This window comes from Carassius carassius, chromosome 29, assembly GCF_963082965.1.
Source record: "Carassius carassius chromosome 29, fCarCar2.1, whole genome shotgun sequence".
Taxonomy (NCBI): domain Eukaryota; kingdom Metazoa; phylum Chordata; class Actinopteri; order Cypriniformes; family Cyprinidae; genus Carassius; species Carassius carassius.
In genome coordinates, this window is record NC_081783.1 from 21,326,636 (window position 1) to 21,398,724 (window position 72,089).

At 37.8% G+C, this 72,089-nt stretch overlaps 2 protein-coding genes across 2 annotated transcripts; one reads left to right on the top strand and one right to left on the bottom strand.

Moving 5' to 3' along the window:
* Window positions 1–8,591: 8,591 nt before the first annotated feature.
* On the top strand, window positions 8,592–48,122 carry LOC132109875 (Kv channel-interacting protein 1-like). The gene is made up of 8 exons (XM_059516272.1): window positions 8,592–8,967; window positions 43,542–43,666; window positions 43,748–43,817; window positions 44,958–45,028; window positions 45,143–45,250; window positions 45,345–45,449; window positions 45,544–45,606; window positions 46,776–48,122. The coding sequence occupies exons 1-8, from the start codon at window positions 8,910–8,912 to the stop codon at window positions 46,821–46,823; spliced, it is 648 nt and encodes a 215-aa protein (XP_059372255.1). The 5' UTR covers window positions 8,592–8,909; the 3' UTR covers window positions 46,824–48,122.
* Window positions 48,123–48,668: 546 nt separating this feature from the next.
* On the bottom strand, window positions 48,669–52,477 carry LOC132109876 (T-cell leukemia homeobox protein 3-like). The gene is made up of 3 exons (XM_059516273.1): window positions 51,838–52,477; window positions 50,279–50,513; window positions 48,669–49,666 (listed from the first exon to the last, which is right to left on the bottom strand). The coding sequence occupies exons 1-3, from the start codon at window positions 52,217–52,219 to the stop codon at window positions 49,450–49,452; spliced, it is 834 nt and encodes a 277-aa protein (XP_059372256.1). The 5' UTR covers window positions 52,220–52,477; the 3' UTR covers window positions 48,669–49,449.
* Between the last annotated feature and the right edge of the window lie 19,612 nt (window positions 52,478–72,089).

The following is a 72,089-nucleotide window of genomic DNA, read 5'->3' on the forward strand; positions in this document are numbered from 1 at the left end:
TTGTTCTGTAGGCCTGTATGAGATTATTGATGTAGCCTATAGTAGGTACTGTTACTACATGTTTTTTCTTTCTCTTATTTTTTTCCCTTGACTATTTCATCTGCTTTTTTTTGTCACGGAACTGCTATTTATTTATTTAGATAGTTAGGATGCAGATTCTGCCAACTGTACTGCCGCTGAAATGCCAAATGACATATTATTATTTTAAAATCATAGTTCAAAAGCATTTTTTTTCTGATGAGACGGGGATATTTGTATTCACCAACTCAGATTTAAAAGGCTGTTGTACATCGTTTTATCTCTGGCCTGCAGGGAGTGCTTGTCTTTGAAATTGAAACGCTAATTTGTCATCATTAATGTGATTCATTAAAATTTTCTGTCAATGAGGGTGTACAGTTTCCTCTCATGGGATCTAGATAGACGCCTTGTCCAAATACCCACACTTACAGTCTTTGCACTTGAATACATGACGTATTTCCTGTATTTGGCCCAAGTGTTCAAGTGAGGATGAAGACCAAGTGTGTCTAGAACTTCTCATAACCTGATGGGATACACTTACAAGGTTGTAAAAATGCAAGTGTTTACATAGCTTTGTTTTGATATTATAAATACTTTGCATTTTGAGATCAACTTCTAAATATCTGTACAGTAGTCCCTATAACACGGCATGATTGAATTTGTGGTGCATCTAATTAAGGGATAAAAAGCAGTTGCAAATTTTGTGCAAAATAAATATCACCACTACTCATCTTTGCACCAGTAAAATGTGCAACACCTTGTTTTTCTACTGAATCATATGCAATATCTAATTATTATTAATATTTAACTTACATTGGAAAGGTTTTTGTGACTTCTCACGAGATCTCGGCAAAAAGTAAAAAAAAAAAAGTCATGATTTATTCCAAAACACGATGCATGAAGCCTTGAATAGGGCTCTGGAGCACTATTAGAGACAGTGTGGATTTAGTGTGCATTAAGGGAACTGCGCTTTGGCATTTTTAAGAACTGGGACAGTCTTTAAGTACTACAAGTGTGGGTCTCTGGATGAAGCAATATTTTTTACAATATATTTACATTAGGGAAGTTTTCAGTGTTTCCTAAAATAATGATTTACTTGTTGCTCAGTAAGTGATTCAGATGTTGATTGAGTCCAATGCCCAATGGATTCAATTCAGCAAGTGATTTTTCAGGTTAATTCAAACCTTACTTTTTCAAGTATTCGTTAAAATAGCGAGTTCATAAAGTATGGAACCCTGCACATGACATGCAAGAAAAAGTAAATCAATTGTGAGCACGATTTACTAATTCGTTCCCTCGATTTACTAAAACGTGCACACAATTTACTAATTTGTTCTCTCGATTTATAAATTGTGTGCACAGCAAATCGAGGGAACAGATTAGTAAATCATGCGCACAATTTATAAATCGAGAGAACGAAATAGTAAATCATGCACACGATTTAGCCTACAATTTTTTTTCCTGTATGCCATATGTGGAGCTCTGTACATAAGTGTCTTTTATTCTAGAATCAGACTACACTGCTTGTGCTAATGATTTTGATTCACCAAAAATAACCAACTAGGAGTTATTTGTTTGCAAGTCAGACTACTGTGATCACAATGTATAGCCTAGGCTTCGTAAGCGTCGATAGTAGACGTACATCACGGAGACGTCTGTTTGATGTCTGCATTCACATCTGCAAGACATATTTTGCTGATCTTTAATACATCTATAGAACATTTTCTATCAGATGTTAGACAGACGTCTATTAGATGTTTATGATTTAGAATGTATGTAAAACTGTCAGATGTTTGTTGTTGTTGTTTATTGATCCAACAATCAGCTATCTCATATACATATGAGTGCTGTTCTTCCTGTGGTCAAAATCACTATTACATATCAATTTTTACAAAATAAGCATACATTCATACAACATACAACCATAAACAAAGACATTTAGTAGAAGATGAACTGAAAATATTCCTTGATTTAAAATTTAAATCAAACTCATGAACTAAGAACCCATGTATACTTATAGGGTGAAAAAACTTTTACTTATATAACACCTTTTTAACAAAAAACAGAAGTAAAAATCATATAAAAACTTGTGTAAATAAATACAATTTCAATTTAATTTTAAAGACCATCTTATTAGCTTCATTAACCAAAAACCTAGGTAAGGAATTCCATGCTACCATGGCCCTATAGTGTAATGTTCTCTGTCCGGCTCCTGTTCTATAAACAGGCAGGAGAAATCTTCCTACTGATGACTGACGTGTAACATATTCGTGTCCATCCTGAGAAAACTTAAAATTCTTAAATAAAATAACAGGAGTCCTTGTTGTTATAACCTTTCTTGCAAAACCAAGAAGAGAATAATATAACCTACGTTTAACTGGTAACCAGTTTAACATACTCAACGTATCACAAACTCTAGTTCTATATGAACAATTAAGCACTATACGGGCAGCTTTATTTCGAGCCACCTGTAATCGATTGAGATTACATTCTGATGTATTGGACCATATGACTGTACAGTAATCTAGCTGAGAGAGAACCAAAGCTTCCATTAATTATTTAATCAAATGTCCTGGTAAATATATTTTACAATATCTAATTGCAGCCATCGCTCTCCCCATTTTCTTCAACATTTCATCAATCTGTTTTGTCCAGGACATACGGCTACCAATCAATACACCAAGTAACTTAACCTCTGTAACCTGTTCTATTTCTATGTCATCTAGTTTTAATTGCAGTCTTGGCTCTACTCTCCCTACCTTTTTAGAACATAATACACTACATTTTGTTTTTTCTATATCAAGTACCAATTTATTTATATTAACCCATCTCCTAATATGCACTAGCTCTTCATTTAGAGTCTCTTCAAGCTCTCTTGACGTAAATGCTGATGAATATATGGTAGAATCATCTGCGTACATAGCAATGGAAGCATTGTTTAAAACTAAAGGTAAATCATTAGTAAATATTGAAAATAAAAGTGGCCCCAAACAACTCCCCTGTGGCACTCCACAGCTCATAACCCTCATTTCTCAGAAACCTCCATTGAAATATACACAATATTTTCTATTGGTAAGATTACTATTGATCAATGCAACAGAATCCCTGTCAAAACCATAGCAGTGCAATTTCTTAATTAACAATTTATGGTCAAGAATATCAAAAGCGGCACTGAAATCTAGTAAAACAGAGCCCACTATCTTTCCTGCATCGAGTTCTTTCAGCCATTCATCAGTCATTTGTGTTAATGCTGTAGCTGTAGAATATCCCTTCTTATAGGCATGTTGAAGAGCTGTGTTCAAGTCATTTATACAAAAATAGTTTTGAATTTGCTCATATACTATTCTTTCCATGATTTTACTTAGGGTGGGTAATATACTTATCGGCCTACTATTCTTCCCTGAAAAATTCTCTTGAATGATGTTTAGGCAGTGGGATAATTTTTGCAATCTTCCACTGAGCTGGGCAGACTGATTTCTCCAAACTTGAATTAATAATATGAGAGATAGGTAGGGCCAAAACATCTGATAAAGGTTTAAGCAAACTAACATCCAAATTATCAATCCCTGCTGGTTTATCCTTGCTTGATCTTATTAAATTTTCTACTGTAGACACCGTAACTTTTTCAAAATCGTCATCAGCTTTTTGGTAACAAGTTTAGATGAGTGCTCTACATAGTTATCATTTGTCTTCATACCATTATTTAGTTTCTGAATTTTATCACTAAAATAACCACTCAGATAATTAGCAATTTCACTTGGTTTAGGCCTCTAATTGGCCTCTAAAAAAGATGGTGTCGATCTACCACTTTTATCACTTCTACTCCACCTCCCTTAATTGCACCCCTATCCAGTCTGAACAAATTATAACCTTCTATTTTCAATACATCACTATTTATTGCTGAATTCAGGTGTGTTTCTGATATTGCAAGCATATGTAATTTATATTCAACTTTTATTGTACACAGCAGATACTTTCCAGATCAAGTGATCAATCCTCTTCATGGGTTTCATTCACTAAAAGAAACTTCTCATAAGAGTCATTTGTTAGTGAATCATATATTTGTTCATATATCATGCCACTTTTAAAGAATTCAACTGTGCGTGAACAGAACTGGATTTGAATTTAGCTCCACTGTTGTATATGATGAGATGAATTATGACACTGTATGCATATTTGAGTTTTCATACATTCTCTGTAGTGTCATTTGTAGGTGCATTTTGTGTGAGAATGTGTTTTGTGAAGTGGTGTGGTACATTCATAGCCTAGTTTGACAAGACACACACACACACACACACACACAGCAGCCCTCAGGACAGACTGTGTCCCTCTGAAACATTCATTTCCAAAATATCAATGATTCATTTTGAATTAAATATATATTGTAGGGCATAGAATAAAGCTCATATCTGCCTCATTACATAAGATGTCCGACAGATGATCGTAGAGTCACAGAGCCTCATCTCTACTCATAAGAAACTGTATTGTATTGTCATGAATATGATTCTTCAAAAGACCATTGTATGCAAGGGGAAAAAATGATATCCTTTAGGAAAGTAATAACACACCTCATTTCAAGGCACATGAGAATGAGTTATACAGTTTGAGTTGTGGTTGGTCTAAATCACTAACCTTGAGTAGAAGCAATAGCTGATGCTTGATGTTTTAAAACACCACTAATTATGCTCTATTTAAAGGATATATAGAGCTGTGCAAAGCAGACAAGCTGCTCTTAAGTGTATAATTTTGTTTTTCATTTTAAACTGCTCTATCCACAGTCTGTCTGTGCCGATGATCTGTAGACAGTAGCATTAGTTTCTGCTCTGAGATTGTTGTCAACTTTTTAAGTTGAGCTCAGTTTTCTTCAGTCAGACAAGCAATCAATCTTTTTCATGCTTTGTTCCTATTGTTCTGTCTCAGCCTTAGACAGATCCTTCATGTATCGCTTGATGTACATTGCACAAAATGGCCTCAGTCTCAGCGTCAGAGATGTCAGTCTCAGTGTTGTGTTTACAAGGTTCCGGTCCAGACAGCTACTGTACAAACAGCATTTTTGAGGAACAAGAACCAGTCACTAGATTTGACAACATTTAAATTGGTTGTGTTTGTGTCACGTAGAAGTATATTAGTTATTAGAACATCTACACATTTTTAAGGAGGCCTATTATGCCCCTTTTCACAAAATGTAGGTTTCAGATGTCCCCAGAATGTGTCTGTGAGGTTTCAGCTCAAAATACCCCGAATATTTTAAAATATGTATTATTTTAAAATGGCCTGTTTTGAGTGGAAACAGATAGACTGTTTTTGTGCATGCCTCTTTAGATGCAAATGAGCTGCTGCTCCCTGCCCCCTTTCCCAGAGTAGAGGAATTTAGAGGAAGCATTTATATAATCCTGTTAATGCACTTGAAGAATGCTGAATCGAATCATCAATCGAATCGAATTTAATTGTGAATCGATTTGAATTTAATCATTCTTAATTTGCAAAAAATCATTCTTGAGTCGAATCGAAAACCTATGAATCGTGAATTGAATCAATTCTACCCAAAGATTTGTTATTTTGGTGCTATTATGCACATCATAATAAATAATTTAAATAATTTAATTTTAATTAATTTAATTTTGACTTTTAGGAGTGTGTGGAATCAACCTCAGCTCTCTCGTGTGTTGAGGAAACAATGATACCGACAGTGTTACACATGCGCGGGATACTTTAATTCCTGAACAAGTGCGCACCCGAGTCTGTGTTGCTAGCACATTCACGGGAACCGCACCACAGTTCGGGAGCAACCGAACTCAGACCACCTTCTCCAGGTAGTGTCGGGTTCAGTACCCCAGTGAGCACCCGGGTCCGATGACAGCGTTCACATTAGCGATTTTTCATGCGAACCGTGCCCCCTTTCCGCACTAAACTGCCAGTGTGAAAGCCCATCAAGTGTTCCATTTGGGACAGGGCCAATGAGGTAACAAGATGGGCAGGGTCGGACAATAAAGAGAGCACATTGCACAAACAAGCACATGTGCTCACACAAAAGACACAGTGTCCTCTGGTGGCCATCTAATGCACACCAGCTGGAGACTGTGACAGAAATGAGTGTCTGAAAGTTTTTTTTATTTAAAAAAGCAACTGCAATTTAAATGGTTTCAAGAAGTGTACAGATAAATCAATAAATTCTCATGGGTATTTTTTAATAATTTATAAATAAAAAATTTGTGCATTTTCGTGCAATTTTTTGTGGACAACTAAGGCAATATACTGCAGGCAAAAAAATGTTCATACTCTGGTCAATTCTAAGATTTTGGGATATTTGGCTTTTCAAAACATGTAACATCTAACAGTAAACATCTTTGTTTTATTACCCTATCTACAGTAGTTGCGTCTGTACTTTTTAACCCTCTGGGCTTCTTCGTAAATGGGTTACACTTAGCTTCCTCCGGGTCAAAAAAGACCGAAGCCTTAAAAATGTAACTTTTTTTTTCCCAGGAAAACCAATCAAATATATTTTTGTTCAATAATATTTTTTGTATATTATTTAGAATTTTTAAAGATTTTTATGATACTTTGCATTAATTATATATTTTTTATGAGCAATTTTTTCCATTAGAATTAATATATATATTTTTATTTTATTTTAATTTTAATTTTTTTTCAATAAATGCACCATTGCACATCAAAATAGAGTGCAGGCCTAAAATAAAAAAAAATTCAAGTGAGAAGAGCGCCATCCAGTGGCTTTAAAATATAATAAATGTGTGTAATGTCCTGTAACCGCCTATAGGCTGCCATAGCTTTTTTTTATTTATTTTTTTTATTCCCATTTGGAAAGAAAAAAAATCGAATTACTAAGCAACCACTGAATGGAACAACACAATCTATATATCATTTTAAAGCTTAGGATCTCAGCTTTTTAATGCATCTAATCACATTTATTAACTCTTAACGAGTGCTGAGTAATCCCTCTAAAACCGAGTGTACCGCCAGCAGGCGCCACCTAGCTGCGAAAATATTCATTACCATATTTTTCAAAAATATTGCCTTGATTAACACAAAGTTGATGTCATTTGAAAGCTTAGGGTATGACCTTTACAGTGAATGTATCCACTTTGAAAAAATCTTAAGTATTGCTGAGTTATTTGGTGATAAATACAATTTCTTTTTTTTTCATAATCTATAAAATAATGTACTGCAATGTGTCAAAAACATCATACAGCTCATGAAACATTCACAGATCATTGAAAATGGCACTTCATTTTTTACAGCATATTATTACAATTACAATGAGCCTAAAATTAACATAATCTATTGCTTTTATGACTAGATATTCTTCATGGAGAAACAATTGCCCATGAGGGGGCGTCAAAGACTGTACAAAAAGGCTATCTCTGTTCCAAATGCTGTAACTTTTGATTCCTTTATCCAAATTATTATTATTTTTTATCCAGATGCAGCTAACATGTAGGGGGACTTCACTAAAAAAGAATTTTCCTCCTACCTTATTTCCTTCCTGAGTTATTCCATGACAAATAAGAAAGATATGCAAAATCATAATACAAATTATATATATATTTTGTCTTTTATCCGCAATTTCTCTGCAGGACAATGTCTAAATGTAATCTAATTTATATTTTTGAAAAATTTAAAAAGAGTTCTTTCAAACGATACCTACCTTTTGACTCTCCTTGCTATAGTTTTGGAGTTATTATGATTATATAGTAAAATATAGCAAAATTTGCTGTTTCAGTCTTACCAGTTAATTTCTCTGTGTGTGTGTGTGTTTGTGTGTGTGGGTGTGTGTGTGTGGGGGGGAGGGTGTCTTATTTGCACTCTTGATGTTTTAGAGTGTCACCCCTTCATTGCTGTACACTTTTTTTCTGCACAGTGGCTGATCTGTAGTTTGTACCACCAAAGTTTCTCTGAGTTTTCGGATTTTCTTGTATTTCCCATTCATTTCCTATGTGGGTCATTTTTGACCCGTAGGAAGCTAAGTGTGCAATTTTTTTTTACGACCCTTTAACATATCAGAATCATCTCCTTGATTTTTTTGTGTGTTCACATAGGTAATACAACAAAAGTCACCAAGTTTCATCCCCCTCCGATGAAGCAAAAAAATTTAAAAATTTAAAACGTACATGGTTTCGGTCTTTTTTGACCCGAAGAAGCCCAGAGGGTTTTAAATTATAATACATCTTTCAATGTATATATGTTTTCTCAAAAATAAATTATGGAAATTTATGCAAATGTGTGCATATTTAATTAGAAAATCTGCATATTTTAACATCCATTTCATAAAACCTGTAATGCAATCCAATTATCTTAATGCACTGTGATTAATCAATCAAATACTGGTTGTCATGTTTACCCTTTTCACCTTTGCTGTCTTGCCTTAAAAAAGCAAATATCTGGTAAAGCTTCGTGTTGAGACCTGTGAAATGAGTGGATAAGAAGAGGTGGATTTTCTGAAGTGTTTTCAATTTTATCTGGAAGGTTGGGCTGCCGTTTCTGCTTTCAGATGACGACACACACACACACACACACACACACACCAGGATCGCTCGCTCACTTCCTCTGTTCTTTATTCCTCTGCCAGAGTGTTTCTGTCTCCTGAGGTTTTTCTCATTCCCTGGTTGTCATCCTCTTCCTTTTTGGCATTAACTCTCTCTCGCTCTCTTTATATTTGTAAGGACGAGAGACAGAGAGAGAGAGAGAGAGAGAGATTTGGACAGACAGAAAGAGAGAAAGATTAATATGCGTTGATGAAGGAGGATAGAGAGAGGAAGGAGCTACAATTTAAGTGCAGACACACACACGCTGAACTCAACAAACACACGTTTCGCTCTCATCTGACCGCGGAGCTGTCTCATGCTACAGGTGTGTAACAGCGGACAGCAGTTATGGGTCTCGTCATGGGAGCATTCTCCATGCAGGGCAAACAGGTGGACTATCACCCAGGTAAGAGCATGTCTCTGCATTTTATGAATGAAACAGCTAGATTTATTTATTAAAAATTTTTCTGGAGATAATTCATTTTATTTTGCACAAGGAAAACTTGCATTGATAAGGGGTTTCTCAATGTTTTCAGTGTTTTTTTAGCATGTTCCTATGCAGTTGCTAGGGGTTTCTCTGTGGTTGCTAGGTGGTTGTTTATTGTCTGCAGTGAAAAGCATCTCTGTGATCTTCTGGTCTGTAGATATGACTTAGGTTTTGCTTTCCATGTGTAATTTTTATTATTTCTTTTGCCTGTTTTTTTGGTCCAGCGGATGAAAATTGTGCGCTTGATCACTCAGATTGAAGAAAAATATGCTGTCTATACAATCTGCACTCAGAAATGGCTAGTAAATTTCACATTTAATCAAAAAGAAACAGTAAGGTACTGGCTGAAATAAATTTTGAAGAAGAAAGAACGAAATCCTATTTTCTTGTATAATGTACTCCAACAATGTTTTGCTTAAAACTTCAAAAAAAAGCCTTTTTTATAGTGTTGTAGAGATTTGATCAGATCACTAAGGATGAGAGTGATGCTCAACAAGTCAAACTGCACTAATAAGCATTTGTCGTATGCTGTATGCAATGTCACTGGTTTAATGATATGCTCTAGAATATGACGTTCCCTTACTACACTAAGTACAAATTTGAAAGAGCCAGAAATACTTTTATGTGTTTGGCTCGTAGGAGTTTGTTTGTGTTTCTTCAGGTAAAACAATGGCAGATCCTATCGTATGTGTGTGAGCGGCATACACTCATAGATCTCTCTCTCTTCACGCTTTCTCTCGATGTTCCCGGATGAGACGTTGTGTAAATACACAATGAGCTGGCGGTCTATAAAAGGTTATGGTATTCACTCTAGCATTAAATCAGCTTCTCTGTGTGTGGCTTTATGAAAATCAGAAAGGTTTGTGTGACGGCTGGATTTAGGGGCAGGCCATTCACAGTGGTACACAGAGCTGGGTAGTATCTGATTACATATAATCTGGATTACGTGCAGTTCATGTTATGAACCCCAGTTTGGTAAACCTTGACACAATATGATGTGTAATGCGCTTTATGATGATAATTCCAATGAATGGTCTATATTTTCTTTCTTTTTGTATTTTTATATCAATATGGTAAAAAAAGTATCCTATTTAAGTCAATGCGATTAATGAGTTAGGTCAAAAGTAGACTAAGAGTAGTCGGATTATGTTACCTAAAATTGTAATGGCTTTGAATGCAGACATCATCATAAGTATGGCAATACTTCCAAAAAGATTCTGTTATTACAAGTCATTAGTCATAATTTTAAACATAATAGATCCTTGCATTTCTATCCACTGTTGAATGAAAAAAGACCCCTCCTGATGGAAGGCCATACACAATTCACACAGCAAATAGCAGAGCTAAAAGAGTAAAACAAACATCGAAAGGTCAGATGTAATGTTTGTGTTGAACCTAGTTTTGTTCTGATATAATAGTCTATGGTCTGCTGCACTTATTTCAGAGTTTGGGATTGAAAACCATAATTGTCAGTTGTGACCTTTTAAATGGTCTTTTACATACAACAGCAGACTGAATCTGTCTGTATGAACAGATAAAGTCAGTCCTCACCCCCACCCATTGATCATATCATATCATATCTATATGTCCTGAACGTTTCAGGTATAGTCTCTTTGCTTGTATAATGTGATTTGTTGGTCACTAAGTGTGTTAACTAGCGGCCTGTGTCCAGGATCGCATTAGCATTCAGATCACTAGCTGCTGTGCTTTTGTAACGGTTTCCAGACTCACAGAGGTCTGTGCTGTGGGGTTACAAGTCTCCTCTACTAATAACTAATGGCTGAATTAGCTTTCATGAATAAATAAATTCTAGATTACTATCTGTCTGTGTAAATCATACTAATGAAGCACTTTTGGCCCAGGGCTTCATGGGAGATTGGATCCGTTTGTTCACATTCCTTTAAATAGAGTGGAAGTATTTCAGTGAGCTACTGTGAGTGTGTGCACACGCGTGTGTGTGTGTGTGTGTGTTTCTTTTATAATTACAAGTACTGAATCAGTTTCTAGCCAGCTGTGGATGTAACTAAATGCGAATGGTTAAAAATCAATGTAGTGGAGAAGCATCAGATATTAACACTGTAACACATGATTTTTAATAAGATTTTTGTCTTGACTTTTTAATATTTTCCCACTGGAGCTAAACACCAGCTCTGACAATCTCATCTCAGTGTATCAGCAGATCGGTGTCTGAAATAGATGCCCGAAGGCCAAAATGAACACCTGCCAAATGCTAAATTAAAGTCAAAATTTGTTTTGGCAGGTAAAAAAACAGTTGGCTGAGAACCTTATTACAAAATGCAACATTATGTGTTTTCAACTAAATTATAGAAACTATTGTTTGACCTTCACTAATTAGAATTAATGACTTAAGAATGGGATTATTTAAATGAGTGACATTGTTGGCAAAAAGGTTATTTTTTTTTCTGTTCCACAGAATATCTGCTTTTAGGTTGGACTTAGAGAGCTTTGTAACCTTGCAGATCTTTGTTATGCTCAAAGAGCATTATTACACACTAACTAAAGTTGAAAAAAGTTCCTTTAAGAACCAATCTAGAAGGATATTAAGCTCTTTATTAAAATCTTTAATACAGTTTGAGTGTTTTAGTGTTTAGTGTCCAGACCGAGCAAGCGAGTATACGGTGAACATCTGAAAAACACACAGGAGCTGTGTATATTACATGGCTGTTTCACGGGCTGTTGAACAAACAGGTTGTGGGCAGATTAAATGTCTCTGAATTCTCTCAATGTCTCTCTCTCGCTCAGTCTTCTTTAAGCTGTATGAGTTTAAATGGCCCTGAAACGGCAGACATTACAGATGATTCATTCATTACATAAAGACGTGCGGCTCTTCACTGAGACCTCCACAGAGAGAGAGAAAGAGGGAGGGAAATCAGGTCAGGTTACCAAGAAAAAATGAAAACAGTGGGTGATGAGAAGGAGACAGAACTACACATCCGCTTTCTTTCCTTTTCATGCTTTTCTGCGTTTCCATTTCTCTGCCTCGCAACAATACAAATGTCACCTCGTACCACATTAATATCAGCGCTTACAGGGCTTTAAACTTATAAATCAGCTTCACAACATAAAAGCACTGTGCTAATATGTCATTTTGATATGTACACTGAAAAAGAAGCCGTGGATTTACTTTACTAGCAATTTCTATAGAGTTCACAAATAATTTCAAAGAAATGGCAAATAACACATTGAAGTGGAAAGACTGGAATGGTGTTTTATATCTACTATACTTCATACTGTTATTTTTCATTTTACAGGGAAGGTTGATCAATAATATTATCAATAATAATAATAATAATGAAAATAATAATAATTCTGATAATTTTAAGTGTAATTTTTTTTTTAGTATTAGTCATAATAATATTTCAAATAAAATAGAAACAAAAAAAATAAATTTAAATAATAAAATATTTATTCTTTTTTATATTTTTGATACTATTATTGTATATTATTATATATCTAAAAACCTTCTTTAAAATGCAATTTTTTAAATATTTAATTTTCTTGAAAAAAAAAAACTAGGAAATTTCACATATATGTACAAATAAACAGCGTTTTTTATACAGTGTACTATACGGAATGATTACCATGATAATTTATTCTAGTATTGGCATGCTAAATACACCATGGTACTACCTTTGTGCATGCCCAGAATCTCCATGCTGCATGTTTATATTAATACCACTCTATATGTTACTTTTATTGTATGCAAATGCAGATTTTGGAATCTGCTTTATTCCGGCTGGAGGAAATGCCCAGAGCAGAGGAGCAGTGAAGCAGGAGGAGATGTGAGATGTTGGCATTAGTCTATGGCCAGCCGCCAGCGCTGTGTGACTTCAGCTGTGGAAAATGAATATCACAAGCTAATTGTTATTTGTAATATGTCAGTATGAACAAAGCGAGACTCCAAGCATATCAGAGCAGTTAGGCTGGCATTAGTGAGTTCTTTATTAAAAGAGTCGTGGAAAAAATTCAGACGTTCTGCTTTTTATCAGGTTTTGATGTCAGCCATTTGGCACTTTTATTAGTTTAATGACTAAAATGTATTCTTTTTTTCACAGGAAAAGTTTTCTTGAATTCTGTTTTGTGATAAATTGGATTCTGTTATTAGTTGTTCTAATAGTAATGTTAATAGTAGTACTAATATTATTAAAAATGTGTTATTAATATTATTTTTATTATATTAAGTTTAAATGAATAAAAATGGCTGTTAATAATAAAAATCAATACATTTAAATTCAATAGTTATTCTTATATATAATTATTTATTATTATAGGTGATCGATGCTATTGTTTTTCTCATTAATGAGAAAAATTAAATAAAAATTTTAATTAAATATTAATTTTAATTAATAATATTTAATTATTATTTGAATGTAAGAATTGATGTTAATAAAATAATAACAAGATCAATACATTTAAATATAATCATATTTACATTTTTAGTATTTAGAAAATAATAATTTGTAATTGTTTAAATTTCATTTTAAATGTAATTGCTGCTGCTGTTAAAATTAAATTAATATAACATATTATTAAAATTTATATTATTATTAATACATTTTAAATATAATTCAATTAATTTTTTTATGTATTTAATTTTTAATTCAATTTTATTGATTTTATTATTAGAACTCATTATTACATTAAATGCCTTTAAAAGCTGGCAAAATACTTTTCAATCTGTGATTATTTACAGTCGGTGGTGTAATTAAGTATTTCTGCCCAAGCATTTTATGGACAAAACCCTAATAATGGCTTGATCAACACATTATATGAGCCTGTGGATGTGGTAACCGGGCTGTTGGCGAATACACCCCCCCCAAAAAATAGCAAAAAAGCCTTTATTATTATTATTTTTTAACTCTGCCAAAATTCACTTTAAATAAGCCCAGACACCAACAGCCTAGTATGGTAAATTATTTAAATACTGAACTAGTTAACTACAAATTAAGATAATTAAATAATGCAATAAATATTTTTACATTTTTTTAATTTAATTTAAAAATGTAATTTTTCAAACATTGCCTTTATAGGACACATCAAAGGACATACGATAGGAGATCAATAACTAACTACACAATGAATATCTTACATCGTGTATGCTTTGTTTTGGTCTTATTATAATAAGAAGATATGTGAGCGTGTAGAACTACGTAAACTTGCGAAAACAAAAATTAGATCAAAGTGAACACCTCTGATTGGCCACTGCTTTCAACAGAGATGCCTGTGATTGGCTACAAAACTCAACGCTGCAAAGCACATTTTAAATAGAAACTTTTCTTTTTGTAATTAGAAACCAAAGCACGTACACAACAACACACAGGAGTTTTCTGAAAGCAGGTGAGTTCGAGCAGGTACAGAATAGAGTTTATACTACTGTCTGGAACTGTAAAAAGACCCCCCCACCCATACAATTTAAAAAACTCAGCGGATCTACACAAATCACACAAATGACCCATGTTGAATTAAAATAGCAAATTTCACGAAAAGGTAACAAGTTTGCATCCCTGGTACTGAAACTTGCCAAGCGTCTTTCCTGGTACTTGCAGCCTATATTAATACCTGCTCAACATTAAATAATAAGCTGCTGCTAAGTGCAACGCTAGCTAACCTGTTTTCCAGTAACTCTATTAGTAATTTGACTATTACCAGTAATTAATCTGGCAAATAATTAAACTAAAATAATCTGGAATTAACAATGATAACATTTGTTTGTCATATAATTATCGCTACATTTACTGTTGTCCTGCTGATATTGCTCCATGTTATATTAATAATGACATTTCCAATTGTTCAAATGGTCAGCTGTCGGGGGCCCCCTAAAAAAGTGGGGCCCCAGGCAATCGCCTGCTCTATTGCTATGCCTCTGTGTACTGTGTATATTTATTATGTATATATTAATATTTATATGTATAGTACAAACATATACAGTATATATTTAGAAAATATTTACATGTATTTACATGTCTATATTTATATTCATATAATTTATATTATAAATAAATATATTTAAAATATAGAAATAACATTTTTCTGAAATATATACATGCATGTTATGTATATATTATATATACATAATAAATATACACAGTACATACACATATTAATGCAAACGAAAGCTTATTTTTGATGTGATTAATCATTTGACAGCACAAATTTATATATATATATATATATATATAACTAATATTGTATTATAGTTAAATACATGATTATGTATTTTTTAACTATATATTTTATTCACTAAATCCATTCTTATTTTGAGTATTTAATTACATTTTACGATGTAATGACGAGGTTTGGTTAAAATAATAATAGTTGCTGCTCTGATTGGGAAAAATAATCACCATTTAGGGATAGTCCACCGAAATGAAGTGATTTAATTTTGTTCCAAACCTGTATACTTTTTCTGCAGAATTATCTTTTTCTTCCAAGACAGACTATTGACAGTCAGTGGAGTCCAGTATTGTTTGAACACCAGTGTTTTTCAAAATACATTATCTTTTGTTTCATAGAAGAAACATAAAATATGGAACAACATGAGGGTGATTGCATTTTCAGTTTTTTAGTTAACTGCTTCTTTAAGGCATGTCAGAGCAAATGCCTCACCTGCTATACACGAGTAATGTTTATTGTGACGAGTGGGGCGGGGCCGAGGGACATGGGAGCGAGGCCGGGGGAGTGATTGGAGATGAACTACACCTGTTCGTCCCACCGGTCTCGAGGCCCATGGAGGAGATGGAAGGATATAAAACTGGAGCGACGACAGTGAAGGACGAGAGAGGACCAGGCCTGGGCTTTTAGTTGTGTTTTGGTTTTTATTTTATGCGCACCAGTCGTCCGTGAGGGGCTGGTGCGCTGTTTTGTGTTTATTTTGTTATTAAAATGTTTTTGATTGTCCGCCGGTTCCCACCTCCTTCTTCCGGATGAATATGAAGGTTGATATCGTTACAGTGGTGCCGAAGCCCGGGAGAAGGAGGGACGCGCTGCTGAAGATCCCTCGCCGCTGTGGTGAATCCGCGGTGCCATCGAGCTGGCGAGGAGTGTGCCGCCATGGACGCTCGAGGCGGTGGACTGGAGCGAGTTGCCGGGGACGGGCGAGCTCGCTACCGGCCGCCCACGATGTGGAGAGACGGCTGCCGTCCGTGAGGGAGCGGAGGAGTCGGCGCCGTTCGCCAGGTGGCCGGAGCCTGCTGCCTCCGCCGGAACGGGGAGGAGCAGGGAACGGGGGACTCCTGCCGGCTGCCCAAAACCGGAGGAGCCGTCGCCGTCCACCGGGCGGCGGAGGAGTGTCGTGCCGTCCGCCGAGGGCCGTCCAGTGCCACCGCCAGGCACCGCGGAGGAGATCACCCAGCTGGTGGAGGGCCGAGCAGCGGTGCGTCTGGGAACCGGAATTTTTTTTTTTTTTTTTTTCCCTCTCTCCCCTCTCTCGTCTCTGTCGCTCCTCCTTCCATCTCCTTTTCTCTCGCCTCGCCTGTCCTACCCCCAGGTTCCCGCAGGTCCCCGGGAGCGGCCCCCCCGGAGGGAGGGGGGGGGGAGTAGAGCGCAGTCTCGGGAGTACCCCCCGGCCTGCGAGGGGCGATGGGGGTATGTGACGAGTGGGGCGGGGCCGAGGGACATGGGAGCGAGGCCGGGGGAGTGATTGGAGATGAACTACACCTGTTCGTCCCACCGGTCTCGAGGCCCATGGAGGAGATGGAAGGATATAAAACTGGAGCGACGACAGTGAAGGACGAGAGAGGACCAGGCCTGGGCTTTTAGTTGTGTTTTGGTTTTTATTTTATGCGCACCAGTCGTCCGTGAGGGGCTGGTGCGCTGTTTTGTGTTTATTTTGTTATTAAAATGTTTTTGATTGTCCGCCGGTTCCCGCCTCCTTCTTCCGGATGAATATGAAGGTTGATATCGTTACATTTATATTCATGTTTATCAAACACGCATTGTTTCCTTCAATCTGTTTGACTGACATCAACAACCCTTCGATCAAAACACGTCCTGCCTTTTATCCTCCCTTCTGTCAGCGGCCTTGTAATATCACTCTATAGCCAATTCCCCTTCCACTGGGACGGGGGGACGTTATTTGGGTCATTCCTCTCTCTCTCATGCCTCATCTTCCATTTCCATCTCCGTTTCAGTCTTTATTAAAACCGCTGCTGGGTGTAAAACATCAAACACTCATAGCATGTCTGGAGACAAACATATTTCTTTCTTTTTCTGAAGGAGAGAAACTGCAGACAGGCAGACGGGGGAGATATCTGAGTCCAGATTACTGCAATGCATGATTTATTAAATCTAAATCATGATTTCCTTCTGCAGTGAAAGTGTTTCATTCAGATTTGTTCATTTGAAGTTTTGAGTCATCTTTTCATCTTCACCTCTCAGTTGATGGATCATGTTGCATAAAGCCTCGTGAACAAACTCCATCCCTTGAAAATCCATCTGGTTTCTTAACTACAGCTTAAATTATTAAAAAAGCATATTAGACAGTATACAGTATGCCTCTCTGGGAATGCTTGATTCTCATTAGTTGATTCTGTGGTTAAATATAAGTTTTTCCAGGCAACAGATTTTCTTTGTAGCTGTGCGAGTTTCATGTTGCATGTATCATCCCAGATTTTTTTCCTCGTAAAATAATTTAGACTCATTATTTAAAATTTTAATAAATGCATACATTTTATTTACTGTAATTCATTTAAATTAATTCAGATTATTGAAATGTTAATTTTAACTGTTATTTTTAATTAGTTTGAATTTAATTGAACATTTTTAATGAATGTTGTTTTTTAAAATGTTATTCATTTTTTATATAATTATTTTATTTATTTATTTATTTTTAAGTAAGACTCTAAATATTTTTAGTATGACTCTAAATTATTTTAGTTCAACAACAAATAGAAATTGTATAATTTAGAAAGCAATCTAATTGTTTTTATTTGAGTGTTGGCTATTGAAGTTAAAAAATAGTAATTGAATTTAAGTTTGGGATTTTTATCCCTAAGAACGTCTTGGATACGTATGTAACTCTCGTTCCCTGAAGGAGGGAACGGAGACGTTACGAATGGGATCTCGCCCAAGAGCCCAATCACCTTTGAGTGGTACAAAATGAGCCAATGGTACACAAAGTACCTTGGTCTGGGGAATTTGCATCGCGAGCTCCGCCCCGCAGAGCAGATATATAAGGAGCAGCGCGAGCAAGCGCAGTTTTCAAAGATAAAAATTTTAGCTCTACTGAGAGCAAGAGTTCGAAGGGAGCCCTCTGCAGTGCCGATAGAAGCACTGCGAAGTCCCAAGATGGGACTTGCTGAGGGCGAGGCGGATTGAGCCTCCTTGCTCCTCTCAGGAACCTGATGATCAGATCGTGCCTCCCAAGAGACTTACCTTCAACGGGGTCATGGTGAGCCGAAATGGCGGCCACATAGACCTTGAGGGTGGAAGGAGACAGCCTTCGTTCCAACCCCTCCTGAAGAAAGGAAAGCACTGACCTGATCAGACATTTCCAGGGGTCCTCACGCCGTGAAGAACACCAAGTGACGAAGAGGTTCCACTTCAAAGCATAGGCGTGTCTGGTGGACATGGCCCTAGCTGAAGTGATGTTAGCTACCACCTGCGGTGGCAAGGTACCTAAACCTTCTGTGACCCGTCCAGAACCCACACATGTAGGTTCCACAGATCGGGACATGGGTGCCAGAGGGTGCCCCGTCTCTGAGAAAGAAGGTCCTTCCTCAGAGGAATTGGCCAGGGAGGGGCTGTCGTGAGGAGTACAAGTTCGAGGAACCAGGTCCTGCCGGGCCAAAAAGGCACAACCATGAGGACCCGAGCGGTATGACCGCCGCCGCGAATGCCATATGCCCCAGGAACCTCTGAAACAGAGTGTTTCAGTGGAACCACTCTCTTGCCCTCGAATTGTCTCAGGCAATTCAGCAGTGACTGCGTGCGCTCGTTCATAAGCCGCGCGAACATGACGACCGAGTCTATTTCCATACCGAGAAAAGAGATCCTCTGCACAGGGGAGAGCTTGCTCTTTTCCCAGTTGACCTGAAGACCCAGTCGGGCGAGGTGTCTGAGCACCAGATCCCTGTGCTCGCACAACCGCTCTCGAGAGTGAGCTAGGATCAGCCAGTCATCGAGGTAGTTGAGGATACGGACACCTTGTTCCCTGAGAGGAGCCAGGGCTCCCTCCATGATCTTCATCCGGATGAGCCAGCGGGAAGGCCTGGGAAGCTCTAGCCAGGCTCCCAGAAACAGAACCAGCGGGGTCAAGGGGACTACAGGCGTACCCACGGTGGGGCAGTCCGGTGGAGCAGACAGCCCTGGCATGGGAGGCCTGCGGGGGCGGAGTGCGGGCACTCGTCTGACTCCAAGTAGCAAAGAGGGCATGAGAAGGCGAAGCGTTCTCGAGCCGGCTTTACATGGAAACTGGCAAGGGGAGAGGAGAACGAGAGCGGCGTGGAAGCATGTCGCCAACTGTCATTTGTGGCCTCTTGGGACCGGGAGGTAGAGGAAACAGCTCTTTTAGTGAAGGTTTGGGTACCACCTGCCGCAGGGCCAGTGGTGGAACAAAAAGAAAACGAGAACAAAGGATTCTCCCCCCGCCCTCCTCCGGGGGAAGGAGTGGTCCTGCTACCATCTCCTGACGAGCTGACGTCTCTAACTCCGGGTTGCCCATCTCAGGAACGCCGCTTGGCCTGGTGTTTGGCAGGGTTAGGGGCAGAGACAGGTTGTGCCGCCCTTCTGCGGCCATTTCCTCGCTGCGGCCGGGGTGAAGGCTGCTGCTGTGGCCGAGCGGGAGTGGAGGAGGCCGAAGGGGGGCGCCCTCGGCGATGAGCAGGCTGAGGTGGCTGCGCCGGCAGCAGGGTGGAGGCAGCAGTGGGCCGCCGGGGCAGGATGTGTCTGATGGCCTCAGACTACTTCTGGGCGGCAGAGAACTGCTGGGCAAAGCTCTCTACCGTGTATCCGAAGAGGCCATCCTGGGAGACCGGGGAGTTGAGGAACTGAGCCCTATCAGACTCCCTCATGTCTGCCAGGTTCAGCCAAAGGTTGTGCTGCTGGACCACCAAAGTGGACATCACCTGACCCTAGGAGCGCGCAGTGATCTTCTTTGCCCGGAGAGCGATGTCTGTAGCAGTGCGCGCTTCGTGCAAAACCCCTGGGTCAGCACTGCCCTCGTGCAGCTGCCAGGGCAGCTTGGCCTGATAGACCTAAAGTGAGGCCATGGCATGCAGGGCAGAAGCGGCCTGACCCACAGCTCTGTAAGCCTTGGCGACAAGCATGGATGAGAACTTACAGGCCTTGGAGGGCAGCTTGGGACCACCACGCCAAGCGGAGGCGCTCTGAGGACACAGTTGCATCGCCAACTCGACAGGGCGGAGGATTCCACTCAAGCCCGATGCTCTCCGCTGCCCAGGAAAGCACGGCCATCAGCTCAGGATCGGAATCGGACAACACTGGCACTCCCGAGGGAGGTAACACAGCCAAATCCTCATCTCCCGAGGACTCAAGCCCGCCTTGTGATGCGGCGATCGACATACGGTCCTCTTCGCGAGCCCCGAAATGACATGTCAGGAGCCTGAGAGGATCAAGCAAACTCATCCGGAAACTCAACCGGCTACAGCGTATGTGAGGGGGGTGTGGCCCGATGAGGTTGGCTCGTCGGGGAAGCCCACACGGTAACCCTCAGATCACCCTGGCCACCAGCCGAAGTAGCCCTCTTATGAGAACAGGAGCTAGAACGGGGTGTGGCAGAGGGGACTCTATACCTTTTAAGGTACTCGAGTCTCGATCTCAACGCCGAGATGGTCATGTCCCCGCAATAAGGGCATGAGCCATCCACGAACGCAGTCTCAGCGTGCTGGAAGCCCAGACACGTGACACAGCGATCGTGGCCGTCACAAGGAGCGATGTATCGACCACACCCAGAAACACATGGGCGAAATTACATCTTTAAAAAGACGCAAATCGGCCCGTACTCTTTTGTGAAAGGAAATAGCTCTTTCAGAGGTGTTGAAGCACTCAGGGGAATGCGGGAGCTGTCGCAGGAAACCCAGACGAACCGCTGAATCGCGCCGTCACACCAACACCAGTGGCTCTTGATTGTATCACTCCGGTGAAAGCGGCAAGCGATGTTCTCGGCTCTGAAGCGAAAGCTTGAATGCGAGTTGCTCACGCTGCTCCTTATATACCCGCTCTGCGGGGGGAGCTCATGAGGCAAATTCCGCAGACCAAGGTACTTTGTGTACCATTGGCTCGTTTTGTACCACTCGAAGGTGATTGGGCTCTCGGGCGAGATCCCATTCGTAATGTCGAACGTGACCGACTGAAAGGGAAAACTAATTTTTCCTCACAAAGAAACTAACTCAATATTTTGTTTGTTATATTATTAATATTTTGTTTTATTTAAAATAATACATTTTTTTACATTTAATTAAATTTAAAATAGTTTTAATAACTGTTCATTTAATCATTACGTTAATTATAATTAACAGATTTAAAATTATTACGTTAATTTTAATAAATTTTATGTCATTATTTTATTTAAATAATTTAATTATTTTTAAGTATAAAGTAAAGCTTGCACAAATACAGGTTTTTCACTAGTAGGCCAATGATCCAGAAACGTAGCTAATTGTTGAGTCACACAATATATTGAGCAACATTAGCAGTCTTTGCTGTTACTGAGTTATGAGAGTGTATGGGAGTGAAGAAAAAAGGTGAGAGCTGTTGGTGGGAAAAGTGGTAATTGCCAGATTCCTGCTGCTCGTGTGGTCAGAAATGTCCCGCTCACCTCTGTTTCGTGATCCAGTTCTGTGTAATGAGCAGGTTGTAAACGCTGAACGATGCTTAGCGGATTACTTTATCAGGGTTTATTTTAAAGACTCTCAGAAATCTCAGAAGTGTGCAAGTCTTTTGAATGATATCTTGTCTCCTGTGAGTATAATCTGACTGCCGTGAGCTGCAGAAAACATGCTCACTGCATACTGTACACTATACTGCATAATCATGTTTAATAATAGTGTATGAAATGGTATGCATTGATCGAAAGTGGTATTCGAACACATCCCAATAAAATTCTTCATCCACCCTCTGCTTGGGTTCAGACTTGTTATATAAAAGCAGATGTAATGTAATGTGTATATAATCTTTATTAGTCCTGTGCTTTGACCTCATGATAAAACAAGAGCAGCTTTGGGTAATTATGTAATAATTAATGATGGTGTCATTTCAAGTCCATGGAATGCTAATGTATCAGCAGGAAGGTGCCGCTCCTAACATTTACACTGACATTCATGCCAGACGTTTCCTCAACAAATTATCAATCATAAGAAAACACATCTGGTATCTCCTTACCCTTTAACTGGCTGCATGTTACCTATATAAGTAACTGATCTAGAAAACACTAACAGCAACAGAATGTGTATCGAATGTGTATTTGTAATCAATATTTCTCTCAGGTCATTCAACATCTTGGTGGAATCTTTCCTGTAATGTTGAGTTTTAATGGTTCATGAATGATTATGCTGTGCTGCATTCAATTTTTGACCTAAAGAGTGAATGAACAGTTCACCCCAAATGCACACTTTCTGAGTATTTATTAGGTAATCCAAGATATAGATGAGTTTGTTATTTCATGGGAACAGATTTGCTTGCTCACCAATAGATCCTCTGCAGTGAATGGGAGCTGGATGAATGATGTTACTGTGGTTTTTATCAGCTGTTTGGTCTCTCATTCTGATGGCACCCATTCACTGCAGAGGATCCACTGGTGAGGAAGTGATGTAATGGTAAATGTCTGCAAATCTTAATTAATGTAATTATATTTCTTTATTCTAATAGGAATTTTAAGAAGAATGAATTTGTAATTAAAATGTCAAACATATTTTTTTGATTCTAAGTTGTCATTGACATAAAAATATTGTAAAAAAATCCATTCATTTTACTGTATTGGGAATTTTAGGATAAATATTGTTAATTTTCATTAAAATGTAAAAAAAAAAAAAAAAACTTTTGGGGCACTGTGCTTGGTTGTCATTAAAATAGACAAACATCTGACAAAAAAAAAATATTTCAAGATCTAAATAATGAATTGTCCCAGAGAGTTTAAATGCTTCATTTTCCTTTTGCAAAATATCACATCATACCTTTTAGTTAAATAAATAAGTAAATAAATAAAATAAAAATCACATAAAAGATTGTAGGCTGTAAATATGACCCAGGCATGTTTCTGTGAGACTCACTCACATGTGCTGTGCAGACGGAGAGAGTAAAGATGAACAAGTCTGTGTGTGTGTGTTTGAGAGAGAGAGAGAGAGAGAGAGAGAGAGAGAGAGAGAGAGAGAGAGAGAGGGAGGGGTAAAAGTAGGCAGAAAGAGAGCAGATAGAGGCAGAAGAATTAGAATCACAGAAGACAGAATGAAGCTTGGACAGAGAAACAGAGTGAGCAAGTGAGAGGAAAACACACGTGACAGACAGACACACACACACACACACGCTTGTTTCCATGGTGACAGCATGGGGGCGGTTGTTGGCACATTGACCTTGCAGACGAGACAGCGCCGACTGTCAAGTGGTAAGACATCAACTCTGTCTGTCTGTCAGTCTGGACTGAGAGCTTGAGCTATATCAGAATCAGACAAATGTGTGTTTGCCCGTGCATTCTTGAGTTGCATGCATGGTTGCATGTGTGTGAGGGTTTTCAGCGATTAGATGACTCACACACGTCCTCGCAAAACTGTGCAACAAGTGACGTTTGACTGACAACAGCATCACAGCTGCGTGTTTCTGCTCTGTAATAAAGTCCCCACACACAAACACATGCATTATGTGACTCATGAGGCTTTGAGATGATTATTTATAGTGTGAAGTGAGTTAACAGGTTGCAGAAGCAAAGAGAGTGTGTCTGGTGTATGTGTGTGTGTGTGTGTGTGTGTGTTTGTTGTCAGGTCCTCCATGCATATGTTTTCAAAACATGCTCCTGTTATTTATCACTCCACTCACACATGCACTCCATTCCCGCCTGTTACCTTGGAAGCGCTGTTGTCATGGTAACGTGGCGATGGCAGTTTGGCGAGTGTTCAGGTCCCGACCCGTTGCTCATGTCCCAAAAGCTGAGAGACAGATTAAATAATAGTAAACAACATTTAGTCTCAGATTTTTTTTAGGTGAAATTTTTTCTCAATTTTTTTTTTATTAGTCTCAGAATTTTTTAAATTTTAAATTTTAAATTGTTGCATTTTATTTTAATTTTCCATTTTTAATTTCTATTTTAATAATACATTTTTAAACGTTTTAATTATTATAGCTTTCTCCATGAAACTATAGAATCTGTCATGTCTTTAAAAAAAAAGCAAATCCAAAACTGGTTGTTTACATATCCGAAAGCTGTGGTTAGTTATTTAATTGTTTATTTATTATTTATTTAGTGTAAAAGGGATTTTAGGGGAAATGTGCTTAATTGCCATTAAAATGTAATATATATGTAATTTATGCAAAATATTATGTAACATTTGATTTTATTATTTTAGTATTTTAATATTGTGATAATTAATAATATCGTATAATAATAAAATAATACAATAGTGTCCATGTAGCTCAAGTGGTAGAGCATGTGTTAGCAGGCAGGCAAGCGCAAGGTATGGGGTTTGATTCCCCGGGAACACGTGATAAGTAAAAATTGATAGCCTGAATGCACTGTAAGTCGCTTTGGAGAAAAGCGTCTGCTAAATGCATAAATTTAAATTTAAAATAATAAAAAAATATATAATTAATATTGGAATTTCTATTTATTTATTCATTTAATTTTTGTCAGAGAGCTGATTTGTTGTGGCATTGCTGTTTGGGCAATATCTTACAGTAAAAGCCTGTTTGCAAAGCATGCGCCAAAGCGGCAATTGATTTACCCAAGAATCCACAGTGAAATGTACTGAACAAACAATTGATGCAATGCTTAAACATCCACAATAGTTAAAAATAAAAGGAGTAAGATCCTTTGGAATGTAATATTATTTATAGTCCGGTGATCCTAAAGCTGTTTTCTCCCCTTCCATTTCACTGACACTCCAGTGGGCGGGGCCAAAGATGTGATGATTTAGAAGTATTGACCTGATTCTTCTGAGGCAGGCTTTCGTTGCACTATTACATCATAATGTGACAAACTCTGAAACAAGCAAGTATGCTACACACAACCTCAGAAGAGAAGCCAGAATACTTTAGTCACCATCTAGTGTCTGGCTGCAGTACAGGTCATAAACCCCGCCCTCTCCATGTAAACAAAAGCGACGTGAGCCAAACTAAATAAATTACACTTCAAATAAATTTATTGCAAAGATGGTTTCATTGTTTTAGGTAGTTCTTGTCACACTTACATGTTAAATTTTTCAAGTTTGCTTTTAGTTATTTATTTGATGCTATAAAAACGGGATGTGATGTCATGATTGTGTGCTTGCGAATGGATCTGCAACGGTTTCATACGCGGCTGTAATTTTCAATAGTGGAAGGAAGTGATGTCATCCATTATTATTATTTTTTTCACAGTTTATGGAACAAGTCATTTTCTGATTTAAATAAAAGCTGTCAAACATCATCAAACATCAAGGAAAATGTAATTTCTCTGAAGTAGGGAACGGAGACGCCACGTCGGTGACCGACGAAAATGGGATATCGTTCCGATAGACCAATCTACTTCGAGTGTAAACTAAACGAGCCAATGCACATTGGCATGCAATTATTGCATCCAGCTGCCGCCGATCACTGCGTGAGTATAAGAATGCAGCTGGTGCAATGCATACCAGCTTTTCGCTGAGGAGCCGAGCTGGGGACCCGGCAGCTCAGCGGCGGTACAGCAACCATGGCGATGGGATGTGGCGTCTCTGTTCCCTCCTTCAGGGAACGAGGGTTACCATAGGTAACCGAGATGTTCCCTTTCAGTCGGTCACTCTCGACTCCATGTCGGTGACCTACGAATATGGGATCCCTATCAAACCACCATGGGTGCTGCCTCTTTCAGTGCCCTGTGCGAGCCGCCTGCGCTCCTATTAGGTGTAGGCTGGGGCACAGAACAAGTAGATCCACTCATCGTTGTCAAAGCACTACCTCACTGGGTGAGATTGGATAACACTGAGAAAACGTACCCGGTCCGCTTGGAAGCGGGACGCTGCGGAAGCCCCATCCTTCCCGAAGGAGGTCTCAGAGGCAAATACACATATTGCATCCATTTAGGAGTATACGGAGAAATTTGAGGAGAGTAGGGAGTAGAACAACTGGCAGTGAGAGGTCTCTGGAGAAGCAAACAGGTCTACCTGAGCAGCTCAGAACCGCCTCCAAATCAGCTGGACCGTCAGGGGATGGAGTCACCATTCTCCCGAGAGCATTGCTCGAGACAGCTCGTCAGCTGTACGACTGAGTCAGAACCTTCTGACTCCAAAGGAGGAGGTGGCGGGCGAGTTGCGACATGCGACGAGAGCGCAGACCACCTTGTCGGTTGATGTACGCAACGGTCGCAGTGTTGTCCATTCAGACCAGCACATGCTTGTCTGGTAAGAGACCTTTGAGACGGTTCAAGGCAAGGTGCGCTGCTAACAACTCTAGGCAATTGATGTGCCACTGCAGCTGCGGGCCCGTCCAAACCCCTGAGACTGCATGCCCGTTGTACGTGGCCCCCCAGCCAGTGGTGGAGGCATCCGTGTAAACCACAGCATGCCCGGAGATCTGCGAAAAGAGATCCTCTGCTGCGGCGAGAGTTTGCTCTTTTCCCAGCTGACCTGAAGGCCCAACAGGCTCAGGTGCCTGAGCACCACATCCCTGTGCTCGCACAACTGATCTCGAGACTGAGCTAGTATCAGCCAATCATCTAAGTAGTTGAGAATGCAAACACCCTGCTCTCTGAGAGGAACGAGAGCTGCCTCCGTGACTTTCGTGAAGACACGGGGAGACCGGGACAGCCCGAAGGGCAGGACCTTGTACTGATATGCCATTCCTTCGAACGCAAACCGGAGAAAATGTCTGTGGCGCAGAAGGATGGACACATGGAAGTACACGTCCTTCAGGTCGATTGCTGCAAACCAATCTTGGGGACGGACGCACCCGAAAATGCGTTTCTGTGTCAACATTTTGAACAGTAGCCGATGAAGGGCCCGATTCAAAACTCGCAGATCCAAGATCGGTCGAAAACCAACGCCTTTCTTACAATGAAGTATGGGCTGTTAAACCCCATCCTTATATCGGCTGGAGGGACCGGCTCTATCGCGTCCTTCGCCAGTAGGACTGCGATCTCTTCCCTCAAGACAGGGGCATCGAACGCTTTCACTGTAGTGAAGCGGACACCGCAGAACTTGGGGGGAAGCCGGGCGATCTGAATCGCATAGCCGAGGCTGATGGTTCGCTTAAAAACCGTACAAGTGGGACCAGCGGAACCACAGCCGTACCCACAGTGGGGCAGCGAGGTGGAACACAGGGACCCAACTCGGGCGGCTTGTGAGCAGGCCGGAGTGTGGTGCGAGTGTGGGGTGCAGGGCTCACCTGGTTCCACGGGTTGGCAGAGATTGCATGAGTAGGACCTTTGTTGACACTCTCGAACCGCCCGCAGCTGCCATCTGGTGAAGGAGGAGGATGAATGAGGTCCGGTGCTTGGCCGTCCGCAACTCTCCGTACCCTCCTGGGACCCAGAGAAGAAGAAAACTGCTCTCCTGTCGAGATTTCCAGATTCTCCGGCTGGGGAGGGAGAGGTGCCTTCACCATCCCCCAGAAAGCAGCTACCTCTCTCTGGGTCACCCGTCTCAGGGCCTCTTGCTCTTCTGCTCACCGCCAAGTTTGATGGGGGCCTCGACGGGAGGGGCAGCCTGCCTGCCTAAGATCATGTAAATTAATGAGTTCTTGAGCTGCAGGTTTGCCAGTGACTCCGTTTATTAATTAATAACTGCTAATGGGCCGTCTGAAGCATGTTGCACAAAAATAGGAAGATATATTTCAAAACTGTCTGGTTTCAGACTGGAATAATGTGCCATCAATCAAGTCAGAAATACTGATTATGATTTTAAGGCACATGAATGACCAAATGAAAATGTATTTATAAGTGGGAAACTAAATTGTAGATGACAGCTTGCTGAGCTGTAAAAGAACATATTAGTTTGAAATGTAGTGGAAAGCAAATTTAAGTGAATGGTAGGGAAAGTCATATAAATGTTGTATTTGAATCATTTTGAAGTACTGTAAGTGTAACGTTAGCCACTCACTGTTATTTTTGTTAGATACCAATTAATGTATCTACTCTCTTGTTTTATTTAGGCTATTTCAGTTGGAAGGTTTTGAATTTGTTCAGGGACACGAGCAAGAAAGTTTATATATTTATAATATTATGTGTATATATATATTATTTTTTATTTTTATTTTTGTTTTTTTCACTGCCATTGATCAGTAATTAGATTAATTAAAATCCACTTGCGCGTACAGTCTTGATTAAATTCAGGACGGGCAGAGATTAAACCGTAGCAGTATGATAGTACAGACAGAATGTAAATGACAGTTTTTTTCCATGTATCAACAGATTTGATTGATGTGTGCTGCGATCGGTTCAGACGGGAAGCAGAGAGTGAGATATTGATCTGACAGATGCGTCTTCAGAATAGCTGAACACTATTGATTGAATTCTTATGAACTGATCAACACTTCACAGTTAGATCACTTTACTACAATATTAAATAAATAGAAAATATATTATACTCTATATATCATGCATTTATAGTATAAAATCATATAAATATTATTTATATAATATTTATCTTAGATTTAGTTTTTGAGATTATTCAGCATGTGTTTCATGTTAGACCTGCGGCTGTGGGTTTTCGTCTAGTGAATATTTCAGATGTCTTGAATTGAACACACACACACACACACACATACACACTGTTCATTTGCTCTTGTTGTTTGTTGAATCACCCTTCTGGAAGATTCTCTCTGTGTTAAAAACACTGTAAGAATGTGTCTGCATATATCAGATGGGCTGATTAATTCAGGTGGCACTTGAATAATTTGAGATGATCAGCATCAGTTTTTTGCAGTTGGTTTCCTGGGCCTGTCAGTGGATAATTTTCAACATTATAGTGCAGTTTTCTGTATGTTATAGTATATTGGCATCAGTCACCCTGCTCTCCAGATATCTGGTTGACCGCTGGGATCATATGAGTATTTTTCTCTTCTCGTTCTCTGTGTGCCTCCTCCAGTGTGGTTTGGACACTGATGGAGAACTGCAGCAACTCTAAGCTCTTCTCTGTGTGTTGTTAAGAGGATTTTATTTTTTATTTTTTACGCTGTTTTTATGCTAAATGTGCCGGGATGTGCATCTTTTGTTTAAATTTCTACTAGTAAGTGAGGTACATCTGATACAACTTCCCTTTTTGGGATGTTAAAATAATTGATTGATAAAGTAAATGTTTATATAAGTGTTTTTCTAGGTCTGGTTTTGCCAAAGTTGGACTCTGTAGTTGCTGAAAAGCTGATAAATAAATCATAAAAATGTAAAATTGAAAGAAAGAAACATTTCTGACTACAAACAATCAATTGTATTTGTTTTACCTATATGTGTTAACCAACATCAGAGAACTGTTAACACATTGTTCAATTATTGAAATATTATTATTGACATAATAATCTCAGGGATACTTAAACTATTTTGGGTCAAAGTGGTACTGTTGACAATTATTATTATTTTTTTTTAGAAATTCCTGTTTTTAGGGTTTGGGTTATCTCAGTGCTTAATTTGTAAATTGCGAGGTCCCGGAACAAAGAGGGGTTACGGATCCGGCATGTGATTACAGGAACAATTTTAAAACAACAATTTCCAGGACTAAAAACGTTTTGAAAAAGTTGTGGAATTTAGTTATATTTAATCAGGTCCTAAATTTATGTGGGTGTATAGCTATATCGCATGGTTTTAATAATTCTCACAGCTTTCAAGTTTATAATGAGGAAAATTCCTGCATTTATTCAACATAGGTTTGAATAATAAAATAAATCAACACAAACTATTAGATGAAATCAGTCATTCGAAAACAGCCTTCGAATTCATAAACTCTCTCAGAGCGCGCTTCTCATCAGCGCATCTCGTCTGCACTACAGCGACCTGCTGCACGCTGCGATACAAGACTCACTCGCAGTCGCATTTCGATCGGGACACCTGACAGCACTGTCACATGACTAAACAGGTAACTGTTGTATTGTCACAAAAATGTATAATTTGAACACCTTTTAAGTATTTTAAGCCATTTTGTACTCGCGTGCTCCACAGGCTGTATTACAGTATGTGCCCTCAGTCACATCCAAAGCTCGCGCGTATAAAGCTGCCTTGCGAGTATAATACACGAGTTTTATAATATACGATTTTTCATAGTTTTTTTTAAGCATACAAATACAAACAATATGATGTCTGATGGGTTTTGACAAATAAAACCGTTTCATTGCACACTCTACTAAAACACAGGAGGGAAAAGAAAGAAACGGCGGAAAATCAATAATTAAACAACACTGCGTCGTCAGTGTTGGTGTTGTATCAGACACGTGCAATTAACATCAGGTTATATGAAAAACAAGCTCAAATGGAGTTAATAAGGTTTTTGGATGGTGAATGAGGAGATCTGAGTTTTGTCCGCATCTGAGGAAAGTGCAGTGCATTATATGCTATTATCACCTTTTACAGGTTAGGATATAACGTTTATTGTTGCTATATGGGCGCTTAGTTTTTTTCTCGTTGTTTAATACACTTAGCCAAAATCTCATGATATAAACGATTAAGCACTTATGCACAGCAGGATATTTTAAATTTACACAAGTTTTTTGGCTAGATGGCAAAAAACCTACTTCTCCAGTCGTCAAGCACACACAAAAAATAGCCTTAACAGACAATGTTTGAGTAAAGAAAATGATGTACTATTCAAGCAGTTATTTGTTTACCCTTGCTTTGGGAATAAGCGGAGATCTGTCTCCTCCACGCTGTGCGCGCGCGTCAATCTGAGTGAAGGCGCGTGAAGTGACGAAGTTTTGCGAGAGCTTGAGGATCCAATGGCATTAGCTACGACGTTTTAAAAGCTCCTTTAAATACTTATCATTGGTTAAATATTTCTAAAACCCAGTGATTTAAAATAATAATAACGAATTATAATAGAGATATTAATTTTGGATAATTTTTCACGGCTATTCTCTGTCTGCCATACGGAAACGCAGCCCCTGGAGGAGAGGGATCCGCCAAAATGAGGTGCCGGATCGGATTTCAGAGGTGCCCTGGGTTATCTTATCTTAAGTATAATCAGATTTTTAATGCAATAACTGTAATATATTAGATGCTATTTTGATCAAGAACTGCCCGGTTACACAGGAAGAGAACATGTGACCAACTGGTATTTATGAATAAAATTTGTGCCTTGGGCTGTTTCTTTAAATTATATCAACAAGTCAGATTTATTCTTCCCACATTAAAAGTAATTCACCTAAAAATAGCAATCTTAACATCTTTTATTCACCCTCAAGTTAACCTGTATATATATATATAGCCTATATATATATATATATATATATATATATTTGTGCTCAACAGCTGAAAGAACCTCATAACAACTTGAGGGTCTATAAATCATACAGAATTTAACTTTTTCTAGTTGTTATGTGTAGTATGCAGCAGATGGCCAGTCAATAAACTATAGGTTTGGTTTCATCTTTTGTAATGATCTTTTCGAATGAATTCTATCTGATACGAGACATTGATCGATTCATTACTCTGTCAGTGCGATGATGCCTGTCTAATTCAAACCAGTGAGATGCTATTATAGTTTTTATTAACACTTTGAATGTTTTTATTTTTACATTTAATTTAATTTAGAAGTTTTAGTCATTTTCTCTATATTTTATTTTTTAATTTGTATTGTTTTTTTTATGTTTATGGCTTTTGATGTTTTTTTTTATTGATTTATATATTTTTAATTTGTGTTTCAGCAAGTTGCCAATGCAACATTTATCATTATAGTTTTTTTTTTACATTTCAGTTCATGTTTATATTTTAAATAATAATAATAATTTAGATTATTATTATTATAATTCAGATTGTGTATACTACTTATCGAACACACAGCTCACCCACTCAGATGTCACTAGAGTTTGATTTTGGTAACATTGGAATAAAATGAATTGCAGTGGGAGAATATTTTGGGTCAATGACGTTAATGAATCCTTGATTTCCATGTCTGCTGTCATCATGACTCCTTAAGGTCAATTCAAAAATATTATAGTATTGGTTGATTGTTGTTGCTGGTGTAAGATAAATGATTTTCAATAGATGCCTTACTTACTTATTGCATACATCATATCACATGTGCACAACATGAAAAATCACAGAAAGCATCCTCTGTGTGTGTCATTACTGAATACAGCTTGAGGAAGATGGTTGAAGTGGAACTGCGTGTAATGGGTTTTTACACGGCTGGAGTGATGAGAAGTGTGTGTGATTAACGTTTGTCTTAATTAGTGATGTGTCAGGCCTTGATTGCGCAGTGTAATTTCTCAGACTACTGTCGACAGTGTGTGTGTGTGTGTGTGTGAAAGAGAAGTGTGTGTGTTTCTTTGGATATATTTCACTCTCAAAAATGGAGCTCTTCTTGCCATGTTAATACAAAGATTATGCTAATTCAGATTATGCAAACCAGAGGATTACAGTGAAGTAAGTGTGTGTGTATCATGAGTGTGTGGGAATAAAGAAGCCGTATAATGCATGTGTGAAACGTTGTAGTAAAAGTGTGGTTATGTGGTGTTTAATTTTGTGTTTCTCCATCAATATTTAAGAATAAATGCATTTGAATGTCACTATGCAGGAGATAATGGTCGGTTTTGTGGATGCTTGTCTCCATCTAGTGGCAGTTTTAACCTTTTAATAAGAGTTATTAAAACAGACAGGAAATAATGTCAATGCTTATCTTCTTCATGTAAGCAATAAGCTACTCAAGGCTTGCTGTATTGTGAATAAATCATATTGCTTTTATAAAACGGTTACAACACACAACAAATATTAAAACCAAAAATGTATGTTTTGATATACATACGGAAGTATAAATTTATTAAATACTATCCTTCCAATAAAAATATAGCTCCTAACAGTTCGAGTAATTGGCAAGATGCGTAACAGGCCTAATCTTATGGAGCTCAAATAAAAATAGAGAATAGAAACTCTTCTCATCCGCTGTGTTATTTCTTCTTCTTTTTTAAGTGATGATCATATTTTATACTCAATGATTTTTGTTAAACTAGTCATGTCTGGATAATCGAGTAAACTTTGTTTCAGTCCAGTAAGTGTTCATCTTGAAATATTACAAACATGTACTTTATAAAAATCAGATTTCACAGCAAAAAGACGAGATGACAGAGGGCATGGAGATGATTGTGTGTGACAGGTTTAACAGCAAAGTTTTGATCGGTGATAATTTATAAACCTGATAAACCTGTAGTAGATGTCAGGCATCAGAAGGTTAAGCTTTACAAATAGAAATGTGTAGCTATAAACCAATGAGAGTAGAAACGTGCAGTTTCATGAACTAAAGCTACTAGACTATACATTATGAAATATTAATGAATAAATTAACATTTTGGTATATTTAGATCTGGAATAATGTGTCTGTATAAATATGTCTTTTGTTGTCTCTGTGTGTCATGCATGAACTTCACCTTCTAAATGAGGCTCATTAATCAAACCTGCAGTGCTGTGTGTGTGTGTGTGTGTGTGTTGACTCATGCTTGGTCATAACGGTCATTTTTCTGAAGGAGAACATGGGGCTGATACAATACTGTTTTATATATATATATATATATATATATATATATATATATATATATATATATATATATATATATATATAGGTGTGATCTACAAACCATGATATTTCATTGCCATTCTTCTCTGACACACACACACACTGGGGTTGTTCTTAATGTCCTACCTGAGGGCAGGACTCACCTGGGGCTGCAGTTTCACCTCAGAGTGTGAAGGACACACACACACACACTGGCCAGATGTAGATAATTTGTTTCAAACCAAAAATCAACTTTTAAAGCATTTTGTAAATTGTTTCTTTACATATTTTATAAATTTTAAACTGTTTCTCACAATGGAGCTGTCACACTACACAAGGAAGCCAGGAATGAGGAGACGTGGAGTTCACAAAACAAAACGTCTTTAATAATCCAAATGGGGGACATAGAACACATGGAAGACGTTCAAGAACCAACAAAGACCAACTGAAAGGACTAGGGTTTATAAAGACAGGATAATTGGGGAAACACAGGTGCATGGAATAACTAATTAACAGGGACGCAGCACACATGTGGAGGGAAAACACAACATAACAGAAGCGCTATGAAACAAATCATACAAATGTTTTCTGTACATTTTTTTTTGACGTTGAATACATGTAATACATTTAGATGTGTAGTATTACTCAACTCAGGGAATATTTGGCATAATATAAAAAAAAATATTATATAACTATTTGTTTGAATAGTTTTTTGACTGAAAGTAAAAACATATATTTTTTAACTGAAATAAATTTAGTTTGACAATATCTAAAGTCCTCTATATTAATTTTTATAATACATTTTTCTTAAAAAAAAATTTTAAACCTGTTTTTCTCCATGAAGCACTATGAAATAATAATGATCATAATAAATGATGATTATTATTATTTTTTTGATGTTGAACATGAAATACATTTAGACATGTACTTTCACTCAATATATCAGGGTGGTGTAAATAATTCAAGTGAATGTATAATTATTTTGTGTAGATTTTGAATTGTAATCAGGTTTATTATAGTCAACTAAATGAAAACCTTTGTCATGTGAAAAACAAAAAAACATTTTTAAAGGTTAATAAAAAAATTTACTATCCAAATTATTTTATAAAAATAAAATAACACAGATTATAATTTTGTAAATCTGGATTTTGCTGAACTCTGATTGTCCTGCATAGTGAAAATGTGATAAACAGCACTGTGAATATTTCTAAAACACACACACACAGAGAGAGAGAGAGAGAGAGAGAGAGAGAGAGAGAGGGGACAAACTGGGAAACAAAGAAGCAGATGTCAAAGAGGTGAGAGAGAGAGAGGTGTATATAAAGATGGATGTCGAGAGCTCAGCAAATACAGAAAGAGACTGGAATGAAACCGAGAGGAAAATAAGATTATTAAGGCTAATAAAGAAAATCAAGCGCGATGGAGAAAGCAGAGGGAGACGGACTGCAAACTTTAGCCATAGTGCTGCTGCTGTGTGGAGCTCTGAAACTCCTGCACACGCTCGGACTCATCAGCACTGAGGGTGAGACTCACAAAACCACTGAACTAAGAATGCCTTAAGACAGATCTGTGTACTTAAAATGTGTGTGTTTAACAATAGACGTCAGATAATGAATTTGTGCCGTGAATCAGACTTAACCTCTTACATTAATCACTGTAATTCACTGTAATTTTGCAGAAAAATGAATTTCACCAGCTGTGGAATAAGATCAAGGTGTCAATGAGAGAAACATTCATCATAAATATATTTCTAACATACAAAGAAATTGTGATGCTTTACACTGGCACTGAAAAACAGTTGGTGTGGAGTTTACTTGGAAATGATTTTCATTCAGAAACTGCTTGTAAATTTCAGAAATAATTACGGGGGATTGCCAAGTAATTGAATTAAATGTGAAATTATGAAAAAGACCATTGTGTGTGTGTTATAGAGAGTGCTGTGCTGTAATGAGATGCTGCTAAAGGACACTGAGCAGCAGAGAGAGCCTCCGGCACATGAACTTTGACCTCACCTGTGTGTGTCCTTCAGTGCCTTAACACACACACACACACACACACACATCCCTCGTCCGTCCTTATGTTTTATGATTAACCTGCCAGAATGATCCTAGTCAGTCACCTTCATATTTCAGACTGTAAATTTGAGTTTTTCTCCTTTCAGTTGAGTGTTGTTGTGACTTCTGAGGTACATTAGAGTTTATAAACAGAATCTGTGTTATTTTACTGTCACTGAGATGCTATTATAGTTTTTAATAATATTTGGAATTAGTTTTTATTTTTATTTTTTTAATTTAAATTTTCATTTTAGCAAACGCTTTATTAATTTGTTTGTCCTTTTTATCGTTTCTATGAAGTTTTTATAAATTTCTATTTCAGCTTTTAGTTTATTTTAGTACATCAAGTTGAAAATAAGAAAAATTGGCTCAGCACCTAGCCAAAACAAAACAAAATAAATTTTATTCAGTTATTTTAAGTATAAAAAATGTTTTAATTGTTTTAATTAACTGTAATAACTCTGTAGGTAATATTTTTAAATATGATAAATAAAAAATGCAAATGAGCTAATCATGCGTTTCTAACGTGAATGTCAAACGCTTGTTTTATGGTCGTGTGGCTGTGCTGTCATCATCTCGAGTACATGAGGGAGTTTTTCTGTACTAGTACATTTTTGAAACATGATTCAGTGCTTCAGATTAAGAAATAAACCTCTCACTGTTTGCTATTTCTGACAGTGGATCTCATCTCATGCATTTTTTTTTACATCTACACTCTTTAAGAGTTTGTGGTTAACACTTTTTTTTTTCATTTGCTCACCAAGTCTACATTTATTTAAAAAATAAATAAATAAATAAAATAAAAACAGAAAATAGTAAAAACAGTAATACTGTGAAATATTATTACACTTTAAAATAAGTTCTGAATATATTGTAAGATCTGAATATAGTAAAATGTCATTTATTCCTGTAATCAATGCTGAATTGGCAGCATCATTACTCTAGTCTTCAGTTTCACATGAAATCATTCTAATATTCTGGTTTGGTGCTTAAGAAACAGTTAAAAAGTCATAATTGTGAGATAAGAAGTTGCAATTCTGACTTTATAACACACAATTGTGAGTTAAAGTCCAATTTTGAGGGTAGGGAAAAAAATGATATGTTCTCAGGATTGCGAGTCTATATCTCACAATTGTGACTTTATATATATATATACAATTCTGACTATTTCTCAAAATTGCGAGTTTATTGTGAGCTATAAACTCACGGTTATGAGTTATAAAGTCAAAATTGCATGATATAAACTCAAAATTCGGACTTTTTTTCTCACAATTGTGAGTTTATATCTCGCAATTCTGACTTTTTTTGCTCTCACAATTTTGAACAAAATGTCAGAATTGTGAGATAAAAAGTCACAATTACCTTTTTTTTTATTATTCAGTGGAGGAAACGGGGTTCCATACTTTACAGTGCATTTTTTGCTGAATAAAAGTCGTATCTTCTTCTTAAAAAACGTCTCTAGGTTATGGAAGCATATGAGTAGCATTATTCAATTTGGGATGTAATATTCAAAATGACAATGCAATATGTAAAATGACAATGCATTTCTTTATTTACATTTACATTTTCCAATACATTTGTGCAACGTTTGGTGCAAAATGAAAATTAAATAACATAATTTTCATTTGCCATTTCATACACCAGTTTTAATATGTAAAATGAATACTAATTGTAACGCTTTATAAGTTGCAAAATTAAAATGAAAATGTATTACAGAAATGATTAGATATGTATAACATGTTCAAGCAAAAACTGTGGCAAAATGATAATTTAATTGCTATTTTTCTTAAATGCATTTACACTCACAGTCAAGACACTTACGATTGCATTTTCATTCAATGTCCCGCAATGAATGTAGCAAAATTCAATGTGCACACTGAAAATGCATTCCGAGCCGATCACGTGTCCGCCCCCTCCCGACACGTCAATCACTGCGTGAACAAGGCGGGGCTTGCAGAAGGTCACAGACTCAAATCTCAAGAAGAGGATTCAAGTGAGAGAACATGGACAAGACAGTTGGTCCATGTACGTTTTGATAATTGCGGTTTATGGCTTCAATATTTCATTCGCACTTGTGGGCGGAGCTGAAACGCTGCTTTCATCTGATTGGTCGAATCGCTCAACCTTCAGCTCGGTCTTCTCATTCTTTCAGGCAGAATAAGAGTCAGTGTGAGTGAAGCACTGTAATGTCTGAAACCACCGCCCACTGGTAATTAGCATAATATTTGAACCAGATGTAGCTGGGCACATAATTTGTGCTGCTGAGACCTGCAAATTATTTCTAGGTTGTAGTATTGCATTAATATTGTCCCACTGATAAATACAGTGCAAATAGTTCTCTCTCTTTGGATAAAAGTGAAGTGGAAATAAAAATCAATAATAGACTGAACAGTTCCATGTCTGTAACATTTACCACTCTCATATTTTAAGTCATAAGGCACTAGGTATGTGTGTGTGTGACATTAATAAATAATTGTAAAAATGTATATAGTTACATTTCTAAATAAAAATAGTAAAATTAGCTCTGTGCTGCTCAGTGCTCCTGTAGCCTACCCCCGAGCGCCCTCTTGCGGCTGTAGACGGTAATGTTTTCTCTTGGTTCTGAATAAATGCGACTTATATGTTTTTTTCCTCGTCATGACGTGTTTTTGGACTGATGCAACGTATACCGAAAAATACGGGTAACATTATTATTATTATTTATTATGAGAGTAATTGACACAGAATAGAACTATAATGTTTCACCAAATTCAGCTCAGATCTTCAGACTCGTCTGACTCATGTTGTTGTGTTACTGGCCAGACTTACCTTCCCAAAAAATCCTATTTAATTTTATTTCATAAATTTAACTATATTTATTTCCACTTCACTGTTATCCAAGGAGACAGAACTATTTGCACTGTTTTTATCAGTGGGACAATATTTATACAATACAGTATACAACCTAGAAATAATTTAACAGGGTCTCTTGCAAGTCGCAGCAGCACGAATTATGTGCCCAGCTACATCTGATTAAAATATTATGCTAATTAACAGTGAGTGTAGTTTCAGACATTACAGTGCTTCACTCGCACTGACTCTTATTCTGCCTGAAAGAATGAAAAGACCGAGCTGAAGGTTGAGCGATTCGACCAAGCAGATGAAAGCAGCGTTTCAGCTCCGCCCACAAGTGCGAATGAAATATTGAAGCCATAAACTGCAATTATAAAAACGTACACGGACCAACTGTCTTGTCCATGTTCTCTCACTTGAATCCTCTTCTTGAGATTTGAGTCCCTTGACCTTCTGCAAGCCCCGCCTTGTTCACGCAGTGATTGACGTGTCGGGAGGGGGCGGAGACGTGATCGGCTCGGAATGCATTTTCAATGTACACATTGAATTTTGCTACATTCATTGTGGGACATTGAATGAAAATGCAATCGTAAGTGTCTTGACTGTGAGTGTTAATGCATTTAAGAAAAATAGCATTTAAATGATCATTTTGCCACAGTTTTGGCTTGAACATGTTAGACATATCTAATAATTTCTGTAATACATTTTCATTTTAATTTTGCAACTTATAAAGCATTAAAATTAGTATTCATTTTACATATTAAAAATGGTGTATGAAATGGCAAATGAAAATTATGTAATTTCATTTTCATTTTCATTTTCATTTTGCACCAAACGTTGACCAAATGTATTGGAAAATGTAAATGTAAATACAGAAATGCATTGTCATTTTACATATTGCATTGTCATTTTGCATATTACATTCCAAATTGAATAATGCTACCCATATTCTTCCATACTAGGTTACGTATGTAACCCTAGTTCCTCGAGGGAACGAGACGCTGCGTCAAATGCGCTTTGGGGAACGCACGTAGTGTGAGCGACTCTGAATATCGTGTGTAATCAGTCCAATGGAAGAGCGTGACGTCACAGGCGGGGTGACGTAAGCGACCAGGAAGCTATAAAAGCACGTGCCGCACAGCTGGCGTCAGCTTCGAGTACCAGCAAGCGTCGGCAGGGGTGCCGGGGGGTATGGCTCCGAGACGCAGCGTCTCGTTCCCTCGAGGAACTAGAGACGTTCCTCTTCAGGAACTCGAGCTGCGTCAAATGCGCTTTGGGGAACGAGTACCAACGCCACCAGACTACCAAACCCCTGCCTAGTGTGTCCGAAGAGCACAGCTTAGGACAAGAGGACAGAAGCGCCTGGAGTGACTGGCATATCTATGCCATAGAATTTAACAAACGTAGAGGGCGTGGACCACCCCGCAGCATTGCAGATGTCCAGCATGGATACACCTGCTAGGAAGGCCTTGGAGGCCGCCATCCCCCGAGTAGAGTGAGCCTTGGCTCCCGACAGCGGGGGAAGACCAGAGGACTCATAGGTGGCATTGATAGCCTCGACTATCCAACGAATAATTGTCTGCTTAGAAGCAGGAGAACCCCTCTTGGGGGGACCGTAGCATACAAGCAATTGGTCAGTTTTTCTCCACAGGGCAGCTCTGTGGACGTATGCGTCCAGCGCTTGAACTGGACACATACAATTTAGCTTCGCTTGGTCAGCCTCCCGGAAGGGAGGAGGACAGAAGGCCTGCAGCACTACAGGTCGTGGTGTAACCGAGGGAACCTTGGGAACATATCCCGCTCGAGGGTATATGAGCGTTTTGGTCATGCCAGGTGCAAACTCAAGATAGGAGGGGGCCACAGAGAGGGCCTGAAGATCTCCTACTCTCTGCAGAGAGGTGATAGCCAACAGAAAGGAGGTTTTAAGTGTAAGATGTCTGTCTGAAATATCTTGAATGGGTTCAAATGGGGGTTTGCACATTGCCTCTAACACCACAACCAAGTCCCATGGTGGAATATGGGACCGTACTGGAGGTCTCAGCCTCAGCGCACCGCGGAGGAAACGTGTAACTAGGGGGTGTCTTCCCAGAGACTGGCTATCGAGAAGGACATGGTAGGCCGCAATGGCCGCCACATAAACTTTCAGCGTGGAGTGGGTCAACCATGCAGAGAGCCTAGCCTGTAGAAACTCCAGAACTGTACCAACTGGGCAGTTTGCTGGGTCTAGCTGGCGGTCTCTGCACTGAACCGGAGAAAGTACACTTTGTGAACGTGCGAGGTGAGAGTGCAAGGCCGAAGGGAAGTACTCGATATTGGTAAGCTTCGTCCCTGAAAGTGAACCTCAGAAACTTCCTGTGTTGTGGAAGGATGGATATGTGGAAGTATGCATCTTTGAGATCTATTGTGACAAACAAGTCCTCGGACCTGATCTGAGCTACAAATGCTTGATTGTGAGCATTCTGAACTTCAATATCATAACTGAACGATTTAAGACCCTCAAGTCTATAATCGGACGCAACCCCCCATCCTTCTTTGGAACTATGAAATACCGGCTGTAAAATCCGGACTCCCTGTCTTGAGGAGGGACCACCTCGATGGCCACCTTCTCTAATAGGGTTTTCACTTCCTGTTCCATAACCAGACCCTGCCTGGGGCCGACTATCGTCAGGATGACCCCGTTGAATTTTGGCGGCGCAGAGCCAAACTGAATACGCTAGCCTTTTTCTACTATGTGCAGGACCCATTGAGATACATTTGGCAGTAGTTTGCATGCTGCTAAATAATCTACTAAGGGAATCAGTCTCTCGAGACTGACTTCTGGTGTAAGAGGCCCCCGCAGGGGCGGCGAGCGTCTCAGCTCCGCTACGAGCATGGGCGGAAGATACTGAGACCGATGCTCGCTGGGGACCGCTGAGCCCTGGAACACTGGCAGGGTTGGCAGACCGGCCCCCAGAGGGTGCTGAGGCGAGACGGGAACCGTGTACTGCGGTGTGTACCGCTCTACCCCAGCAGAGGCTGCCCTATGAAACCCTGGGCTTTTGGCGTCAGGGTTTCTTGGCCGAGGACTTCTTAGCTTCTATGACTGCCCTGAGATCTTGTTTGGGCCTAGAAGACCTCGGCCTAGAGCGTCGTTGGGACTCTCGTTCCCGACGCGGAGGAGCACGAGAGGCGACGCTCTGTTTTTGTGCCTCGCGGTATGAGGAGCTAGGGTGCGGCTGGGGCATCTCCTGCCCAGATGCCCCGAGGGAGCGACGAGTCGAAACCTGTCGATGACAGAATTGACTACGTCGCCGAACAGGCCAGTAGGCTGGATCGGGGCGTCCATGAGGCAGACCCTGTCCCGCTCTTTCATATCAGACAGAGTGAAAGAACCGCCATGGACCGCACAATCACTCAGGCGGTCTCCTTGGTGGCGTGGAGGGAGAGATCAGCGGTCCTTCTTAACTCAGATATATCATGTGACTTGATCTCCTCTCCCTCGTCTAGCTCCTTAAGCAGGTCGGCTTGGTACGCCTGTAACACCGCCATGGTGTGCAGACATGCACCAGCCTGACCTGCAGCCGCATACCCTTTGCCCACCAAAGCCGATGTTGTTCTGAGTGGCTTTGAGAGCAGTGCCAGGGCCTTCAGAGACGATGCCGCACCGGGGGACAGATGGCTCGCGAGCGTCTGTTCCATCCGGGGCATCGCTCTATAGCCATGCTCTCCCATCCCCACCACATTTCCATAGTAATCAGACGAGGGGATGTAGAGGCGGGCCGAGAATGCACGTTTCCATGACCTGGCGATCTCATCATGCAGGTCGGGAAAGAATGGAAGGCCCCGGCTGGGAGGTGGCTGACTCGCGTGCAGGAAGCGTTCATCAAGCTTGCTTCGCTGCGGTTCAGTTGTTTTTTCGGCGGGCCACTCAATACTTAATTTGGCCACCGCACGAGTAACCACCTCCAAGAGCTCCTCATATTGCGGCGAATGGGGTGGCGAATCCCTGTCGACCGACTCCACATCAACCTCCTTGGAGGAAGAGAGGCGGAGCGTCGATCCCTCTCCCTGGGTGGAAGGAACCGCAGAGCGTGTTTCCGACTCCAGGGATTGGGCGCCAGATCTGGCGGAAGTGGAAGGAGATAAGGACTGGCCCGTCTCCATTCCCTCCACCAAATCCACTTGCGAACCCCACGAGTGCAGCCGACATTCGCTCACAGTGCGGACAGTCGCCCCCCTCGAGAGCCGACTCAGCGTGCTTTGCTCCCAGGCAAACCACGCATAAGCTGTGTGTATCCCCACCCGTTATATATCGCGGGCAGGGAGGAACACACAACCTATAGCGCGATTTGGAATCGCCATCACAATGGTTAGATTTCGCCCTTGCTCTTCGGCATGTCTAAGAGCTCTAACTGGACAGACAACAGTAAATAAGACTCACAAGACAAACAAGTGACATTCACACATAAAGCGCTTGCTGAAAGACGCGAAGCTGACGCCAGCTGTGCGGCACGTGCTTTTATAGCTTCCTGGTCGCTTACGTCACCCCGCCTGTCACGTCACGCTCTTCCATTGGACTGATTACACACGATATTCAGAGTCGCTCACGCTAAGCGCGTTCCCCAAAGTGCATTTGACGCAGCTCGAGTTACTGAAGAGGAACATTTTTGACTTTTTATCCCTATATACAATATTTTTATTTATTTAAACTGAATATTGTATGTTTAAATGCATCGTATGAAGTAAATCAAGTGTATTGGCCATGTCGTGTTGTAAATGTGTTGTAATCTGTGTGTAGATAAGGTGGATGATGATCTGGAGCTGTCTGTGGTGTGTCACCGTCCCGAGGGTTTGGAGCCACTGGAGGCTCAGACAAACTTCAACAAGAAAGAGCTGCAAGTGCTCTACAGAGGCTTTAAAAACGTATGCACACTCGCACACCTGGAGACATGTTTTCCTGATCTGTTAAGACCTTACGTGCGTGTTTTTCTGCTTGTTTGTCAGGAGTGTCCCAGCGGTGTGGTCAACGAGGAGACGTTCAAACAGATCTACTCGCAGTTCTTTCCTCACGGCGGTCAGTGTGTGTCTGCAGCTGATCTGTCTGTGTCTGCGTCTGCGTCTGTGTCTGTGTCTCAGTCAGATAACTTGATTATAAAAAAGCAGTGTTCATCATAAGTTAAATCATCTTTACTGCAGTGATTGTGAGCAGGATCTCACTTCTTCAAATTCTGCTTTGCTTCAAAATTACAGATATCAGCAGGTTCTGTGAGGCTTACGTTTAGGATGTCAGTGTTACTTTATATAATATTATAGTTTTTGTAAATTTTTTTGAATTGGATTTGAATGATATTTTCTGTTTACATTTTAATAGTTTTAGTAATTTTTTTTTGTTGTGTAATTTGTCATTTTGTTATTTTTTAAGATGCCTGTATATATATTTTTAAGTTACTTAGTTTGTTCTTTTAGTTATATTTTAATACTAAAATGAAATGAAAATGTCTTTACAGCAAGCTAACTTTGTTGTACCTTAACACAAATTTCAGTTAATGTTTGTTTAACATTTGTTTATTTTAAGATTTAGTTTTATTTAATAATTAATGAAATTAACATTTAGCATAATAAATGCTTTAGATGTATTGTGATTGTCTATATAGTTTTAATTAAGTTAAGGTTTTTGTATATTTAGTTTCAGTGATTTTAGTACTTGAATTTAAACTAAATCAAAACGTGAAATTTTGACTTTGCAACTATCTGAATTAAAATGAGTTTCTTTTTAAATATATATATTCATATATTTTACTTCAGTAAATGTTTATTTTATTCATATGTTAATATTTTATTTGAAGTAAATCCTTTTTTTCCGTGCATGTTTTTGGTTTACTTTAAAATAATGTCCCATTAGTTAAGGTTAATTAACGTTAGTTACTTACTCTACCATCATCAATATATTTGTTGTACAATATATATTTAATAGATACAACTTATGATTATAATGTGAAATGTTGACTTTACACTTAACTAAGATTAATAAATGCTTTTGCAGGATTTTTTTTAATTGTTAGTACATGTTAATTAATGCAGCTGACTAATGTTAACAAATGTAACCCTTGTTTTAAAGTGTTAGGGTTTTACACTTACAGTAATTCCCCTCCTATAATCCTTAACAAATATGAAAACATTTGAGATGTGATTTATACATGTGTTTTCCCTGCAGACGCCAGCACATACGCGCATTACCTGTTTAACGCCTTCGACACTTCCCACAATGGATCCATCAAATTCGAGGTGCCATTTCTCTTTATTTATCCACTCTTCTTCACCTTTTCTTGTTGTTTTTATTTGTGTGTCAGCAGGGCTTTATGATTGTGTCTGCAATGATTGTTTCTCTCTCTCCATCAGGACTTTGTAATGGCTCTGTCCATCTTGTTGAGAGGAACAACAACAGAGAAGTTGCAGTGGACCTTCAACCTGTACGACATTAACAGAGACGGTTACATTACTAAAGAGGTGTGTGTGTGTGTCAGTCCTCACTCTTCATCTCCAATAATATGTCTTAATAAGATGATCAAAATGTATAATGCAATGCATTTTACTGTTCCAGGAGATGACTGATATAGTGAAAGCCATATATGACATGATGGGCCGCTTCACGTATCCTGCTCTGAAGACAGACGCTCCCAAACAACATGTGGACGCTTTCTTTCGGGTCAGTTTGTGATCGTACTGTAGATCTTGAATATTTGTCTGCACTACAAGATGATGATGTTGTTTTCATCATATTATAAATCACTTCCATGAAGAAAATGGACAAGAACCGTGATGGAGTCGTCACTCTTGATGAGTTTATTTTCTCCTGTCAAGAGGTAGGCTACAGTATCTTTGGCATACTACACTTACTATTTTTTCTAGTATGTATATAAAAGTGCACATTTAGTATGAATTGAAAACCAAATGAACTAATACATAAAAAGTGCAGTATACAAGCATACTATTCATATTGTTTCTGCAGTATGTAAACTGTGTGCAAATTTAGGCAATGCAAATGCATTTGCAAAAATGTGCCATTTCCATACATACTTTACACTGTATATATACTGCAAAAATAGCATCCAAAGTAAGCTTGTATACAGCACATTTTTGCAAATCTAGGTATGTAGTAGGTTATCTATATATGTGAGTGAGTTTGTGACGATGCAACATATTTGAAACATTTCTCAATGCATACTGTTTCACATATTATTTCTTTAAAAAGTAAACAGTATATACTGCGCAGTATGCAGTAGACTACAGTGTTACTCCATTCCAGCCATGTCACTTTCATCCTCTGTTAAATGTAAACAGTGTCCTCTGGTGTTAGAGAGTGAGTACTGCAGTATTGATAAAATATCAGTTAAATCAGTCCTGCCCACTACCAACCATTGCTTATTTTATTAAAAAAGTAAGTAATAAGTAGCTAATATTACCATCCAGGCATGGTTATTATAATATGTCACCGGCACATGATATGTAAATATGTCACTTTATTAACTTTTTGTTAATGAATGATTCAGTTTTAGGTTTTTATCATCAGAGATAAACCTTTTATATATATATATATATATATATATAGTCTATTCATTTATTCATTAAATTTTTTCTATTTTTCACTTGTTTGCCACATTGACATGGTGCTAGATTATAAACAAACAAATTAAGTTTTATTTATTCACATTTTTAATCTTTCCAAAATAATTTTCAGCATTCAGCATTACTTTATTTTTGTTTTATACCATACAACACCAGCAGTTGAAAGAATCTAACTCTGTGAACTGTGATTGGTCGTTCTTCAGCTGCTTCTTGTCTTATTGGGTGGTTATTTTTACTAAAACACACTGATAGTCTAAAGACAAATTTGCTCTTTTCACCTTTCTAATGGTTTTCAGGTATTTTCAAGTAGCTATAGTCTGTGTTCTTTCCTCTCTGTCTCTTCCTGCTTTCTTTAGCAGTCTCTCATTGATCTTCTCTTTCTTCTACTTGCATTTCTTCTCTTCAGGATGAAAACATCATGAGATCATTGCAGCTCTTTGAGAACGTGATATAGAGCTACAGGAAGAAAGAAACCGATGAACTGTTGAATCTGATCACATAAAGGAGGAATAACTTTTACCCCAATCACCATGGTTACAGTTTGACATCACCTTGTTACCATGGCAATATGCCGACTGTTTGATTTACATCCCAGGAAACCTGCGCATCCTTTAAACCCGGTGTTTGACCTCGTTCTGTTACAGACGTGAGATTTATATGTCTATAACCAAAAAAGCTACTATGTCGGTAATTGTGTGTGCGAAAGGCCCAGCGGGTTTCCAAGAGGTCCTGTAGAAGCCAGTTGAGCTCTTTCCATCGGACTGAATTTACTGTGAGGGATTTGAAAGTATATGTGATGCATTTTAAACTATTTATGGCGGATTGTGGGAACGTTTTTCAAGAGCAACATCTGATATACTCAACCTGTGATAGTTCTCCAGTTAATGTGCTACAGATATTCATCCTAAAACCATTTTTCTGTGTCTGTCATTTAGGTAGGAATGCTTATAATATAACCAGTGGTTTTCTCATGATCCGACCCATCAGAGTTGCTTGTCTGCTGTGTTTGTTTTTGACAGCATTTGTCTTGTGCTCGTGCATCTCGTCATCCTGACCATTGCTTGCTGGTCGTGTCCATTATTAGTGATAGTCTGTATTCATCACTCGTCTCTTGTTGGCTTGTGATCGCTCTTAGCTTGGCCTACTCGAATATCTGTTTTCTGATTGGTCTGTTTGGCTGTCAGTGTCATCTGAGAAGTATCCTCAAATGTGGTTCACATTAATGAAGTAGAGTGATTTTATTTAAATATGCATAAATTAGAGAGAGCAGGTGTCTTATTTCTAATGATTTTGGGGTGAAATGTGACACATTGGCTCCTGTGCAGATGGCTATAGCAAGCTTTAGCACTCACTATATTTGTCTTTGTTTGTGTTTAACTAATATAAAACCATTTTTTGTTTTATTGCGTTAAAGCTGTGAATTGCCAAAACTTATTACTGTTTTATGCAGCCATAATGCCAACTAACTGTGACATGATTCAAGAGAGCAAAAAAAAAAAATTATTTAAAAGACTGAAAATAAAAGATTTATATAATGCTTTGATTTGTCTAGACAAATGCAACTCAGCATAAATGACATTAACAATCCAGCTGCTTCGAAATCTAATATATATATCTGAATGAAACTGAATATTATTTGTGGCCTAATGGTTAGAGAGTAGCAACTAAGGTCGCAGGTTCAGTTCTCAACATTGGATTTGAGTTGAAAAATAGAGAAAATATATTTAAAATGATAATAATAGTAAACTCTTCATATATATATATATATATATATATATAATGAAGAGTTTATTTGCAAAAACAGATACCGTTAACTCAAAAATCATGAGCATTTGAAAATATTAATATTAATTAATTTTTTTTATTATCTTGTTTTTATTGTGTGTTAGGTGTATTTCTTTTTTGGTTTTTGTTATTTTAACATAATAAAAATAACCCAACTGCAGTTTGATTGAGATTAATTGAAATGCACATGGAAAAAGATTTTTTTTTTAGTAGTTAAAAACATAGTTTTCTGTTTTTGCAAATGATCTCTTCATATTTGTGTATATATATATATATATAAATTATACATGCACACACACACACACACAGTTATGAACAAATACTTATGTGCCAGGAAACATAAGCCATCATGTTTGAAAGTGTGTTGAAAGTTGAAACCTGTGTTTATCACAATCACAAACAGTCCTGGCAGACCCGAATATGCTCTGATAACCACAGTAATGCTATTTTTATTATTTTTTCTGCTAATTTTTGATCATGTTATGATGTAGTTTTTGAACAATCACTGTGCCAGTAAAGCTTGATGAGTTTAATATATATTATATTTAAATCATTACACACAATGTATATTTTATACTCTGCAAAGTGGGCCTGAATAATCAAATACGGAGTGGCAGTGTCTCTAAAAGTGATATAAAAAACTGTCTATAGTATAAAGCACAGGGTTGACTGAGGAACGATTATATTTCCATGATGCTGTAAAAGAGGAGACAGAAAGACAGACGGTCAGACAGACAGATGAGGAAACAGGAAGCTTAAATATCCTCTTGTTGGAATGTTGTATGAACTATTTAACAATAAAATTTTCAATGCATAATGCTGATTGTTCAGTGTTATACTGTATTTACACACCATTGCTATTTCCGGTTGAAAGTACATCAACAATGACAAACATTAGTCGGTAATGCATCGCCACCATAAGAGCACAAAATAATTACGATAAGTACAATATTTTGTAGACTTTCTCACAGACATCATTTAAACAGTTCATATATACAGTTCTGTGATTCAGGTCGATTGACAGTTAGTTTCTGTGAATGGTTCACCCTATTTTTCCAAGGCAGCATCTACATGGGATGGTGTTTGGAAAGTTTTTGTGTCCATAACAAACTCACAGATGTCATTACAGTTCACTATTCCCACAAAAAGTGCTTAGATGCTTCGAGATTCAGAAAAAAAAAAACTGTTCAAAAAGCCTGATTCATATTCAGATATGACGGTTTTAGTCTTTCCATTGTGAAAGTGCAGGACAGTTTGAAGCTCCCCTGTCCTGATCCAGCTTCATGGCAGAGATTTTAAGCCAGTGCGGTGGTTGTTGGGGCCATTTTACCCGGTCTCTCCTGGGCCCAAGGCTGGAGGTTCTGGAGGGCATAGAGGGAGGAGTTATGCACACATAGAGGATCCAACGACACTGATTCGCTCATGGACTTCTGGAGGGCGTCGGCCTGAAGCTGAAGCAGCATTCGATTGGCTTGCTGACGTCCCGCCTCTCTTTCCTCAGCTGTTTGCCTTCTGGAGATTTTGAAGTAAGATTAGTATGTAGAAATCCAAAACATTTGACCCTTTGATAAAATTCATATAATAATTAAAGAAATTGTGGATTTTAAAACAAATTAGAGACAGACTGTGATGCGATTCCTCAGTTATCAGGAGTCTAGCTAATTTAATTTTTAAATGTACATTTATAACACTATGGTGGATTTTTCTTTTGCTATTGGAGAAAACTGGAACGTAAAACATATATGTTTGTTGTAGTTTCCGTTCATCACTAGAAAATGAGCCAACTCTGACTATACTTCTGCTTCTGAGAACAACACAAGTGAAAAAGGTCCATATTTCAATTAAATTTGTTTATTTAAATTAAATATATTAAATGTAATGTATTTCACTGTGATTAAATAGCTATGTAAAATGACTTGCTTAAATGTAAACTAAATTTTAAAACTTGTAATACCTTGAATCTAAACACGTCTAAATGTTTGCAGTTTTCCAGCTTCAACTACTTGTGTTAAAAAATTGAAATATACAAAACACATTAATGAAATGAAACAGCCAACTGTTTTGAAATACTTCAGTCATGTGTGTGATGCTCGGGTGAACAGATCTGGGTCAAACCGGTCTCACCTCCACTTGGTCCGTCGGTTCTGGAACCAGGTCTTGACCTGCGCGTCGGTCATCTTCAGGCTCTTGGCGAGGGCCGCGCGCTCCGCGGACGCCAGGTACTTCTGCCGGTGGAAGCGTTTCTCCAGCTCACAGATCTGCACGCGCGAGAACGACGTGCGGGGCTTTTTCCGTTTGGGGGGAGTTCGGTTCTGATACGGGTGACCGATCCGCCGGGTCACGGTGAACGGAATGAGAGCTGCGAAACACAGAGACAAGAGTCATTTACGATGCTCTATATTTTCTAAAAACAATAACCTATATTTTCCGGATAATTCTATAATTATTATACTAGCCTAAATCGTTTATAATTCGAGTTTGAAACGAAATTATCTTGTTGAATTTATTGGCTAATTTTATTATTTGCTTCATATACATATACAATACAACCTAATTAAAACGTAAAAAAAAAAAAAAATTGTGAAAGTTGTTTTGTGTGTATCTTTAATCTATTTTATATAGGCAACAATTTCGTCCCTTCCTAAAACCGCTGTTTGTCTGCAAAAAGGACAGCACTGTCGAGGAACTCTACACGTGCAGTGACAAGAATCAATCGAATTTGAGGTCATTTGATTGTACTACATTGATTAGGCTCATTTTAAAATTCAGGCAGATTTATTTGACTAATGTGAATCACTAAAACTGTCACCTATGTTTAAAACAAAATACTTTTTTATATGTATGTAGAATTTTTTACGCTTATTAAATGATTAAATCTATATTTCTACTCAAGGGAACACGAACAGAAAAGGATGCAATGATTTCTGAAGTAAGAGTTTTGAATGAGCATTTCCTTATTATTATTATTATTATTATTATTAATCCTTATAAGTTTTTTTTCATACAATTTGGGTCCAGAAACAAGCACGCTTTTCTTAAAACTGATATTAAACCGTTGTGCTGAACTCAACTTAACTCAATTAAACTTAATTCTACATGTTGTAAATTTGTAGGCTAATATAACGTTAAAAGACATGTTTACGATTTATTGACTTAATTGAGGAAATTTCTCATTTTGATATATCTTAAATGTCGCCTACTTTTGGGCCTAATCATTGAATCAATATTTTGGATTAACATTTAACACATAACAGCAACCAAATCATTAAGCAAATCATTTTGTTTTTGGATCTTTTTTTATTTTTTTATTGTTTTTATATAATATAGCCTACTAATTCAAATAGATATAATTATCGGTATCATCACCATTACCTTTTGATATATTATTATCTACACTAGTTGATTACAATTAATATCATTACAAAAACTGTATTCAAAGTCGTATAAAGTTTTTCAGGGTGATATCATTGTCATAAGCTTGTTGTAACTTCAACATAGGCCTATTTATTTATTTTATTATTTATTGTTCTTATTTATTTAATTATTTATTTATTTATTCCGGAGATGAAAGCTTTGAAGGTTTTTTTTTTTTTGAAGGGCAACTGCGGGCGCAGGTCCAGCAACCAGATATCTTTGCACCGTTTGAACAAACTCCAGCATAACCAGAGATATTAGTCTTTTACCTGGCAGTCTGTCTTTTGGGAACCTGCTGTTATTGTCCATCCAGGGGAAACACAGCGCCGGTGCGGCGCTCACCATAGTCGGCGGCACCGCGGCAGCGAGAGGTCTGTGCGCCGGAACCCGAATCACTCCACTGGGCACCAGAGTGCCGCTCACCCCGTACACCCGCCCGGAGTCCTCCAGCGTGCCCGTGACTCCGGACAGAGAGACGGGTAAGGAGATATGAGGCGCGACGCTCGCTCTGGACGGGCTTCCCAAGCGGCTGTCATCCACAGTGTTTCCGATCCTGCTCTCCTGGTCCAAAGAGCCCAGAATCTGGTCGATCCCGAATCGTATGGGTTCCTGATTTGATTTCGTTGGCGGTTTCGGCTCCGCGCGCTCCATGACTCCTCTTTGCGCAGTAGATTATGGAGGATTAAAACAAACGAAATCACGTTAACAGCGGCAAAAATAGCTGTAATTTAGTTTTATTCTTGTCCATGGTGTCGGATGAACGTCCTCGTTTCTCTGCTTCCTTGTTTGAAATCTGACAGGTCTCGCCACCTCTGCGCCACGCGTCAAACTGTCGGGTTTGCGCTCCGCGTCTCCTGCCAAACTCATCAGCTCAAGGTTTCATTGGTCGACTAAACCGAACCGTCATTATCTGTCTATTGGCTGACATTTAGGAACAGGGGAGAAAAAACTGCGAACTAGAGTCTCATCATGTTATTCAGTAATGTCTTCAGACCAATTTCTGAAATGCGCATTTATTGGGGCTGAAAGATGCTGCTGCTAATTTATTTACAGACGTCTCTCATTATGTTAAATCGCATTAGCACCGTTTTACGCACAAACTTTGAATTTACTTTGTAATTTTGCATGCAACATGAAACAAGATTTGTAGGCTATTTCCAGTAGGAAATATCCAGCAGTGTTTAGTGCAAAAGGATAGTGTTCAATTAATTCCGTTTTGTCACTATAATACAATTCTTTATACATACACATGCATACAGACAACTCTAATTAGCTATATATAATGTTTGTACATATTCAAAACAACGAGTAGGCCTATATTGTGTACTAGAAAACTTAATACTGCAATCTCGATTTCGCGTCCTGTCAGTTAAAAGTGAGTGTTTTTCTACCAAATGGATTGACTGAGATAAACGTAAGGGATTCATTGCGTTATCGATCTTTCGGCGGAAATCGGAGACTGTCGGTGTTCGTCATCACTATATACAGTACCGCTGCTCAGATGTACAGCATTGATTTGTGCCATGGCGTTGATGAATGCTCAAACCCCACATGCCAAATGCTCTCCATCCGCGTAATTTCATTCAGTAACACTATCCCGCAACAGACCAATTAGATTTTATTACATAAATGTCACCCAAACAATATCCATCAAATATGAGAAGTTGTGTGCCGGACCGTGGCGCCGCGCTCTGCTCGTTGTGTGTGAGCGCGCAAAGCTTTTTAAATTGACGGCCAAATTCGTGTCCTCACACCGGGAAATGGAGTGTTTGCCGAGGGCAGGCTGCTGGCAGGACACGCGCAATGAAAGAGCCGTGGAGATTGAGTCAGTAATGCAGTTTAGAAGCGCCTGAGCAGGTAAAATGGACATAAGCGCCCCCTCCCATCTTTTACCACCGAGAACAAATGACACAGACTTACTTTGGTTTTTATTGGTGATTCTTTTCCAGGGTGAATGTTGTTTGCTTTGCAATTATTTGGCATGGATAGATACATTTGTATGCTAGCTTTTATAAAGAAAAAATATATATTTGTCAAAACTGATCAGAATACCTTTAAACTTCTCTTTTAAATATAAATCTGTAGATGTTTGTATCGTGTGTTACTAAAGGTGCATCTGACACCTGCTGAATTAACCCTTAATTGCACAAAACGCTGTTTGACCAAATATTAGATTAAATCTGCTATTTATCAACCTTATTACAATTATTTCTTTTTCTCATTCATCTGAGCTTATGCCCCTCAGTTTTGAAGTGAACATTGCTAATCATTATTTTTTGCATTCATTGAAAACATTATTTTATTTTTCGGTCACTTTTGATCGATCGCGAAGACCACAAGTGTAACAGGAGGAAATCTGAAGAAATGCAAAACATATAAAGTTTATCAAGATGTTATACCCTGAGGGAGAAACGTCAGAACTTTAAATCAACAGCGGTAACATTAACTGTGGCTGCGTCCGAAATCGCATACTTCTCTACTATATAGTATGGAAAAAGCAGTAGGCCTATGCGACAAATTAGTATGTTTGAATCTTTTGCGTCCATAAAAGAGTAGGCGAGAATTGCAATAATTCTCGCGAGATTCAGTTGTAAGTATACTTAATTTGCGTTCTAATATGCCTACTCACCTACTATATAGTAGGGGGAAAAGAGTATGTGAAGAAAGAAGTACGTTCGAAACCTTTAACCATAAAACAGTAGGCGAGAAATCCCCGGATGTCCTACTGCTTCAGCCAAGATTCTGAAGGGTTCATCGATAGATACTTTTCAATCCCAGGATGCCACGCGGAAAGGATAAATCGTCATCGAACTTGAAGGAGAGCAGCAACGAGGGGTTTTCAAATGTGACTAGCCTATTATAAAACAAAACACGGGTCCCATGTGTTAAAATCGTATATGTTGAGCTACTGTAGAGCAAACTGTTGATTTGTTAAGGTGTAAAGACGCTAGCCAGTAACACAACAGTATATTTGTAAAATATTCTGTTAAATGTTAAAATAATTTTGTTAAATGTCTGTTTAATATGAGAGAAATGTTCTAGGAGAATTGCAAAAGAGCAAATCACATGAACAGACATCTGAGTGAGAGATGTGTGTGTTATCATGTAGAATCCACATTACATTTATTGCTCTAGATGAATGTAAGTAATGTAAATAAATACATCTACATTAAGTAAACATAAGTTATCTATTTCATTTGATCATTAGTATTGTTGATAAACTCAGGAACATTTGTGTTGGATAAAGTGAGTGAACACATCAGCATCTATCTCAACACGTAAATGCAGTATATCACAGATAAATCAGAGAGGAGACTGACTCTTGTCTGGATGTTACAGGGACAGATGAGACACACGTGTGTTTATCTGCTGAAGAGAGACCGATGAAGGAATGATGCCATCAAAGACTCACTACAGTCATCAATAAAACATCTTTTAAATTTTAAGTTGTAGTTTATTTTGTGGAGTTATTACAGCACTTTTCTGATTCTTGATTGCTGTACATTTGATGCAGATCTTTTGTGGTTGAGGTGACGGCGGCATCTGTGGAAAAAAACCTGAAACCAAAATATAAAGTAAGATCATTCTGTAACTTCTAATACAGAAATGAAATGACACTGCTGTTAAAATGACTGCTTTTGTTTTGTGTTTGTGCATCTTTGCAGGATCTGAAATGTCTGCAGACAGCTTTGTGCACTGAGGATGGAGAAGATGGAGTGCCATTGGTGCTGTGGTCTCTTCATCTTCAGTGACCCCAGAGCCAGTGAGAACATCTAGAGAAAGACCAAAAGACACAGAGGATGTGATTTAGGCCAAGTTTGTTCTGTTGGTTACTGTTCATACAACATCAGTCAATAAAACCGGAGTTTCAGAAGCTTCTAAAGCATCATCAAATAATGTCACAAAGAATCTGAAAGTCAGGCTCCATTGACTGATACTGTATGAACACAAACCAGCAGGAGAAACTTGAACAAAATCACCTTTTGTGTTTGGACAAAGGATTGAACAGAATGGAGGCAAGTCATCAATGACTGAATTTATGTTTAGATGATCTGACCCTTTAAAACCCAAAACAGAAACTGTATTAAATGTATGCATGCATTAATATTATAGTAGCACCTTGGAGAAAAAAGCTTTAAGAAATAAGCAGCTTTATTGAGCATTTGTGCCCAAGACACAAAAAAGCATTCACAAAATTCACATTTACATGTATTAATTGGCCAGACACTTTTATCTGAAGTGACTTAGAGTGCTCTTATTACAGGATCTCAATCCCTCTGGAGTCACCTGGAGTAAAGACACACTGGTGGAGATTGATCCAGCAACCTTCTGCTGACCAGTCCAGTTCACTACACCACAGAAAAAATGAAGCTATAGCAAATTAACATGCAATTGTAAAAATATGAAATTAAATTCAGCAATAAATAGAATGCTGACAACATGACAAAGTGTTTTACTCTGTGTAAGTGTTTTCCAGGTAGTGGTGCTCATGGTGAGCAGACACAGATGTTTGGAGCAGCACATGTTCTCCTTCTCTTGTTCAGGGTTGTGTGGTTCAGGGTCTTCATCATGGTCTTCTTCATCCTCTCAGTGCACTCAGAAAAGGACTCGATGTCCCTCTCTCATCATGATCAGATTCAGTCTGACTACAGCAGTGAGGGACGTGATGGACAGATGTGGGTCCACCGTCTGTAAACATTCAAAAACAGAACAATGTCTGAATAAAGCTGTGTTTCATCGGTTGTTGACTTGTGTTTATTTATTGTGATGGTTACTTTTATTATTTTACTTGTCTATTTATGTCTCCTGTTGTTGTCAGTAAATAAAATTATAGCCTAATTGTTTCATTAACACATGCATTCATTCATTACTTGACTTGAATATTTAGATGTATTCATCTTGGCTGCATTTGTCTAGTGTGAAGTCATGCATAGATGTGAAAAAAAATTACAATTTGTTTGTTTTACAAAAAATATAATTATTAGTCCCCATTTATCATTATTATTGTTGATAAGTGTTGGGGTGGGCTAGATATGCTTCCTGTGATAATCTTAATTTTTTAAGTAAAAATACTCACATTTTTCAAGTGTAAAATCAACAGTCTTCTCCAAAGGTGAGATCTTCAAGCAGCTGATCGACGTCTCCTTTGTGCAGATATTACAAATATTGCAAACGCTGAGGAAAACCCTGCGAGGTAGGGTTGTGAATTTACTGATGTTATGAGGTGTTTATGAGGATTAAAATGTGGGTCATTTCAACAGAGTTAAAATTTTAAAACAACAAAATGTATTGGTTAAACTACAATAACAATAAAAGGGCATCTGTGTATTCAACAAGACCACAAAAGGAGCAAATTGCATCAACATCAAAATATTTAGATCGTAAATATTAAACCTGTAGCAGTCGTATCATATATTAGTCATATATTTTAAGTTGGTGCGCTTGTAATAACGTCATATGTCACATGATAACGTAAACATGGCGGACCGCATTCATACTCAACGAGATTTGGCTGTAGAGTACGTACTCTTTTAGCGCTCGTTAAGTAAGTTCTTATTGAAATTAGGTAGCCTACCTACTCATGCGATTTCGGACGCAGCCAGAGTCCGTAAAAGGAAATCCTCTCCGGGTCAAGGTGAAACAACGCGAGATTAGGCTCATGTGTAGGCCTACTCAAGTCATTTAACATCCAAACAAATGGACATTTTTAATAGTTCTATTTTAGCATCCACTTTAGTTGTTTTGTAATAAAATCATCTGTATAAATAAACTCCGACAATCAACAAGTAGGACAATGTAATCTGTGACCTGAGGTGCATCAGAATAATCTGCTCTCAGACTATAAGCGTGGCAGTTTTCAGCTCATCTCTCCAGTGAAATGGACACGGTGTCTAAAATGTGACACCGCCACTGAGCTTTTGACGGCTGTTAGATTATCGTTGACACATGAATGATTTTTTAAAAACCGCCCAATGAATGTATTCAGACATTTCTGGCAGAAACGCTTGACTCCCCTAAACGTGCTTCTGGCGCGTTTCCGTGCCATATGTGCACGCGGCAAAAAATTTGGCCTGTTTACTGTAAGACGCGTGATAATAGAATATAATTATGTGTCATTTGCTTTTCCTCGAGTTTGATTTTTGTCTAACAATTGACAATTAAAGCAATTATTCGGTGTATATCTTTGGTCATACACTCAAACTGAATTGTTTTTGGTAGCTGTTATTCTGAACAGATCCCAATTCTCTCTCTCTCTCTCTCTCTCTCTCTCTCTCTCTCTCGTGATTGATTGATTGAGGAAGCTCTGAGCTCTTCACTACCGTGTAATCGGCTCCTGAATATCACTCGTCATCCTGTTTCTCAGGCTGTCCCGTGAGGTTTGATCATCAGACGACCAAGTTATAACAGAGACCTACTGGGATTTTCTAATTACTCCAACAATGTAACTCATTCTTTTAGTGCAAGATAAAATAATAATAATAATAATAATAATAAAATATAATTTATACTGTTAATACAGTTCATCTGTATTAATCTAAGAATTTAAATGATGCCCAATTACAAAAATATTAACATATAAATTAAAAGTAGATTATAAAAAAATCATCTCTGAGATGATTAAAAACGAGAAATTCTAGAACATTATTTTAAAACACGTGGCAGAATTATGAAATATAGGCCTAATCTTAATAATTTTCATTTCTGAAAAACTTTTAAACCATTTTGAAAAAAACATTTTGTTTAAGGCACACTTTAACTTGACTTTCAAATCAATTTTAGATAGGCTATTAAGATATCAATAACCAAAATGCGATTTAAAAAAATAAATAAAATAAGATTGAGATTTGAGACTTTTTCCTATTTTTATCCTCCAAAAACATATTTTAGACACGTTAAGACCCACAAAATATCAAAATAACTTTAATTGTAATGTATATAACGTGTTTGCCACTTTGGCTGGTTCATTTTTGTATGAATTGCGTATCCATGGGTGAATTGTTGAATAACTAGGCATTTGATCCCCTATTAATCACGCCCTCAGATTTCAGATATTTTTCAAAGTTAGCGAGCGCAAAAGTTTAGCAACATTGATGGCGAAATTCTTGCATTTTGTTTTCTTCTCTTCAGCCCCTTCATTCGTTGCAATGATTGAAGGTCAGATCCATCATTGGGCTCGACACATTAAATGTTTTATTCTCCGGAGAAACCGAGACGTATAAAACAGAAATATAAGGGAATAAAAGCCAACGATTTGTCTTTAAAATTACCCCGTATTTGCATAATAGGGGATCCGGGTGTCGCGCCCGCGGGCGGCGTTTTTATTGCGCGTCTCCGGCGCATTATCAATTTCCCAACTTCAGCACAGAGCGAGACCTGTCACGCGCGCGGATCTGAAGAACACAGACAGAACCATAGATATAAAGCAGCAAAGTAGAATTAAGTGATATAAGGGTCGTATGTGCTTTTCAATAATAAATAAGATACTTTGAGAGAAGCGGTGGAGCAATATGAATTGACGCCGGTAAGTAATAGAGCATTTAAAAACACCTACTATGTTTTTATTATGATCTGTGCCGAGGCACCACCGACTGAGGCAATGTGAAGATCACGAGTTTAAAGGTCACACTGGAAAAACTCAATAGGAGAGAAAATCCAAACAGCCCTGAAGCCAAACTGACACAGCAAATGACATTTGGACTGTTAATAATTCTCATCCACCGTCCCCCCATTAAATATTAAATAAATCCTATTAAATGTAAAGTAATAGCCCGTGAATTCGCTGGTGTTGTTGAACATCTGTTTCCTCTCGCACTGAGACTAAAGCATTGATTTGAAGTCAGATTCAATGCACTGATGTGATGCAATGGTGCGACATTAGCTTAATGAGGAGGAAGCTCTGGTTTGAGTTTAGCAAGTTGTCTCAGTTTTAAAACGCTTTTGCATGAGATATATAGTACTATATATGTCAGTTCTCTTTAAACTCAAACACATCTAGAAGAGTAAAAACATGTTGCAATTCTTGTCTTCGCTTTCAACACTAGAGCTATAGATTTGTAACTTAAAAACTTTAAAAGTAGCTTTTTTCTCTCTCTTTCTTTAAACTAAATGCCATTTGCTTTGTATTTCATTTAATGCAATGATATTCATTCCTTTTTAGACTTTTTCCAGAAGGATATGTTCTTCAAACTCACTGAAAAAAGTGTCCAATTCAACTTAAAACCTTTTTTACATTTTTATGTATAATCAAAATGACTGCATTTCAATTCATTTTTGATGAATTAAAGTAATGGAAAAACATGTTACAGGACTTATGCACTATAAGTTCTCTGAAATCATCCAATAGTTCTGCATGAGGAAAAGACACAGATTTAAGTCTTCATTCAATAATAATTATTTCGATTCAAACGTACCATCAATGATACCAAATGGTTCTCATGTGTCTTTTAATGCAGTTTGGATGCAGACAGCTCTAACTTAAAGCATAGTCCTGGCAAGACAAAATGTAGTTCATAAACAATAACCCCAAATCAATCCGATTCAGACAGTAAAATTATTCAAGGAAAGAAATAAAACCCTTTTTCAGGCTCATCACATGATCCAAGCATTTCCAGTTTTTACAACCTCAAATCTATCAGAAACATCAGTCATGTCTGTCTCAACAGCTGTGTGCAGACATATTAATACATTTTAAAAAGCCCTCTGGTGTTTCAATCAACTGTCTGATCCATGCATCATAATTTTGCCCTAATACAAATCTGAATGCTGGAAATAAATCCATATTTGGAAACGTTCATTTCAGAGAAACAATGAAATCTGTGGGAGATGAATATATCGAATGGTTATAGAGATTTACACAGCCTGAGGACGAGTCCTGTATGAAGATATTCGTCCCTCCCAAAACTACCTTATTACTTTTATTGGAAATTTGGGATCATTATTTTTGTATATTTATTTACCCAAACATGCAGCTGTGCCTGAATTTACTGACTTCTTTCTATAATGCACAGGAACAAAGCATAACATTTTAATTGTAAAAAAAAAAAAAAAAAAAAAAAAAAAATTTTAGCATCTATTTTGTCCAACATAAACACTCCACCTGAAGCTTTTACATGCAATTACTGTAAAAAGAAAAAAATCTATTAATTTATGGTAGCATCTCAAGTTTAAATATAATACAACTGGCCATACATTTCAGCTGGAGAAAAAAACACACTTTTACACAATCAACAAAAAAACATTTATGTTGCATGTAAGAAAGTCACATTAGTTTTGTATGAAGAATGGGTAAATTATTCATTTGATTCACTTTTGGGTTTAAAACAATTCAAATAATGTTTGAACTTTATTTCAATATCAAATATCAATAGATTCTATTGTATTTCTGTGTTGGTCAATAATGTTAGTTAAGAAAATATGTCAGTGCTGGCTTAAAAGGCCATTTCTTTGTGTGTCACAGTAGGAATCCAGTTGCACTTTGAGTTTTCTGCTCCATTAACCCCTCCGGCAAAAGATAAACTCAAATCATTCCAGCTGAATCGCATGTTTCATGCATACGTCTGATATGAGGACAATAACCAAGAGAATTTACAAATGGAGCTGATCAGGAACTGATCAGGAATTAGTTATTCTGATGTAACACAACACCTGAAGTCAATAATTCACTTCGCATTACTCTTCAGACACCTCGAGGGCTTTTGCACTGAGCTGAGAAATGAGAGGCAGACAGAATACAGACGGATGGATGTAGAGCGATGGAGGATATGCATCTGGTCTGTGATGGTTGAGCGCTCGGCTGGTTGGTCCACCGCTGAACAGAAAGAAACCAGCACTGCCTGAATGAACAGAACAAAGGAGATGAAAAGAGAGAATGCACGCATGTGTTTGAAGAAGAATACACGGCTAATGAAGATAATCAGGGAAGAAATGTTTAGAACAGAATATTTTAAATGTAAGAATCTGTTTTTGTTTTCAAAAACACTGAAGTGGACGATGAGAAGCTCTAAATGTTGGTCACAAGTCTGACATAAGACGGTGAGATTGAAAAAACTAATTAAAAATGAAACAAACAAGCATTTATTTATTTGATATATATTTATATTTTTATATGTTTGCTTATTCGAAATGAATAACTAAGAATTACTAAGAAATGACTAGGAAACAGTGAGTAACACAATGAATTAAATGTTAAACTATTTTATTTTATATAGTTAAAAAAAAGTACAAATAGAATGTGAAATATTATGCAGTATGCAATGATACACATTTCAAAGTTTGTTGCATCTTTTAATTTGGCAATATTAGCATACTGTACATGGCATATTTATTAAAAGTAGTATGTGAAATATGCAGTGTGCAAGGATATGCATTACTCTTAAGTTCCTCTTCCTCAACAGACAACGAAACAACCATTTTTTGGTTATTTAAAAAAAGGTGCGCTTGTTCAGTTGCATTCGATCCTCTGCTGGTTGTGCTGATTTAAATCTAGTATAGTTCTGTTGTGTCTCTGAGTCGTAAGTTCAGTGAAGCAGATAGGGATGATTCTCTCCGACCAATCAGTGATCAGCAGAGTTTAGATGTCACGTTTCAGTTCCGTACCGTGCAATACCATGCAGTGGAAAAGCGCCAATTGAATCAGCCGATTCATTCAAATGGCTGATTCATTCAGAAACGAAGCATTTGACTGTGTTAATGAGTGACGTGACATAACGGCAAGTATGGTGACCCATACTCAGAATTAATGCTCTGAATTTATCCCATCCAAAGTGCACACAGCCATTTATGCGCCCGGGGAGCAGTTGGGGGTTCGGTGCCTTGCTCAAGGGCACCTCAGTCGTGGTATTGCCAGCCCGAGACTCGAACCCACAACCTTAGGTTTAGAATTCAAACTCACTTACCACTAGGCCAAGACTTCCCCAGTAGTAGAGTAAATGTGGAAGTTGACAGAAATATAAAAACTCAAGTAAAGTACAGATACTCCTAAAAATACCTAAGTTGTGTAACAAAGTATTATTACATTACACCACTGGCAATGATAAACAATTCAAAGTGTAGTATGCTGGATCTTTAAATTTAGCAATACTAGCATACTGTATACTGTATTTGAAAGGCATATGAAATAGTATGCATTATGCAGTGTACAGTATGCTAGTATTGTATTAGGTTTTTTTGGGGGGGCTAAATGCTGCAGGCTTGCCTTACAGTGGCTTTGTTGTATTGTGAACACAGTCTGCTTCTTTATTAGTCGTGGAGTGTTTAAACATGTTTGGTGTGTGTGTGTGTGGTTTATGGAGTGTGTTCAGTCTCCGTGTGTGTGGAGCGTAGGTCACTTAATGAAAGCCGATTATCCTGTGTGTGTCACCGTTGGCTGTTAACCTCCTCACCCCTCCTGTGGGCTGACCGTGGGGGGCCATGAGCGAGTGAATGAGGGAGTGAGGGAGGAGGAGCAGCCACCAGCCTTGCTGCGCCCGGCCCTGGCAGAGCTCCTACTCGAGCCCCCTGCTTCCCACGGCCTGCTGGGCCTCAGACCCGGGGCTGTCTGCCCCCAACACCAGCCAACCAGTCAAGCAGCAGTGCCCACCTGCCCGGCCCCGGGGCACACACAAACACATAGACAGGCCTCCTGCTCATCTTTTTGTGTGTGTGTTTCATGAGAATGAGGCATGAAATGAGCAGCAATGAAGCTGGAAGTGATTCTGTATCCAAAGAAAACTCACAGGTCAAGAGATTCCACCAAAAATGACAATTCTGTCACCTGTCGTGCTTGCTCTGGCAGAAAAAGCAAGATGTTTAGCAACTGTTTTTTATTTTTTTCTTGGAAAATCAAGTGATGCCCAAGACTGAAATCCGCATTTAATTGTGTCTCTATTGTTTTTTCTTTCTTTTGTTTTCTTATGTTTACAGTTGTATTTGTTAATTATTATACTGTATTCTAATGATTTAAGATTGTACATTTTTAAAAAAATTACTTTGTTTTATTTTGTTGTCTAAACGGTTTTAAGATTATTTAATTTAATTTAAATTGTTTATAGTCATTTATTTTGTATTTTATTTTGTTATCCTAACAGTTTATGATTGTTTATTTTATTTGATTATAACTGTTTTAGGAGTTTGTATATATACATGTACATACATACAAACTCATAAAACAATTAAATTTTCATATTAATTATTATTTTTTTTAAATAATTATATATATTTATTTTATTTAGCTATATGTTATCTGTTTATACTGTTTACAATGGTTATTACATTTTTGGTTTTGTTATCTTAATTGTATATAATTGTAATTTTTTACATTTAAATTGTAATTTCATTTGTTCGATCTCATCTATTTTATTTATTTATTTATTTATTTATTTATTTATTTATTTATTTATTTATTATTTTATGGAATTGAATTGAATTGATATCCATAGGTTGATATGGAGACAGATTTCTATACCCAAATCCATTTGAAAAAGTGGTTTGGATTGTGTAAACTCAACATTTTGAAATTAGTATGAAACCAAATCTGGCATAACTTGCAGGAGTGTATCGCTAATGATAACACAATTTGCATCTTTGCACAATTCACACTTACATCTCGCAGCTGTTCAGAGAGCAACTTGCAATTCTTTTCATTTCTTGCACATATAAAGTTTTAGTAAAACTCACACTGATGATGCAAATGTGCTCTGTTTGGTATCACAGGTACAATGTGAAAACAGACCTGTAGGGCCGAAGGGAATGGAGTGAGTCGTGGTCTGGTGTGGATGAAGCAATCAAACCCAGAGTAAAAACAGCCTGAAACACAGAGATGTCTGCAGCCCAACTTTGATTATTAGATGTGTGCAAATGTAATTATGAAACATCACACACACACATTCATTGCTCAACTTTTTAAGATGATCCCTTGCGTTGTTTCCATGTGGTATTGTTATGTGTTACTGTGTGTGTGTGTGTGTGAATGAGGGTCGTTTGTCTTACTCAAGCTGTTTCTTGTATAAAAGCCCTCCAGCTCGGCCCACACAACTCAATTTGACCATCTCACAAAACATTATTAACTGCGAAACACCCTCCCTCTCGCTCTCTTCAGCGGACTGATGTCTTCTGCTTTGCGTTTTGGATCGTGTGCGTCTGTGTTTGTTTGTGCTCCCCAGATGGGGGTGACCCTGACCGGCCCCTCCTGCTGAACACCCACCTGTCACACACGCCCACAGACACACACACACACACACACACACACACACACACACACACACACACACACACACACACACACACACACACACACACACACACACACTTCATGTGAAGTGACTCTCATTAGATGTCTGGATGAGATATAGATGTTCAGAAATGATAAAACAACAATTTACATTTAATTTATGTTTTCTCAACCGTTTACTGTTAATTTATTTATTTTGTTATCCTGTCTATGATTGTTTGTATTTTTGTCTATCTTCAACCACACACATGAACTGAGGAATCAAAAACTTTAAAACTTTAATATTTAAGGTAGAGGTTTTATCAAACCTCTAACACTAGTACTGATAATGTAAATAGACCTGTAAACATTCCAAATCTGAAGTCTTGGTGTTTGTGTGTGTCTGTGTGTGTGATTGTTTATTCCATATGCCGTACACAGGACAACGGTGTTTTCCGCCCCCTTCCTCTGGTGATAATTGATTCGTGGTGAGTTGTGCTGATTGGTGAGAGGCACCCCAGGGGCGGGACAGACTGCAGCTGCCCGCTCGCCCGCTCTCTCTCTCTCTCTCTCTCTCTCTCTCTCTCTCTCTCTCTCTCACTCTCTCTTTCTTTTGACCAGCTCTTGTTCTCACTGTCATTAAAAAAAAATCTTTATTTATGTCCTATTCTCCATTTTTGTTTTTCTCTCTGTCTTATTTACAATGTTTTACTCTGCTGTTGAAAAGTTTGGAATAATTGCTTTTTTTAATGCTCTTGAAAGAAGTCTCTTCAGGGCTGCATTTGTTTGATCAAAAATACAGTAAAAATCATGCATTTTGTGAAATATTATTACCAATTAAAATAAGTGCCATATAATTGAATATGTATTTTATGTGATCAAAGCTGATTTTTCAGCGTCATTACTCCAGTCTTCAGTGTCACGAGATCCTTCAGAAACTCTATTATGATGATTTGCTCCTCAAGAAACATTTATTATTTTTATTATTATAAGAAAGGTTTGATGTTGAAAACAGTTGTGTAGCTTCATATTTTTAAGGAAAACGTGATACATTACCATTTAAAAGTTAGAGGTGCAAATTTTAGTCTGCAAGGATGCATTAAATTGAAAAAGTGACAGTGATTTATAATGGTAAAAAGGAATTTAGTCAGACTTTAGCTTGGGGTCCAATTCTCGCTAACTATTAAATAACAATAAATAGTAAGGTAGTTGCTAAGGTTAGGTACACTCTTAAAAATAAAGGTGTTTCATGATGCCATTGAAGAACCTTTTTGTTGGTTCCATAAAGAATCTTTAACATCTAAAGCACCTTTCTTTTTCACAAAAGTTTCTTTGTGGTGAAAGAAGGTTCTTCAGATTATTAAAAGGCAAGAAAAAGATGGTTCTTTAAAGAACCTTTGACTGAATTATTCTTTGTGGAACCCAAAATGGTTCTTTTATGGCATAGCTGTGAAGAACCTTTTAAGCACCTTTATCTTTAAGAGTATGGGGTCAGATTAAGGGATCTGGAATATGGTCATGCAGAATAAGGTGTTAATATGTGCTTTATAAGTAAAATTTTAATTAATTAAATTTATGCATTTAGCAGACGCTTTTATCCAAAGCGACTTACAATGAATTCATGCTAACATTTTTACCTAACATGTGTTCCCTGGGAATCAATACAATGCTCTTCCACTGAGCCACAGGAACACTAAGTAGTATACAAACAGCCAATATTCTAGTTATATGCATGCTAATAAGCAACTAGTTAATCGTGAGAGTTGGTCCCTAAACTAAAGTTTTACAAAGATTTCTGTTTCAAATAATCACTGTTCTTTTGAACTTTCTGTTCACCAAGGAATCCCGAAAAATAAAATGTATTATTGTGTTCACAAACATATTAATCAGCACAACTGTCTTCAACATTGATAAACATTTCTTAAGCAGCAAATCAGCATATCAGAGTGATTTCTGAAGGATCATGTGACACTGACGGAGTAATGATGCTGAAAATTCCGCTTTGATCACAGGAATAAATTAAAATTGACAGTATATTCAAATAGAGAACATTTATATTAAGTTGTAATGATATTTCTAATGTTGTGAAACGATTAACCGTGATTAATTGCATCCAAAATAAAAGTTTTTGTTTACATAAAATGCGTGTGTCCTGAGTATATTTATTATGTATATATAAATACACACACATACATTTTTTTGTAAATATTTACGCCTATATTTATATTAAATATACATATATTTTAATATATGAAAAGAACATATTTTCTGAAATGTATACATGCATGTGTGTATTTATATATACTTATATTAATATATATATATATATATATATATATATATATATATATATATATATATATATATATATACACACTGTGCACACACATATTATGTAAACAAAAACTTTTATTTTGGATGTGATTAATCGCGATTAATCATTTGACAGCACTAAATATTTAAATTTTTTTACTGCATTTTTGATCGAATAAATGCAGCCTTGGAGAGCAGAAGAGGCTTTCAAAAGCAACAGAAATTTTTAATTATTCCAAACTTTGACCGTTAGTGTATAGTTATATGTTATATGCACATGGTTAATGTTTTAAACAAAGCTCTATAAGCATTAACCGTAACTCATGCTGCTCTCTTTGTGCTACAGTCGTGCTTCATACGGCTTGTTGAGAGGAGAACACAATATCAACACACAAGTATCACTTATGTATCCTTTACACTCTCTGTTTGTCATAAACACACAGATGCGAGTGATGACAGACACGCACTCATGAGGAGAGCGGATGTTGGCACAGACAGGCTCTCGCAGCAGATTGTTCCTCTCAGAGGCTGTCGAGGGGTGTGAGGGCGAGGGCTGCGCTGCACGGGTCTTCATCAGTTTCATTACTGTGGTTTTCCTTACTCATTATTAAACAAGCAGCACACATCATAGTATATATGTGTAAGTTGTTTTGTAGGAGAACCATCAATGACCAGATCAAATGAGTTCCTGTTGAATGCTTATGAAATGAAAATAAGTTCCACCACAGAAAACAAATACATGCTCTAATATTTTATTTTGCTAGCCTTTTATTTGTTTTATTTTATTTTGCAAGCTAGGTTGACATACGTTTATTTTATTTATTTATTTGCTTTATTTTTTCTATTCAGTTTATTTTTTTATTTTATTTTATATTATTATTATTTTTCTTTTAAAATTTTATTTAGCTATTCTAGCTATATTGACAATTATTTATTTTATATTTATTTTGCTGTCCTTGCTATATTTACAAATAATTATTTTATTTCATTTTTTTATTTTGCTGTCCCAACTATTTTATTTTTTATTTTATCTTACTATTTTGCTATCTATATTTACAATCATTTATTTATTTAATTTATTTTGCTGTTTATTTTATTTGATTAATTCTTATTTTATTTAAAAAACTAATTAAAATATTCCATTTTATTTAAAAAATGTGCATTGCAAAAAAAAAAAAGGTATTTCCAGTTTTTTTGTATGTAAATAGAATCCTATTTATAGGTTAGCATTACAGTGTTAATTATTTTTGTATTAATAATAATGTAATCATCTCAACATTAATATATTTTGATGTATCGTTTGCATTATTGTAATGTTAGAACCAGTTTCTGTGGAAGCTAATATTATTTCCACATCAGGAAGGATATTCTTTAATGTAACTCTCAAAACACTGTGAAAACTTTCAAATCCCTCTTATAGATTTTCAGAAACTCATAAACAGGATCCTCATCCCTGAGCAAAGACAGCGTGATTTATATTCCAGTCATACTGTCACGGTGTGAAATGAGTTTTTACATTCCGCCACATGATCAGGTAAAACATCTCAAACTTTTGTCATTTGAGGAGTTTAATCTGTAGTGCAGACACACCTCACATCAAACACTGATTTAACATGACAAGCTAATAAAGCGTAACCATTCAAACACTGGAGATTTGACAACTTGCTCTTTCTCTTTTCCTTGTTCCTCTTCCACACCACGGTTACATTCATATATACCCTAAATCGATTGAATAATTATGATTGGTGTTGCAACCCAATTAATTGCCCAGATGGCATACTGTCTTTTTTGTGGTTTAGGTTAATATTATATTACCCACAATTCCTCTTCTGGGGAAGAGTTTGTGCTGGTTTTCTTTGTTCTCATGTAGTTCAGACATTGAGGAACGCAAGTCTGAGGAGGTGTTTAAACCTAAAACATTAAATCCTCAAATTTACATAAAAATAAATGAAGGTAGGCTACCTATATATATATATATATATATATATATATATATATATATATATATATATATATATATATATATATATATATATATATATATATATATATATATGTATATGTATGTATGTGCGTACTGTGTCAAGACAGTTTATTATTATTATTATTAATAAAATATATTGGTAATATATAATGCATTTATTTATTTTCTATATTTACTAATTCTTGAACTGTATATTTATATACACACACAAACACTACAAGTCAAAAGTTTTTGAACATTAAGATTTTTCAATGTTTCTTTTAAAGAAGTCTCTTCTGCTCACCAAGCCTTCATTTATTTTATCAAAAGTACAGCAAAAACTGTATAAAAAATACATACTACTTTTAATTAATTTATTCATTTCAAAGCTGAATTTTTTTTGCATCATTACTCCAGTCATGATCCTCAAGAAATCATTCTAATATTCTGATTTGCTGCTCAAAACATTTATTATTATTAGTAGTAGTAGTAATAGCAGTATTATGTTGAAAACAGCTGAGTAGAATATTTCAGATTTCTTTGAAAACAGAAAGTTCAGAAGAACAGCATTTATCTGAATTATAAATCTTTTGTAACATAGTAAATGTCTTTATCATCTTTTTAGATAAATGTAAAGCATCTCTCCTGAACAAAAGTATAAATTTTTCTATAATTCATTTTCCCCAAAAATAAATAAATAAATAATAATAATAATAATTATACTGACTCCAAGCTTTTGAATGGTAGTGTATAATGTTGCAAATGATTTTTATTTCAAATAAATGCTGATCTTCGGATCTATCTATTCATCAAAGAAAAACCTGAAGGATTTCAACCGATTTTTTGCATGTTGCTTTAAATGGTAATGAGCTCTGCTGACCCCGCCCTCTTCTGTGGGGTGACTAGCTGTGCTCTGAGAGACAGCAGCGAAACTTGCTAAGTAGCACTTATTAAAGAGTAACTAAACCCTAAACCAACTTTTTTTAGTTACTGATCTATAAGAATGGGGCTTTATTAGTGCTGTTCATTGATTCGAGTAACTTTTTTGACATTTGAGTATAAAGTGTTTTAAATCTACAATATATGGTGTAAAAACGTGTGAGTGCTGCCCTCTTCAGGTTGAACGGTGGCTACTGCAGTTGATTTTTCCTATTGGATGTTGCGGTGGCAAGTGACGTAAGCGGTGGCAGGTGACGTAAGCAGTTTCCAGCTCACCGCGCCCCTTGGTACGAGCTACCACGCCCTTGGCAGTATAAAACCATCAAAATCACTGTAGTGAGTCAGGACCATAGACTGTATAAAAATATGGACGTAGTGTCCGTGACGTCACCCGTAGACTACTGAAGAGAGTTTTTGAAGCCTAAAGTGTGTAGAGCGGGCCGTCGCCATCTTGGCAGCGCGTCACCGCGCGACTCTCCCGGACAATCAAAAATGGGCAAAAAGGCGGGAGCTAGTTGCTGTAGCCACGCCCACCTAGCGCGACGGCAGTGTCAGCAGCGGCAATCTCCCTGTCACTCAAGTGGCCACGCCCTTAATTATGCAGAACTTTAAGTCTTATTATAATTTAAACGGATGAGTTATAAAAAAATTCACCCCCTCACAGTTGTCATGAAGGGCAAAATTAGCTATTTAGACCAAAATCATTTTTTGAACCAGGCTGTAAACATGTTTTTTCCTGCTGTAAAGTTGGGCATTTTAACATGGGGAGTCTATGGAACTGACTCCCTTTTGCAGCCAGCCTCAAGCGGCCAGTCAATGAATTGCAGTTTTAGTCACTTCCTTATTGGCCTCACGAGAGAGAGCGGGAGGTTGGCGCTGGGTCCTGAAAAAAATGATCAAAAAATGATTTTGGTCTAAATAGCTAATTTTGCCCTTCATGACAACTGTGAGGGGGGTGAATTTTTTTATAACTCATCCGTTTAAATTATATTAAGACTTAAAGTTCTGCATAATTAAGGGCGTAGCCACTTGAGTGACAGGTGGATTGCCGCTGCTGACACTGCCGTCGTGCAGGTGGGTGTGGCTACAGCAACTAGCTCCCGCCTTTTTGCCCATTTTTGATTGTCTGGGAGAGTCGCGCGGTGACGCGCTGCCAAGATGGCGACGGCCCGCTCTACACACTTTAGGCTTCAAAAACTCTCTTCAGGAGTCTACGGGTGACGTCACGGACACTACGTCCATGTTTTTATACAGTCTATGGTCAGGACTCAGGAATTGCAATTGCGAGTATTGGTAACGAACAGAATAGACTATTATAGCATCTTTCAGCATAGCAATTATATAGTTATTTAGATCTTCAAGTTAGCGTAGATTTATCTGTATTTAGTACAGTGGTCAGGATGGTACGGAGGTGTGTTGCTGGTTGCGACAGCACTGCTGGACTGCATAGTTTACAGGCAGACTTTAAAATTAAGCGCCAGTGGTTGCATGCACTTGGCCTGGAAGACCGTGAGTTCCCGCCTAGAGCTTGAGTGTGCAAACTGCATTTTACACGGGATTGCTTCTCCAACGCAATGGAGGTGGAAATGGGCTTCTCCACACAGCTCGCGCTGAAAAGCGACGCGGTGCGGGAGGTAAGACCGCAGTTTGAGCCAGCGGCTCGAATTGATATGAACAAACACCTCGACACCCTCCACTTCAGGTGAAAGTGGGGGAGAAAAGTCCTCTACTTCAAATGATCACTCTGTTGCAAAGCTACTTGCGTCACTACAGTCACTCTCCATTTTAGCGTCTCTGACAGCAGCTGTCAATCAATCCGTCACTGCGGGTCTCTGGATCACGCCGCACTCGCTCAGCCCCGCCCTAGGTTCGTCCCCGTGGGTGGAGTCAGGCTCTGAGCAGGGGTTTAGTTACACTTTAAGAACAATGATTCCAAAGATTCATAAAAAACCCTTATACTCACTTCTACTGTAAGTGAAGCATGATCAATAATGATTTGCACGATTGCATTCCTTTCACAAACTAAAGTAATCCACTGCGTCATCAGTGGCTTAGATGTCGGGAGTAAATGACGACTGCTATGTTCATTATTACATCCAACAACTGAAAACCTCAGTCTC

Bases quoted from the DNA above. Each gene is read 5' to 3' on its own strand.
- LOC132109875 (XM_059516272.1), top strand. From the start codon at position 8,910: ATGGGTCTCGTCATGGGAGCATTCTCCATGCAGGGCAAACAGGTGGAC. The intron at 43,818-44,957 runs GTCAGTGTGTGT...TTTTCCCTGCAG, and splicing joins GCAGTTCTTTCCTCACGGCG to ACGCCAGCACATACGCGCAT. The intron at 45,029-45,142 runs GTGCCATTTCTC...TCTCTCCATCAG, and splicing joins ATGGATCCATCAAATTCGAG to GACTTTGTAATGGCTCTGTC.
- LOC132109876 (XM_059516273.1), bottom strand. From the start codon at position 52,219: ATGGAGCGCGCGGAGCCGAAACCGCCAACGAAATCAAATCAGGAACCC. The intron at 50,514-51,837 runs GTAAAAGACTAA...TGTGTTTCGCAG, and splicing joins CCCAAAAGACAGACTGCCAG to CTCTCATTCCGTTCACCGTG. The intron at 49,667-50,278 runs GTGAGACCGGTT...CAAAATCTCCAG, and splicing joins AACCGACGGACCAAGTGGAG to AAGGCAAACAGCTGAGGAAA.